Source organism: Helobdella robusta, assembly GCF_000326865.2.
Source record: "Helobdella robusta unplaced genomic scaffold HELROscaffold_19, whole genome shotgun sequence".
Taxonomy (NCBI): Eukaryota; Metazoa; Annelida; class Clitellata; order Rhynchobdellida; family Glossiphoniidae; genus Helobdella; species Helobdella robusta.
Window position 1 is genome coordinate 1,034,671 of NW_008704034.1, and position 72,089 is coordinate 1,106,759.

General features: G+C 32.3%; 6 protein-coding genes across 6 annotated transcripts in view; 1 reads left to right on the top strand and 5 right to left on the bottom strand.

Moving 5' to 3' along the window:
* The window catches only part of HELRODRAFT_170859 (hypothetical protein), a gene marked incomplete at both ends in the record, with an annotated part of 1,042 nt that extends 286 nt beyond the window's left edge, over window positions 1-756 (bottom strand). Inside the window, one exon of the mRNA XM_009016687.1 lies at window positions 269-756. Within this exon, the coding sequence (XP_009014935.1) occupies window positions 269-756 (488 nt within the window). The remainder of the gene's footprint in view (window positions 1-268) is intronic.
* A 15,793-nt stretch (window positions 757-16,549) lies between these two features.
* On the bottom strand, window positions 16,550-28,235 carry HELRODRAFT_76935 (hypothetical protein; the record flags this gene model as incomplete). Its single annotated transcript, XM_009016688.1, has 2 exons — window positions 16,550-16,820; window positions 26,656-28,235. 2 exons carry the CDS (start codon window positions 28,233-28,235, stop codon window positions 16,550-16,552), a joined length of 1,851 nt encoding a protein of 616 aa, XP_009014936.1.
* Window positions 28,236-42,721: 14,486 nt separating this feature from the next.
* HELRODRAFT_170863 (hypothetical protein) lies at window positions 42,722-44,420 on the bottom strand (the record flags this gene model as incomplete). Its single annotated transcript, XM_009016689.1, has 3 exons — window positions 42,722-42,864; window positions 43,238-43,455; window positions 43,660-44,420. The coding sequence occupies 3 exons, from the start codon at window positions 44,418-44,420 to the stop codon at window positions 42,722-42,724; spliced, it is 1,122 nt and encodes a 373-aa protein (XP_009014937.1).
* A 584-nt stretch (window positions 44,421-45,004) lies between these two features.
* HELRODRAFT_170864 (hypothetical protein) lies at window positions 45,005-46,393 on the bottom strand (the record flags this gene model as incomplete). The annotated part of the gene is made up of 3 exons (XM_009016690.1): window positions 45,005-45,451; window positions 45,575-45,886; window positions 46,292-46,393. The coding sequence occupies 3 exons, from the start codon at window positions 46,391-46,393 to the stop codon at window positions 45,005-45,007; spliced, it is 861 nt and encodes a 286-aa protein (XP_009014938.1).
* A 13,974-nt stretch (window positions 46,394-60,367) lies between these two features.
* Window positions 60,368-63,383, top strand: HELRODRAFT_191212 (hypothetical protein). The gene is made up of 9 exons (XM_009016691.1): window positions 60,368-60,647; window positions 60,908-61,111; window positions 61,313-61,396; window positions 61,514-61,657; window positions 61,876-62,004; window positions 62,188-62,386; window positions 62,531-62,914; window positions 62,950-63,266; window positions 63,288-63,383. Exons 1-7 carry the CDS (start codon window positions 60,588-60,590, stop codon window positions 62,692-62,694), a joined length of 984 nt encoding a protein of 327 aa, XP_009014939.1. The 5' UTR covers window positions 60,368-60,587; the 3' UTR covers window positions 62,695-62,914; window positions 62,950-63,266; window positions 63,288-63,383.
* Window positions 63,384-69,423: 6,040 nt separating this feature from the next.
* Window positions 69,424-72,089, bottom strand: part of HELRODRAFT_76907 (hypothetical protein) — a gene marked incomplete at both ends in the record, with an annotated part of 7,976 nt that continues 5,310 nt past the window's right edge. The window contains 5 exons of the mRNA XM_009016692.1: window positions 69,424-69,698; window positions 69,847-70,096; window positions 70,350-70,554; window positions 70,845-70,868; window positions 71,061-71,142. Of these exons, the coding sequence (XP_009014940.1) occupies window positions 69,424-69,698; window positions 69,847-70,096; window positions 70,350-70,554; window positions 70,845-70,868; window positions 71,061-71,142 (836 nt within the window). The remainder of the gene's footprint in view (window positions 69,699-69,846; window positions 70,097-70,349; window positions 70,555-70,844; window positions 70,869-71,060; window positions 71,143-72,089) is intronic.

Consider the following 72,089-nt stretch of genomic DNA (forward strand, 5'->3'; position numbering starts at 1 on the left):
TGAAATATGATTTTGACGAGGATGATTAAGACGATGGTTGAGATGGTTGAGATGGTCTAGATGATTAGGATGATGATAACTTGAACGATGATGACGATGACCACCGTCATAAATATCAATATATCTACCAAGCTTATGGTTTTGAAATGGAAAACTGCTGTAGTAAAGATTACGTTGCTGATTATGATGAAGATGAAGAAAATGTTTATTAGGAAGGTGATTAAAACGATAACTATCATGACTTAAAAATCTTTTTGCTCTGCGCAACCTTTCCGAAAGTTGATTCGATTGTCGACCGTGCAAACGTCTTGGCATGCTCTGATGCCAATTTATCGTTGACGAAGCATTTGGAAAGGTGGAAACCTCGACCAAGAAGCAGATCTCATACAGCGTGTTCTCGTGAAGACTTTTGATGTCATAATTGTTAATGTTATTAATTACGCTGTTGCTGTTGATGACGTTGTTGATGACGTTGTTGCGTTGCTGCTGGTTGTCCAGTAAGTCCACATCCTGCTTCACGTAACTACCAACCGCTTGATAACTAATCGATAGATTGCTGTACGTGATTGGTTGAGAGTCGTTGTGACGTAGTTTCAATGTCCAGCCAATGGAGATTGAGTTCTTTGTGGTTCCTTTGATGCTTATAGTTAAATGACCATTGTCCGTGGAGGTATCAATTTTATTATCGTTGCTGTCGTTTTTATGGCTGCTACTGCTGTTGTTGTTTGTCTTGTTGTATTCAAAGTTGTGAAACATTTTGCCGGTCACTACTTAGGATTATTGTTGTTTGACTGTCAGTGAAAATAAATAAATAAACGTATATATTTATACATATATCATATGTATAAATATATATATAACATATAATATATATATAATATATTGGTGTTACGACCACTTCATTATCAAGACGTCTCACAATGCATACACAAGAGGAGCCATCAAATCTCACTTGCAATCAACACATGCAACTCTAATAACCCGCCAAATTCTTGACAACAACACAAAAATAATATATCAAAACACCAACACAATACATCTAAAAATTGAAAAAGCTGTCCTAATAGATATCAATAAATTCCAAATAAGCATCAAATAAAGAATGACAACAGCATCACCAACTCGACGCTTCAATACTAACTTCAATAACAATGAAGAACAAAGAAATGACAACAACTAAGAAGATGAAAAATACGACACCAACTAAGTAACTCACTTGGCTAAGCAACTAACTTCGCATTGTCTAAAGAAGCTATTTAAACCATGGCTGCACTGAAGATGAATTGTGAAAAATCGAAATAGGGTCTTATTTACATGATGCATTTGGATAATAATTTGGATAATAACAGTAATTTCATTGAATTTTCATGATGAACTTGGATGATAATTTTATTTTCAATAAATTGGACAATTTCCAGGTAATTTTAGTAGAGAAAATTGAAAAACAAAGTTAAAATTGATTAATGCCAACAATTCAGTAGAATTCAAACAATACTATCATAATACAATACAATACATCCATATGTTAACTCATTCATTTGTTTTTTTTGAGTAGATTAGTACACCAGACGACAAAAAGTAATTTAATCGAACCAGAAGACCTCCCAGCAGAATAATCTTCTTACTTTTATAGCATATATTTTTCATTATTATAAAAGCTGCAGTCAATGTTAATTGTTTTATTAGTGTTTTTAATGTTTTGTATCGAAAAATTAATGTGAGTGTTGTTGGTGTCGTTGTTGTTGTTTCTATAGAAGTATTGCTGTTTTATGCATTGTGTCTATCTTTAATGTTGTCGTTGTTTTTCATTTATTGGCGCATTTGTTGTTGCTGCAGCAACTGATGCAAATATGCACAGCACAACATCTCAAGACAAAATCCTCCTTAATCCCATGCAAGGCATCATCATCCTAGTCTTATCATCCTCGTCGTTATCATCGTCATTTGTCTCATCATCATCATCATCTTTATTATCCACACTTCATCATTTGCATTACCGTCATTATCATCATAGTCATCAAGAAATTATTGTTGTCTTCATCGTCGTCGTCGTCTCCGTCGTTGGTATGATCAGACTAATTATTTACGTGCGCGTGCATAAACACACAGCCATACATATCTTACACACACACACGCACGCACACACACACACACACACACATACACACACTTAAATACATGTGTATACCACAAATTCTACAGGAAGACAGATATAAATAAAGTGTTTCCATTCATTAATTTGTTTAAGAAGCATCAGTTTGCCTGTGTGGAATGAATTCCTTTCCAACAAATCAATTAGAACGAAATACTTTCGGGACAAAAACATGGCTTGAAAATATATTAAAGCTAACATACATACACCACACACACACACACACACACACACACACCACACACACACACACACACATACACACACACACATACACGTACACACACGCACGCATGCACGCACTCACACAAATACCTGGACGCACACTAGTACTCAGGCATGAAATAACGTTTAAAAATTGGACGTAAATTGACTGTCTTAATGTGAATTATTCATTTCTTGTGTGAGTAACATTTGCATGCGTCTTTCAACTAAATATAATTTTTCATTATTTAAGTTAATGTCATGACGTTATGTTAATATCATGATGCTAATGCTATGATGTTGATGTCGTGATTATAATGACTCAGATGATAACGGCAATTACATTAATCTACTTCATGACAACGACAATGGCGATGAAGGTGATGAGGGAACAGATGATGGCGAGGAAGAAGATGATGAAACAGATGATGGTGATGAAGGAGATTGAAAAGTAAAAGTAGATAAGGAGGAGTAAAAGGATGAAAATGATGAAAATGATAATAATAATCACGGTGATATTGGAGGATGGTGATGATGTGAGTGCAAGACGATGATGACAATGATTTGATGATGGTGATGACAATATTTAAAAAATTATGATGATTATGGCGAGTATTGGAGGACGATGATGCCGGTCCACAACATAACTACAGCCATGATGACATCGTCATTGTGTGAAATAATAACTTGTAAACTTTCGATTCTTCAATTACAATTCTCTTTTTTTCTGAACTTACCTTTCAATTTTCATCTCTCTTTCTCTCCACCTTTCTATTTTTCTTTCTCCAACACACACACACACACACACACACACACACACACACACACACACAGGAATTGTCCACACACACACACAGGAATTGTCTCAAAAACAATTTTTAAAAGAACAACCCGTAATTTCAATTTTCTACAAACAATTTTCTTTACATTACGTGACTGGAAAAGCAGTTGCGTCAAAATTAAAGGCCAACCTGCATCACAATTCCAGACGATAATTTGATTAAAATGTCAGACTTTGCCTCTTATGAGCTGCAATTAAGTTGAATTATTTCTATTTATTGAAAGAAAATTGTATAGAAAATTCTTCTACAATTACCGCTACCAACATCACCATCTTTTCAATGTTATCATCTGATCATACTCATTATCATCATAAATATGATAATACAGTTATTATCGAAATGGTGATCGCCATCGTCAGCATCAAAATATTATCATTTTCATCACCATAAACTCACCATCACCAACACACATTCATTCCCAACACCATCATCATTAGCGAGATTTCGCCATCATCTTCATCATCAAATCACCATCATATCCAACGAGTAGTCGTCATCGTCCACTTCCACATTACGACGTGTCATATTAGGTGGAGCTGCAAGCCGCTGCAAGAGCGATCAACAGTTCATAATTTTAAATTACTACCACCTGACGCCTGCTTTTCACAACTCGCTCATCTCCACCTACATCACCATCACTATCTCTACCTGCATCTTCATCGCCATCCTTGTAAACAGTATTATCTTTAGTGCTGCCACCATTGCCACTACTGCTACTGCTGCCAAGGTCGTCATCAACGTCACTCCATCAACAACGTCGTCGTCATTTTCGCCACACACTAACCGCCTCCGAATATATATCTAAATAATGTCATCATCATTCTCGTTTGCATGTACTTACATTTGATCGTTGCATTGACCTGGCCGGCAAATAAATGTGTGGAAACAACATGGAAGTGTGTGTAACTAAGATTTTCATGCTTGTAAAAAAAAATCTTTAAAAAAGTTTTAGGAAAATTGAAGTGACAAATAAAGAAAAATTTATTTTACCCTCAAAAATCTACCAAAAAAACCTCGTTTTTTAAAAAGTATTTAAAAAATAAAATAAAATTATTCTAATATCAAAACACTCAGGTTTGTTTTTTATATAATTTTTTCATTATATTATTATTTCTTAGAAACATACAAACGTGTATGTCTGGTTCATGTATGTATGTATGCATGTTTGTTTGTATGTATGTATGTATGTATGTATGTATGTATGTATGTATGTATGTATGTATGTATGTATGTATGTATGTATGTATGTATGTATGTGTGTATGTATGTATGTATGTATGTATGTATGTATGTATGTATGTATGTATGTATGTGTGTATGTATGTATGTATGTATGTATGTATGTATGTATGTATGTATGTATGTATGTATGTATGTATGTATGCATGCATGCATGCATGTATGTATATATGTATGTATATAAGTAATAACAAACCCAAATTATAACTGAAGTTTTTTTAAAAACTTTGTGCCACCAGAGAATCCATTTATACATTTTTACGACATTTTCACACGTGCCAAGTTCTACATTCCATTTTTGGACTCCTTTCAAATACTGCCTGCATTTAACAGGCCATACCAATTTTCCTTCTCATTTTCTTTATGTTTATTTATTGTTTTTTAATTTTTTCTTATTAGGTAATTAAGTTATTTTCTTTGTTTATTTTACCCCATTTTTCAGTTCCATCGAAATTGTTTCAAGATAATAGAAAGACACTCTCAAACACAAATACAACCCAACAAACACGCACACGTACACGCACACACGCACGCACACATATCCGAACACGCTTTATTCCCAGTTCCCGCCCGCCGTGAGAGCCAGGCATCAATAAGAGCCATCTGGATGCCTGGTTATGAAATATTAAATTACATTAGAATGATTCGCTTTCCACAGCATAATAACTTCCAGCTAATTATCAGCTAACTGCATTTTCATCATCAGAAGTTTTCACGCTAATTAATATTTTAAGCTGTAATAATAACTATTACATAGATTATTTTACTAGTATTATAATTTTAATTATATTATTACTGCCACTTAGGGGCGTAGTTGAGAAGGGGCCTTTAGGGCTGAGCCCCCAATAGAATTTTTTTTGTTAAGGTTAAGGTTAATTGCAACCAAATCTTTATGTAACTTTTTAATGTTCTCGCATTTCATCTCTCAGTCTTGTGTTACTCTTTGAAAAAACTTTAATCAATTTTATTATCAATTCTTGTTTTTCATTATTTTTCATTATTTTGCAATTTCGCATGCATGTTCATTTACCGTATATCTACACACATATAACCAATCAAAAAACAATCACATACTAACACGCACTTACAGAAAAAAAACACACACATAAACACACACTCCACACCAGACATATAATGTTTATTTATTCATTCATATACCTCGTTAAATACATACACACGTACAACATACTGAGTTTTGATGAACTGACAGTTAGTCAAAGCAAACGTCAAATTGAATGGATTATTAAGTTTTTTTAATATGGAAGCAATCTTTCATTGTCATCATTATCAACATCATCTTAATCCTCATCATCAGCTGCTGTTTATTCATCATCATCATCATCTTCTTCACTCATCTTTGTTATTAGGTTTATATTTTTGTTAGTCTAGACAAATGTCTCTCGTTCATAATATAATAGTACTATCACCAACATCATCCTCTTCTTCATATTCATCATCGCCATAATTCCCATCAGCAGGTTCATCAATCCATCAACAAATTATCTGCTACTCAACCACGCAGCAATTAATCACAGTTTTTAAAAAATCTAATGAAAATCTAATGAAAATTACTTAATATTTTTGCACGGTGCACTTGCAGTCACATTCACATATAAACACATAGACATAAAGACAAGCACACACAACCACGTATACACATACCAACAAACACAATCGTATACATACAGTCATGCACGCACACACACGCAAACGTTCACAAACACAAATTTTTAAATACATTCACAAAAGATGATCTCTGCCCCATATTATCTTAGGATTAAAATCATTAGATCATTTTTATACAATCAGCAAACAACTGCTATCATCAATCTCATTGATAAAATCTCGTTACTTCAAAAAAGCGCTTAAAAAATAGACAGAAGAAAAATTGCAAAAGTGGGATAGAAAAATCAAAATGATATTAAAAGATAGATAGAATAAAAAAGCATTTGTAAATATGAGCAGGAAAAAAGTTGAGAGAGAGAGAGAGAAAGAGAGAGAAATAGATAGACAGAGAGAGAGAGAGAAAGAGAGTGAAATAGATAGACAGAGAGAGAGAGAGAAAGAGAGTGAAATAGATAGACAGAGAGAGAGAGAAAGAGAGAAAAAGAAAAAAAGAAAGAGAAAATAATAGTAGGGAAACAAACAAAAACTATATAGCACAAAGATTAGGAAAAAACTTGGGAGCAAAAAAAAAGAAAATATAGAAAGAAGGTTCCACGTCACGATAAATCTTTTTAATTGAAAAAGACCTTTGCTACCGACTGCAACAACTGCTACCACAACTACGACTACCACCACTACGACGATGACGACAACAACAACGATGATAGAAACCCAATTACAATAAAAGATCATTTGTTAGCCTCATAAAACTACAGGTTAAGATTGATGTTTGTCTGTAAGAATGGCATGCATGCCTATGATATAATGATGTTATGGTGATGAGGATGACAGAGATGATGATGACAAAATGATACGATGCATTCATTACACAAACACACACACACAGACACACTCACAAACACGCACACACACACACACACTTAATATCCATTTAACTAACGTAACGTAACGTAAATAAGATAACAAAAATCAGCTAACAACCCATCAGCGAAATCTAATAAAGATATTTGAAAGTTTATAACGAAGTGAGTAATTTGGTGATGTCAAAGATGATGGTGAATGATGAAACTGTAATGATGACACTGTTACAGAGTTTGCTAGAAAGATGATCAAACTGCAATGATAACTTTTTACAACAATGACGACAATGCTAATGATGATAATAATAATGATGATGGAAAAATAGCATTGATAACAGCAATGGCCAACGCCAAAAAAAATATGGTCATTATTTCTGTTATTGAAAACATGGATGTGATCGCTGACAATAAGCAAATAATTGAAATGAAAAAAATCTACTAATGTTGCTATTAATCAAAACAAAGAGATAACAAAAAGATGACTAAGATGATGAGACGACGATAAAAGTGATGACGAAAATGATGACTAAGATGGTGATGAAGAAGATGATGAAGACTATGAAGATGATGACGGATGAAAAAGATTATGAAGATGATGATGAAAGTGATGACGAAGATGATGGAAGAGATGATGACGAAGATGGTGACGAAGATGATGACGAAACGTTAGATGATGAAGAAAGTGAGATGATAGTGATAACAAGTATGATGTTGGCAGTGATGAAATATTCGCGTGAATGATTATTTTCACCGGAAAACGTACATCCATTTCCAGATATCTATAAAGAAAATGTGTACACTATACCACCACCACCACCACAACACATTTCAATGCAATATTTAAACACACTGCGCATACAAACAGACATATAACGTTCAATATACGCTAATATGTACACACGTAGATAAGTATGAATATAGAAATAAATATAATTATAGATACAAATATACAAACACTCACACATACACATACACACAAGTATATATATAATAATATATGCATATATAAATGTAAACATACACACTATTTTTATTCTTGTATATTTCAAAAAGTTTTTTAAAAAATACATTAAATACATTTTGTCTTGTATATATACTTTTAAAAATTGAAAAATTTATTTCAAAATAAATATATATGAATCATTATAAAAAAATTATATGTACACGAAACTTGTATGTATGAAAATGGTACATACAGTGCATACATTACGTAGATAAACACTGTCTATACATGCAATGTACCAATTGTGATAAACATTTTGCATCTTTGCTTTTTCAAACAAAAAAATTATTTCTCTTCTTTGTTTACGAGAAACCTCGTTATAAAAAACTGCGGTGAACATAGATGTTGTTTAATTAAAACAAGAGGTTAATAACATCGTGATTATATTTGTATGTTGTGGTTTGTATGTTGTTGTTTGTATGTTGTCGTTTGTATGTTGTTTTATGTATGTTGTCGTTTGTAAGTTGTTGTCTGTATGTTGTTGTCTGCATGTTGTTGTTTGCATGTTGTTGTTTGTATGTTGCTGTTTGTATGTTGTTGTTTGTATGTCGTTGTTTGTATGTTGTTGTTTATTCAGGAGGTATGTATGTAGGCGGGTATGTTCATTGAATTTTTTTATTACTTATTATAATCAAGATTTGTCATAGTTTGTTTTGCGTATTAAAGTTTTAATTCATTATGTCACTTAATAATGTAGCAAACGGTATTGAAGAGACCAAGACAATTGTACCTATGTATGCTATGAGTCTACTCTGGCTCGTCCAAATTAGTTTTATTCTGGCTTATTACATAAGCAAATTTCGTTAGTAGATTACATTTTAAATTATTCAAAATAAGCAAAGGCATTTTTACAAATGTATGAACATTAAATTTTTAACCACGTATGTAATATAAACAACAATAATTTATAAAATCAACTAGTTAGACAGGATATTACATTTCAATAGCTCACCTTTACTTCAATTCAAATGACTTCTCCACTGTTGATTTACAAAGTCCAAACGATTTCTCAATTTCATTCAATAAAAAATTCATATTTTTAAAAAATAAAACGTTTACACGTAAGTCACATTAAAAAATTCAGAAAAACCTTACAAATGATTTATACAAATTTTTTTGTTCCATTAATACAACCCAGTAAAGTAAAAGCATCTTGAGGCATATTATCGAAATGATGAATACAATGTTGTAGTGTTGCGTGTGTGTGTGTGTGTGTGTGTGTGATGCGGTGTCCATGTGTTGATCGTGTCTGTGAATGTTTGGCGCATGCAATACAAAGAGCAGCGTACTAATGGCATGTATACAGCATTCCACATCCATCCATGCATGCATGTATATGCGCTTGTATGTGCGGTTAACATGTTTTATTATTTTATTTACATAAAAAAATGTGTCTTTTGAATGTTTGTATGTTAATATGATTATAAATCATACGTCCAAACAAACATTTTCAGTAATGTGCTTATAAGATTGGTATGTGTTGGTCGTGATGGTGGTTACATCCGTTTCTTCCTATATATTTGCACCTGCAAGATTATCCAAGTGCATATTTAAAATGGCAAAGCACATTTAAACATTAGTGTGTGTATATAATTATATAACATATCGTATACATGTTTATTGAAAATTTATTTGTATAATTAGATGTTTTTTTTATTTCATGTTTTTATATTTATTTGTATATCTAGAAGAGCTTGATTCTTGATGCTTATCTACAAATGGGTGGATAAAAAAGAATTTCGCCTTCGTGCCAGGCTTAACAATGCACCGTGCAATTTAGTGAAGACGAATTTGTTTGCTTTTGCTTAAAGTTCATATCGTTTAGTTGTTATTTTGTCATAAAATTTATTTATTGGTTTGATTTTTTACTGATTTTATTTTTTTTTAAATGAAAATTTCTTGGGTCATTTATTCCAATTTTATTCTTAAAAAATATCCAACGAATTTTTCAGCAATTTATCTCTTCCCACTGCTGCATAATTATTTTGATTTATTGTTTCAACATTGTTATCAATTCAAAGTTCGAAAATTTTAAACATTTTTGGTCCACTTTGGCTTCTATTATCTAACCTAATTCTAAAACTCTTGATGTTTTTCACAAGTTTCATTATCTAGGCTTTATCTTTGATTCTAGCATGTCTCTTTCTTCTCAGACTTATAGTGTCGCTAGAAGTTCTTACTTTTACGCAGAATAAAAAAACTTTTGCCTTTTTCTTGATGATCCTACTATTCTCATTTTTGTTACTTCTTTAGTTTTATCTAGGATTGATTATTGTAACTCGCTCTACTATGGTCTTCCTGATTCTATACTCTATCCTTTAAGTAAAGCTTTTAACTTTGCTGCTCGTCAAGTTGCTCGTGTCCCTTTCTTTTCTCATATATCTCCATATCTTATTCTCTTGCATTTGCTACCTATAAAATCTAGAAAAATTTTTTAAATTTGCACATTTATAAATCTCAATCTAAATTATTTCCTAAGTACTTATCAGATATATTAATTGAACCTAAGGCCCCGGTTTACGATCGTCTTCATGTTCTCACTTTTTTCTAACTCGTGTTAAACACTTTTTTCCTAAATCTGCATTTGCTTTTTCTGGCCCTTTTCTCTGGAACTCTCTACCTCTTTTTCTGACTTCTTTTCCTTTACAAAGTTCAGAGCGGATCTTAAGAACCATCTGAATCACAATATCATGACTTGCTATTAATTTGAACGTTTGAAACATCGTCGTCAATGGATACCTGATACAAAAAATTTTTCAGAGCCTGATTTATTATCTGAAACTGACCAAAATGAGTTAAGTACTTTAAGAAATGCTTCTCAGTGGTTCATATTTACGCAAATTGGTTTAAAATTGATTTTTTCCAGTTTATTCTTAGTATCTGGTGACGATCTATAAAGAAAATCTATTAAAGGAATTATCACTGCCGTTACAAAACATGTTTCGAAGTGGTTGTACCTCTTGTGTTTTATTTCCTTTGAAGTTTCTAAAGAAATTATTTTTCACTTATTTTCTATAAAATTTTTATAGAAAATATTTTTTATAGATAATATTTTTTAATTTTTTAACTGATTACTGCAGCAGCCATCAAATCTTATTAACAATAAACTCTTTGATTTGTGTTGGTTGAAATTTTCTAAGAAAAATTTATTGAAGCGTTTAAAAAGAGCCGAAAAATAAATGAATCAAACAGATGTATGTAGAAGTTTTCACACATTGCAAATAATAATTTGAAGATTTTAAACTTTTTATTTAATTTCATTTTTTCGTTTTTTCACACATTTCTTCGTTTTTAGTAATTAATCGTTCATCGTTCATTCGTTCATTCAATCAACCATTCATCTATCCATCTATTTATACATTCATCCATTTGTTCACTTATACATCCATTCACTCATAAATTGAAAAAAAAAAATTCTCAGACGTTTCACCGTTCTATCAAATTTTGTGGAATCACTGACCAGACTTAAGTTCGCCTATTATACTAACACATCACGATAAATAATAAATCAGATCAGGCGTCACAAAAGTAGCAATTTTGATAAAAAAAACATGTTCCTCAAAGTTTGGTTCATTCAGTTGTGATTTCTAAATAAAGTTTGGTCATTTTTATAGCAGCTAGGCTAGCGAACGACTCAGAATTTTGAAAATATCTTTCCATACCCGACGGCCTAACTCTGACGAACATTTCTATAATCTTGGGTGAAATTATTGTTGAAAAAACCTGAATTTCATTTTTATATCATTCAGGCTAACGTGTAACCGACATGATTTCAATTGAAAAATAAGTTTCCAAGATGATGAAAGAATGTGATTATCAAACGATAACACGAACTAGAATGTGATTTGTGGTATTTATAAAAGTCCGTCCACCACCTATTGTAATTTCATTGCCTTAAAGCTTCAATATTGACATTTAAATCATATAAATGAAGTCGGTATGTTTGTAACAGTGGATGAATGAATGGTTAGTATGGATAGAAGGATGGATGGATGGATGGATGAAAAGATAAACTAATAATAAATGATTGTAGAAAATGATAAATGAATAAAAATATTAAAAAATTAATAAAGAGGTAGATATAGATACATGACAAAAAATGTGAGATCATATGATTGAACAACAAAAAAAACAAAGACATGAATAAATGACTGAATGAACAAACGAACGAACGAACGAACGAACGAACGAACGAACGAACGAATGAAAATATAGAAAACAAACTGAAAGAATAAAAGATCTTTACAACATTGCAATCGGAAAGTGGGCGTTAGGTACTGGCGTCGTATGTTATTATGGAAACATAGGAGTAGCATGAGACATCACACCATACATCATTTCACTCCCTGTTCCATTTACGTTATCATTATTACTGCCGTCCATTTCTTATTATATCGTCACTTTCCGTAGTAAGATTAGTGCAATTTTGTGGCCCTACAAACGACAAAACCATTTGGTTTAATGTCAATTATATTTATTGAAACAATGATAAACTTTTAAAATTTTCATTAAATGTAAAAAATTATTGAAAATAAAACATACAGGATAAAACGTACGAGAGGCTGTGTACTCAATTGTTTGTCGCACGAACTCTGAGGTGTTAATTATGTTTAATTGCAGAGACGGGCAAATCAATAAATTCTTTGGTAGTACCTCTATAGCCAACCTATCCCCAACCAACCTACTTACAATCAACCTACGAACGCCCGGCCAAACAACTTATCAATATTTTCTGTTTTTACCTCAGTTTAGGCAAAAATTTTAAATTTGACTAGAACAGTCTTTGTCAGCAGTCTTTGTAAATTAAGTTTTGTAGGGAGATTCCGTGAAATATTTAACAAAAATTAGCGAAAAAGTTTATTTTAAAACATGAATAGCAATAATATCAAGAATAATTTTAATCACAATAAATAAATAAATAAAAATGATAATAAAAACGTTCGTAGATCAAAGAAAATCAACTGAATGGAAAGCGAAATTCAAATTTAAAAGAGAAAATGTCGGTATAGTATTGAATTATTACAAATTATTATCATAAATAAACTGCATTAAATATTTTCAACCATCTCTCTCTTAAAATTTTTAATGGTTATAGCAACATATATTTTTATAGAAAAAAATTATTTTTGTGAACAAATATTGCAAAACGTAAGCGTTTGTGTTTGTGTGTGTGAGAGAGAAAGTGTGTATATTAGAGAGAGAGAGAGAGAGAGAGAGAGAGAGAGAGAGAGAGAGAGAGAGAGAGAGAGAGAGAGAGAGAGAGAGAGAGAGAGAGAGAGTGTGTGTGTGTGTGTATGTATGTGTATGTGTGTGTTTGTGATTTGTATAACACTAAAATATTTTTTTAAATACTAACAAACAGCCTCAAACACAGTAACGTAGTTTTCGTATTAAAATCAGTGTCATTGGATGACTAAATCAATAAATGAACAAACAAATATTACATATTACACACACACTCGTACACACACATACCCACACGTACACACACACACACGCATACATACACACGCACACACACACACACACACACACACACACACACACGCATACATACATACACACACACCATTGTTATAATTTGATCGTCTACGTTGTAAAATTAAAACTACATAACAGTATTCGTACTTAGGTTCAATTCTTATAGTCCAGTAATACTTATAATTAGGAATACAGCCTCATTAACCACTTATATCTTATATATATTTTATATAATATGTATATGTATATATTGTATAGTAAACTATAAAATAATCAGTTGTAATTGTGAAATTGACTTGTGAAAGTTTAGCCGCAATAAAATAACAAAAAAAAACATTATCTTTGTTTAATTATCGTTTAATTAACTAATTAACTTTCAACTATATGGCGCTTAGTTAGTGAAAGGTTACCTGGAAAAAACTGTCAGATGAAAAAATTTGTAGATTTGTAAATCATTAAAGTTGAGTAGGAAGACTGGTGTGACAACTTTTTGCTGGACCGTAAGAGATGAATGGTTATATCATTGAACAATTAGTATAGACACAGACACATAAATACACACACGCACGCACACACACACACATATATATATATATATATATACACATAGTTTAGTATACATATATTACCGCGTGTATATGATAAACACATATTTATATAATTATAAAAGTATATAATTAATGTGTTATATTCATTTGAAAATTTAAACGAAATTTGTGAAAGTGTTTGTTAATATTAATAGTGTAAATAAAAATATATCGAAATTCAATCAATTACTCTATTTAAAAAAAATGGACAAATGAATGAATGAATAAATGAATGAACAAAATGATTTGTTATCCTCAACAAAATGAATTAGTATCCACCACAAAATAAATTAGTATTCTCCATAAAATGAATTAGTATCAACGACGGAAATGTGCATGCCAATAATAAAATTCTAATGATAGTTTGATATCTTTGAAGATAGATGGATATTTCGACTGTAAAGACCAAATGGTAACGACAGATCAGTCGTAGAGTTTATAACAAATTTGTGAAATTAATTACAGCTTTGAATGTTTTAAACATTACTATTTATTTTTACTAAAATATAAATATTAAAATTATTATTATTAGCCAAATTACCAATTTTATTGAAATAAAATATATAAATTTTGATAAAATCTCACCTTAAGCCAAGTAAAATAAGAAAAACCAAATTAACAAAAAAAACAACACAAGATGGCTAAAAACAACAACAACAAAACGAACAAATTTTTCTTAAAAAAAAAAACAACGAACTAGTCATCAGTAGCAATGTTTTTATTTGAAATGAAAAAAAAAGTAATTAAACTAACGAATGAAGTCTCATTAGAAAATTTAAAAATACACACACACACACACACACACACACACACACACACACACACACACACACACACACACACACACAAGCACACACACACACACACACACACACACACACATATATATATATATATATATATATATATATATATATATATGCTGGTAAAAGACCATAATTACTTAATTTCATAAATTACTTTATATATATATATATATACCTAGTATGCCAAATTTATCACCGATAGGTAGATGAAGTTTTACGTACGCTTGATATATATTCAGCTATTACAAATCATCAGCATAGTTTGAACGTACATTTTGACTAGGAAACCAATTGTTAATATTCGCTACTACTATAGGTTGAGTTTGAATGTTGTAATAACTTATTTCATAATTTTTGTTATTTAGTTTCGTTTCGTTTCGTTTACGAGAAACAAATTTTTGTTATTTGGGATTAATTAATTTTATAAAATGATTTTAGGAATAATTAAAACGTTAGAAAGTTGAGTGATAGAAAAATAGATGAAGATTGTAGAAAAATTTGAAGCGACACTTTATAATTTGAAGACCTTTGTAGCAACTCTAAAATGAAATCCACTGATCTTTAAATGTACTCTAAATAAAATCATTTCCATCCATGACCTATTATACTTAGGTTAAACTTTTTTATTCTCATTTTACCCTAATACGGAATATGGAATCTAACACGTATCCCAAAATTTGGATTCTATTCTGGTGATGTTTGTTTGCGTTACTGGCTTGTGTTAAAAAATTCATTCTCTAAAGGAGCCAGCTGACAACATGAGAGATAATTGTGTGTGTGTGTGTTTGTTTGTATGCGTGTGAGTGTGTGTTTTTATATATGTAACCGTGAATCTTATTGAATGTAGCATGCTATGTATTGGCTTTGTATACCAAATTATTTATACTCTGGAACTTGTTTTAAAGAAAAAATTAATTAATTCAGTTGTAGGATGGCTCAATTTTGATTATATTTCAAGTTTGCACCAAATGCTTTTATTTGTCATTATAAAATTACTTGCTTGTTTCTTGTTGTCGGTAGTTCAGCTACATACAAATCAATAAATAATTCAGACAAAGACAATCTGGTAAATATTTCCGATTGTGATGAGAAAGTAAATGAACGACTCCATATTACTTTTTATCTAAACCAATTTTGAGATTCAACATCTAATTGAACTTTTTTTATCAAAAAAATCTTTAAATTGCCTAGCAAACAAAATTTAATTTTCACACTAATTTGAATACGTGTGTTTGTATTTATCATAACCTAATTAATATATGTATTTATATGTGCGTGTATGTGGTTTTTAATTGATTCTTTTATGTTTTTGAAATGTTTTGATATATATGAGTTATATTGTGAAACGCTAAAATTACAGCTTATACCCCTACCAGAAACCAGGTCACCATCTTATGTTTAGGATCAGTTCACCAATGAAAATTGGCAGTAGGAAGAAGAGAAAGCTGGTTGGAAGTGGCGTACTGCTGGTCCTCCTCGTCCAGTGCATGGCGCTCCCTGCCGCACTGCACGCCGAAGCAGCTTCCTTTAATTTCCGTTCATTCTTATCAAATTGTTCTGCGGAATTTAGAAGATTTTTCATTTTTAAATTTTAAAATTCCCTAATCATATTATTAAATTAGAATTTATAGCTCTTAACATGCATTTCAAAATTGAGAATAAAAAACCACGATGACAATTATTCATTGGAATTCACAAAAAGTTTACAAGCATTATTATCAGTAGGTACATTGTAGTATGTAAAAAAATTTAATTTGTGGTAAAAAAAATTAATGTGAAAATCAAAATGGAGAGGCGACATTTAGTGAATGGGTGAACCAACGAACCGATGACGGCATTCAACTGTGGAATGTATTCATCCCAGAAGGCACACTCCTTAATGCGTGGTCCCCTCCCGACGGCTTTTGTGCTGTCAGGATCGTCCAGGAACTTGGAATTGAGTTCGAGGTACTCCTTCATATTCGGCGTGTACAGGGGCCAGTCCTGCGTGGTCCTCACTCCTGGAATTTGGTTCGGATCTCTAGAGAAGTATAATAAAATAAAACGAATTGCCAAATATTTTGCAATTTATAATTGCAAATTTATACATTTTAAACTAGCAAAGTTAAATCGTTGATACTTGACGTAAGTTGGTGTATGATCTCAAATTTGCCCTGCCAGTTGGCTATGTAACTATCTAATAGTTTTAACCAATATTTTTATTATCTTTTATCCTTTTCTTTAATATTTGGTGTTGTTTTTCATTTAGTTTTTGATTTATTTCATCCAGTTTGTTATTTAAATACGCAAAACAAACACTTTGCCGGCACAAGTGGCACGAAACCACCGCAAAAAGTTTTAAACACCTCACGCTCCGCTGAATTGATGGAATGAAGGAGTGAAAATGAATTCATCTCATGAAATTTGAACCTGCCTCTCCAACCAACACTCCTCCTTCCAATATGCTAATTGTATTGTTTTCCTGGGAGCTCTCTATATCGCGTTTTATTTCTTTTCTTTTGCAGACATTGCACATACATATTAGCACGTACATATTAACACGTAAATATTAGCACGTACATATTAGCACATTCATATTTGCACATACATGTTAACTCGTACGTACATATTAGCCCAAACATAAGTATGTTCATGTTTTTTCCAAGCATACAAATAATTATTTTGTCAAATTTATATTTGATGTTTCGTTCATATTCGATGGTCTCATATTTTTAGAAATGTTTCTAATGTTTGATGATCAACAAATAATTTCTATATTCCACCATGCTGCTCCACCGAATGAAATATAAAAATCGTTTTCCAAAAAATTACTCCAATTGAATTAAATAAAACTTCATTGTATAAGGACGTTTAAAAAACTGAAAAAAAATTTTTATTTTAAACAATTCCAGTAAAATTACCAGTTTTTTTTATTTAAAACGAATCAATCTAACATATGAAGCAGAAGTTGGATATAAAATTTTTCCATGCAAGTTCTGTGCAAAAAATATCAATCATTTGCCTTGAATCAAAAATCTCAAATTATTATTAAAAAAACCATAGACAATATTTATATTACATCATAATTCAGTACATTACCCACCCAGTATTAGCACTAACCTTACCGTGTCGTCAACATCATGACACTAACATCATCATGACATCAACTTGTCATTTTTGCGACATCAAAGTCATCACACCCCATAACATTTGACTGTTTGTTAGTTACCAGGCAATATTGTTTTGAAGCTTTATTAGGTTTGGACAATGTTTTCGTTCGAAAATAACGTAATCAGATCAGACTGAGCAAAGCAAATGTTTCGCAGAGAACTCGCGTAGAAACATTCTACATTCGTAGGTACGCATCGAACGAACTCTCTCCTTCATATATTTCATGCTTTTTGGAAATGCTTGTGGGTGTCATCAATCTGAGCAAAGATTTTATTATAAAAAATAATCTGTAGTTTCTGTATCAAGTGATTTATAGTTCATTTTTGAAATGCAAAGTGATTAACAAATGTATTTTATGTCGTGTAAAAATGATTACCATGTATGAAACAAACTTCCATCACGAGCATACATACATGCATACTTACGTACGGGCGTGTATGTATGCATGGAATGAAATGACGTTTATTGAATTTACGTAACGATGCATTGATGCCAACACTGACGCATTCGTATTTGCAGGTACGAACGGCTAATAAAACAGTTCGTTTGTTTGTTCGTTCATTCTTTTGTGTGTTCGTTTGTTCGTTCGTCTGTTTGTTCGTTTGTTCGTTCGTCTGTTTGTTCGCTTGTGGGTTCGCTTGTTTTTTCGTTAAACGTATGTGTTTTACTGTGAGTATGTTTTTGTTTATTTGCTTTCAAGCTTTCGTCAACACAAAATCATCTATTTTTTTAAAACGTTCATGATCAAATTGTTTTAAAACTGTTGATCTGCTTGATAGATTATTTAAAACTTTTTTAACTTCTGTTTTAGCTTTATTATGTTTATTCTTTGCTGCTACTAATAAATATACATTATATGAATGTATTTATGCTGGTGTGTGTATTTGACGTAATTAAGTGTAAAAAAAACATTCCACGCATGCTATTGTCAGGAATTATTACGTATACAGCCATAAATATGCATATGTGTACGTGTCTTAATACATGTAGACACACATACAAACATAAATAAAGACATACGAACATACAGTTAGACAGACATCCGTACAGACGCATGTAGTACAGAAATATGCAGCGTACATTTCGACGTGTTTATTGCATCTCAGAAGATCATATACATTTCACGCATCATGGAAACTCCTTGCAATCTTCTACATTTTCCACTCTCCCTCTCTCTCTCTCTCTCTCTCTCTCTCTCTCTCTCTCTCTCTCTCTCTCTCTCTCTCTCTCTCTCTCTCTCTTGCTCACTCGTTCGCTCTCTTTCAATCTCTCACTCTCACTTCACTCACTTGAAATTTTTTGAATTCTTCATCAAATAAATTTTCCCTCCACCGCGAAACAAATAAATGTTGGAAACCTGGCAAGTGAAATCATTGATTGATGAAAAAAGTGGTGTGCTTTGGAGCTGTCCTTCTTGTGTTGTGTGAAGTCGGTGTTGATGATAACCGTTGTGTGGCGTGTGGTAACACTGATAACTGCTGTGGATCGTGTGTGATGTGTGGTAACACTCTTGGCTGCTGTGGATCGGGTGCGGTGTGTGGTAACACTGATAGCTGCTGTGGATCGTGTATTCGATACTGGTAAAAATAACGGCGGCAAAGTAGATAGACGATGATGGTGATTAAAATGATGATGACGAAGATGGTGGGGATTAAAATGATGATGATGATGATGATGATGATGATGAATGATGACGACGACGCCGCCGAAAGTGACGTCACCAATAGAAAGTGTAGTAAGTGAAGCTCTTATTGAATTAGTTCAATCGACAGTCGTTCAAATTGGAAGGACTCGGTCGCACAAGCATTTAATCATTTCAGTTACTGTTCAGTTACTGTGTGTGTGTGTGGGTGGGTGTGTGTGTGTGTGTGTGTGGGTGGGTGTGTGTGTGTGTCTGTGTGTGTGTGTGTGGGGCTGTTGTGTGCAATTTTGCCAGTTGCCGGTCGTTATAATGAAGATGGGCGAGAAAGACGGCGTAATGGTAATAATGGAAATAGTGAATGTGGGGTGGATGATGTTGGTGACATTGATGGCGATAATAAAAAGTCAGATGATGATGATAAAAATGAGAGAAATGATGATGACGATGATGATGGTGAAGACGATGACGTGGTAATGAAATTGAGTAAATTAAGGGTCATAGCGAAAAAGGAAATAATCAAATTATGATTAAAACAACAAATGATAAGAGGCTGATGATGATAAGTCAAAAAGCTGTTAAATTGAGAACAAGAAAGAAAAAAGAAGCCGTAAGTGACGATGACGATGATGGTAGCTTTTAAACTCCTCTTCATGATGAAAATGATGTTGGAACATTAAAAATTGATCAAAGCAAAATAAAAATTAACACAAAAAAGAATTATGACGATGAAATGGACTTCAAACATAGAAACAAAAGTATCAAGATTTTTAATCTCATCAATGTAGAAAAAAGGATAGGGAAAAAATTTAAGGTAATCTTACAGTTATAACATATAACAGCTACAAGTTGATCAAGCCAGCTCTCCTTCCAAACATTGGAAGATATAGGAGAATAGAGCTCAGTGTCATAATCTTCAGAAGTTTCAAAACTAGCCATAACAACAACTTTTACAAAAATAATATTGAATAATGTTTTTTCCAGCAGTTTTTGTAGAAAGAATGGCTGTAAAGTATAAATTTATTTCACTTGGTTTTGGATTGCGAAAAATATGGAGTGAAACGAAAGCTCTAGCAGAAGATTTTGAGTTGAATTATAAAGAAAGAACCGTACGAGATAATCTTGCTGTAATAAAACAACCGTTCGATTTGTTTTTAAATCTGCCAGTAATGATATCGAGACCCACGTGTAAGTACACATTGCATGGATACACGCAAATGAAGACACACACACCATACACACAACACACGCACACACACATACAGACGCGCGCGCACACACACACACACACACACACACACACACACGAAGCAAAGAATAATGCAAGCGATGATGCAAATAATAATGCGGGAGAAGAGGACGTCAGAAGAGTCACAAACATCGAACAACCATGCCAACCACTGTTAGGACATAAATATTAATTAGCCCAACATTAAATTTTCCTCTTGCATTGTCTGCCTACTCATTCAAACTTCTGCAGTCTCCTTTATTCCTAATTATAATTTAATGCGTGTCCTGATAACAGTTTAAAATTTCGAAAAATATTTTCATAGAAGTATTTTATTTTATATTATTTAAATTTTAAAAAGAATGATTCAGAAAATTATGATCAGTGACAATGTTGGTTAGGCTGCATTGTTAGTTTTTTTGAAATTTTTCACTTAAAACACTCAAAATATTGTCAATCAGGCTTTCAAAAATCGTACATGATATGTAGCGATATAATGTAACGTAAGCCATTCATATCAGAAAAGTTAAGAGAACAGTGGTACAGAGTATAGTTATCTGCCTCTGTCTACCTCACGCTCCTATTTTTGTTAAATCTCATCAATGAAACTGTAAAATTTTTGATGTAACTAAATCCAACGACGTCTGGCAAGAACAAAAAAAAATTAAAACCAAATAAAATGAGCAGAAAATTCTTGAAGGATATCAACGTAGGAGTCATTAAGAACCTGCCATTTTGTTTAAAAATTCGGAGCAATTTGTGAAGCGTTAGAATAAAATGTAGAGAAACTTCAATTATGAAAAAAAGTTTCTTGAAAATTAGAAAAAATTAAAATTTTCCTATTACAGAAAAAATTAAAATTAAACCCATAAGATCTTTATAGATAGATTTCGGGGACGGATTTCAGCAAAAGCGCCGGCTTGGGGCGGCGACTTTCCAACAGCGATGAAGAAAAATTTTTTGCATAACTCTTCTGATGAACATTTGTTCTCTCACCACAAATCAGTTCAAAAAGCGGTCCTTTTTTTATTTGAAACGCGCTGAGAGTTACCAGAAGTAAATGTTACCACAATGCTTGAGAAATTTTAATTTTCTTGCAATACTCTGAATTGAAAAAACCCCCCTTTTTTCCCCAATGAATCACTAAAATAAATAGAATTAGAAAAAAATACAAGAAAATAAATAAAATATTTACATGTATGCATGTATTACGTATATTGTATATAAACATCGTTAGCGCGATCCATTGAAAACGATCCTTTGGTTAACTATATCTTGTATACAACAAAACATGTTATGTCAAGCATGTTATGTTCAAAATTGTTATGTTCAAATATTAAACATAAAAATAATAAGTTAACAAACCCGTTTTTTGCAAAGCCGGTCCAGAGTGCCATAATTTTAGCACTAAGTCTTTTTTCACTTGAAGAGTATTTTGAATGAGGCTTGAAGGCCTCTCCGAAGACAAACATGATTTCATCGCCATGCAGGACCCCCATCCAAGCAGGCCAGGGATTCGTGCTGTAACGCTGAGTAAAATGGTACATGTAGACATTCGCACCACTTGAAGCATAGAACTTGGCAAACTGGTTGATCGGGCAAATGAAATGGTAGTCTGCGATAGCGGCATCTAGCGCCTCCAAATTTAAAGAAGCATTTCCTTCATCAAGCCAGTTTGAGTATTGAAATTGGATGGATTTCAACAACAATGGATGAATTAATTGGCCGTGTGGTGGGTGGAAATGGAATATTTTTTTTATGCTTTCTAAATAGTCCATTCTTGACATTTTTATTGGTGTTTGATTTAGCAGAGCCATCAATTCATACATAAGAAAAAATGTTCCTTCATTTTTGGTGGTCCCAAGTAGAAGTGGACAACGCTTGAACTTCCCTTTTTTGAGCAATTCTTCAGGGTGTTCAGGAAGAAATGACCCGTCAATAACTGGAAGAAATGGTATTCTCAAAAAACCTGTTATTATGAATTGTTTATATGCTAAAACCTGTTCTGGAACGTTCCGCAAACAGTCCGACAAACTTTCAGGATCAGTAGAGCTGCAGTTCATTGTTTTAACTGCAAAGTCGAGAGCCCGACGTTTACCTTCCTTTGATGAAATAACAGCACAGGGTATGTTGGCGGTACCACTTTGAAGGATGGCTCGTTGAAATTTATTCTGACTCAAGGGAGAAAGAAGATGCATACTCACACTAATTGCTCCTGCGCTTTCACCAAACAGAGTGATGTTTTCAGGGTCTCCTCCAAAATATTTAATATTACGTTGGATCCATTCAAGAGCCATCAGTTGATCAAACAAGCCAACATTTCCTGGAGCAGAAGAATGGTTGAACGCTAGAAAACCAAAGACTCCGACTCGATAAGCAATAGACACTACAATTACGGAATTACTTGCTGCCAGTATCTTACCATCGTAAATCCCTAAAGTCGTAGCTCCACTAATAAATCCGCCTCCATGTATCCAGACCATGACTGCTAATTTGTGCAATTTTGATGTTGTTTCTGGAACCCATATATTTAAATATAAACAATCTTCACTTAACGTTGTCGTTGGATTCCACATATTACTACCAGGAAATTCAGGACCAAAAACGTTGTCTGGCAATTGAAAACAAGAATTTGGTAATTTTGTAGCATCGTATACACCTTCCCACCTGTCAACCGGTTGCGGATGTCGAAAGCGTAATTCCTTCACTGGAGGTTTGGCAAAAGGAATGCCAAGGTAGGCGTCTATTGAAGTGTCAGTGTAAGGTTCATGAACGTGGACCCCTCTCACCCTACCACTTTCGGTGTTGACAATTAGATCGTTCTGGGCGTCGACTGTAAAAATTTGGTAGCAGCAGACGACTGCTAAAAAAGTTTGGGCTGGTAACATATTATCCGCAGCTGGTAACAACAGTTTCACGATGTTAATGAAGTAAATATTTTAATTAGCAAAACTTTAAACTGAAAGTGTTTTCACTTCCTAAATTTTTAACAACGAAGTTTTTAAAAAACTTCGTTTTCACTTTTAGAAAAATGACAAAATAAAATGATCGAGTTATTTGGAGAAAAATTTAAACAACGAATGCAGCATAAAAATGTTTTCAATTGAGCTGCAGGCATGATGATCTTTTGATATCATTCTCGTATTATATATAACAGTGTGTTGATGCTATCATTATGGCATGTATAGTTGTGTAAGCATAAGGAGCAAGTTCATCCAAATATTAGATCGAGGTTAAATTGTTTTGCAGCATAAATATATTGGATGTTGTCGCAAGCATAACTTATTCATACCAATCAGTAAGACATTTACAAGGAATACAACAAATTTATTTAGAACAGTTAGAAAAAATATTACTAAAAAAAGGGCATTCAACTATTAAGTTCTCACTTTTACATCAACTTCACATGTTTGTTTGTTTTTTTAGTTCAAGTCTTATCTAATCGATTTATAGTTCAAGTTATATAACAAATTTTTAATATTTATTTTTTACTGAGTCTAACGTAGTAACAAATTCATCCAGCTAACGGTACAAAAAATTTTTTTTCTTGCAGTGCAAGCATAAAAAAATTCTAAAAATTTCCATTAACCAGTAGAGATCTAGTAGTTTAAAATTTATCCTTGACAGGATGGCAACACTCACACTAGCATGGTTGGTTCATGGGTTCAAAGTTCAACCCAAGACAAGATGATGACAATATTGAAAGCAAACTCTACCTAACTGGGAAAATAGTACATTTTATGATAGGTACCTCACATGAAAATCGATCTGCCCAATATTTGTCAGCTGTAGGTGTTTCCTGAATAATTTTTTCATCCATTTAATTATAATCTTCTATCTTGAAAATCTGATCAAAATTTTATTTCGCAAAAATTTTGCAGCAGATTCGGTGTTGTGTTATAATATTTGGGTTTATGATTACTCTCAATCACTAGGAATTATTTTGTGGTTTGCTTGCTATAATATGTAAATCAATAAATAAATCATTTATAAATTGGCAGTTCATGCAACTTTAAGATTTAAAAAACAAATGCGAATGTTCTTTTGATATCGCTAGTAACCAGACTACTCCTATCTGTGCAAACACACTGATGTGCGAGAACATGTTGACGTTCGAACGTGCCTGTGCCCCACTCAAACGACTACAAACTCACACATCCACTCGGACTCCAATCCTACGTTCATTACTTATTCAGTACACAGGACAGACTTCTGTGCTGGCAAATAAAAGAAAAACAAACAATCGGGAATCGTGAACTGTCGTCGGGAGAAAAAAGGAATCATAACAAACTTTGACAATGAAAATGGATTAATCGTTTGAGTCATTTGATGGGAAACAAATTTTGAACACAAATTATAAGTTTTCCATTTTTCGTTTTTATTTACTTTATGTTCATCAACAAACAATAAATACCCGTATTCTTTCGTTTATGAACCTATTGACCAATTTACCACTTAATTAAAATTGTCATGCCAAAAAAATTCTAAAAAATGAAACGCCAAAACGTCTTCTGTGTTAAAGATAACATCAACAATAAGTTAAAATTCTAACAAATTTAATTAACGCCCCAAATGAAGACACACGGTTATATATTTTTGAAGCATGTTAGCATTGGCTTTCATGCTATAAATTGTTTGACTTTGGTTTTATTTCAAAAGCGCTTGAACACACTGTGGCATGAAAATCATGGGAGTGCTTTGATTGGCTTCTTGCTTCGAAGTCCTTTGAGAAGTCGGCTTGAATAATTATCGCCCTGAGAAATTGTGCGAGTGCCTGCTCTATCAATTACGTACACGATCTACATTCTAACTAAAAAAATGCAGTGCTAATTAAATTACGAAATGTAAAAATTCGTGCTACGACTCATGATATTTATTTTTTTGTTTGTTTATTTATTTATTTGTTTGTTTAATAATTTACTTTTTTGTTTATTCATTTGCTTGCATGGTTTTGCATTTACTAGTGATACTTCTATAAAGTACGTACCTTTCTTCGTTTCAGTTTTTTATCGCTTCGTAGACGTTGCTCTTTGAATTTTTTTTAGTTGAATTAAGTGACTAATTAAATAAAAACACTAATACAAATACAAACACCCCCTTATAACATGAAATGATAATATATTTAATTACTCAGCGCACTCTTACTCCCATTCATAACCACTCACAGATTCACTTACTTCTCCAACTTCATTCACCTTTCCATCTTACATTTTATCTGTCAACACGGCTAACGGTGCATTTGCTTCATCAGCGTACACACGCTCGGATGAGCAGAACATATGAGCAACTAATTAAATCTTATATGCATGGTTAAATGCTGGACAATTGAAAACTTCGATTCTTGATCAGAGAAACTACATTTAAGTCTCTGGTTATCTATTGCCAGATCTTTCAAAAGACAGATTACTGAACACTTTTTGGTGAAAAGATTATTTTGTTATTGAATGAGTGACATCAAAAATATTATCCAATGTCTATTTGCAGTCATTCAAAATCAAATCGATCATCAATGTTTATAAAAAATTTAAAAAATTATCATCTGCCGGTTTGTATGATCTGCTAATTTGTTTTTGCACACTTAAACATAACATTTTTGTCAAATAAAAAATGAATACGGAAGATTATTAAATTTAAGGAAATTTGTGTGAAATAAATTTTTCACTGAAATGTATTTTTTACATAATTTTTTATTTGTTTTAATTTCTGACAATAATGGTTTGGTAACATGCCATCTAGGTATGTGCTCAACTGTTTTTTAAAAATTCAATTCGAAATTTTTTTTCGAACCTTACAAAATTTGAAATAAAACAAAATTTTGGCAAAACAAACGTGACTAACCCTGTTTTGGCAAAGTTAACCCAATATTCCGTCATGATTCGACTAAGCTTTTTATCGTCTTCGCTGTAATTTGCGAGCGATTTCAACGCTTCTCCAAAGACAAACATGATTTCATCGCCATGCAAGACTCCCATCCAAGCAGGCCAGGGATTCGTGCTGTACCGCTGTGTGAAGTAGTACATGTAGACGTTCTCTCCAAGTGAAGCATAAAGTTGAGCGAACTGGTTGACTGGACAGATGAAGTGATATTCGGAAACTGCGGCATCTAATGCTTGAGTGTTCAGAACGTAGTTGTCTTCATCAAGCCAGTTTGCATATTGGAATTGGATTGATTCCATGACAAATGGATAGGTTACTCTATTAGGATGCGGGTGGGTAAAAAATAATCTGTTCATGCTCTCCAAATAATCTGTCTTAGTCATTTTGATTGAGGTTAGATTCAGCCAATCGGTTAATTCATAAATGAGAAAAAAAGTTGCTTCGTTTTTGTTGCTACCAAGTAGAATTGGGCAATGTTTGAAATTTCCCTTTTTGAGTATTTCCTTGGGATGTTCAGGAAGGAAAGATCCATCGATGACCGGGATGAATGGGAATTGCATGATACCTCGAGTTATGTACTGATGCTCCGCCAGAATATAATCTGGAACTTCACGTAAGCAATCGACTAAAACTTCTATATCAGTGTAGTTACAGCTCATAGTTGCAATAGCAAAATCAATGCCTCGACGTTTAGCTTGTTCCATAGTTGTGAACGCCCAGGGCATGTTGGCAACTCCGCTTTGCAGGATGGCTCGTTGAAATTTACTGTGACTCAATGGAGAAAGAAGATGCATGCTTATGCTTACTGCACCAGCGCTTTCACCAAACAGAGTGATGTTTTCAGGGTCTCCTCCGAAATATTTGATATTACGTTGGATCCATTCAAGAGCCATCAACTGATCAAACAAACCAGCATTTCCTGGAGCAGAAGGGTGATTTAGAGTCAAAAAACCAAAAGCACCAACACGATATGCCACGGAAACTACAATTATAGAACTGTTTGCTGCCAGTATCTTTCCATCGTATACATTCAAAGTTGTGGTTCCACTGTAAAATCCACCTCCGTATATCCAGACCATGACTGCCGATTTGCGCAATTTTGGTGTTGTTTTTGGAACCCATATGTTTAAATATAAACAATCTTCACTCAGTTTTGTTGTTGGATTCCAAGCACTGGAGCCTGGAAAATCTGCCCCGAAGACTGTGTCCGGCATTTGGAAACAAGAATTTGGTAACCTGGTGGCATTGTAAACTCCTTCCCACTTGCCGTACGGTTGTGGATGTCGAAAGCGTAACTTTTTCACTGGAGGTTTGGCGAATGGAATGCCAAGGTAGGCATCTATTGGACTGATAACGCTTGGTATGTGGAATCTGTGCCCTCGCACCAAACCACTTTCCGTGTTGACGATGAGATCGCCGTGTGAACGAATTTTATGTAGTTGGTGACATCCAATGGCTGAGAAAACTATTAAAACTATTACCAATTCAATTTTGAAATATCCAATTTGAAGTGCAACTTTAAGGTTATTTAAAAACTTCATTTTCCAATTCAACGGCAACAAATTATGAACAATAATTGACTCATTAAAACGTTGAATAACAACGATTTAACGATTTTTTATTCAAGCAATCTGTATTTTTTTTCGCTTTTATTTTTTGCAGTCTGCCATACATTACCATTAGCTGATTTTATTAAATTCTTATAAAACTAAACTCTAAAAATATTAAATATACTGTAGGTATGATAAAAGTAGAAAAAATAAAATAACATCTTTTAACTTTACGACGGCAACAATTTGTAGCGAAAAATTTATTATCAATAACGAGCAAAATTTTGAATTTTTCAATCCGCGTTCATCAGAGCAAGAGGTTTAGGCTCTTATTCAGGCAACAAACAGTGGAGCGCTGCTGACGAACGAGCGTCTACTTCTTATATTGCCCTCACTCGACATGCATCTCTGCTTACATGGGTCTGTTTGCGCGTTTTGTTTTAATGTTCCTTCACCTTTCGCAGACGTTTGTGATGAGTTGTCATATAATTAATTTTTATATACAAACGATTTTCAAATTTTCATTTTAAAATTTTTTTTTGACATACAATGATTAATTAATCTTTGTTATATTTGCATGCAATTATTATTTTTAATTCAATTTACCAGCCAACACAACTTTCTAATATTTTCAATTGTTACTAAATTGTTTTTTCCATAAGAGACTGTATTAAAACCACTGTTGCAAAATTTCTACAAACCATTGGCAAACGTTTACGGTGCCAACTCGATTGTTAAAAATGAACCGGAGTGAAGTTTATGATCTCTTCAGCGGTTATTACATCGTAATGCTTTACCAATAACTTATAATCCTGAATATTTACAATAAGATAGTAATTATGCCTATTCAAAATGTGCTAAATACTAAATTAAAAACTATCAGACAGTCAAGGCAGTCCATGGTGTAAAAAGAAGCAGACGAGAAATTGTGGAATGGTGGATAAATTGGATAAGAGTTCAACGTTGGTTAGCCTGCATACGTAAGAAAGTAGATGTACGTATAATGTGCCGTTGTGGCGAATAGTCGGATGAACTGAAACGTAAAAGAACGAGAATTGAATCAAACAAGCCGACAATGCCAACCGACAGTCGGTACATTAGGTGCATCGTTTGTCACATTTATTCTTTATCGACACGATATATCTTTCTCGATAGTTCTCTTTTTATCCGCCAGCGTGCTTGTATGTCCAAGTGACACAATTGGATGAATAAAATTGAAACTAAAGTAAGTTAGACATATGTGGGAACTAAATTTTGATACACGTTACATGTAAAACCTATTTATAAGGGAGAAAAACCTATTGGAATTTTCTTGCGAGTGTGGTGAGTTAACATGCGGAGTAATATATTTTGCACTGTGTTTCTTCAATCAGCGCTCGTTCGCCTTTCTGCGATATGTTCTTTCTCTCTCTCTCTCTCTCTCTCTCTCTCCCTCTCTCCCTCTCTCTTTTTCTTTTCTCCTATTTTTCTATTTCTGATAACATATTCGGTATACACAACATAAGGCTTCTAATTTATTTTCAGTGATATAAAAACCTTCCTTCCAAAACTTTTTTAATTAAAATTTTTACTTCTATGTTATCTAAAAATAATTCAGCTTAGATATTTTACAGGAATCAATAACCTTACTAGTTCAGAAAACCCAATTCTATACTTTTGAACCAGATTTAAAAGTCAAACTGCATTTTCTTCTTTCTCGTGCCTTATCCTCTCAAGACATTGGCGACCATCGACCTCCACAAAACCCGACCTTTAACTCTTTGTAGTAGATGAAATGTGATAATATTCAGCAAGTGATATAAGGACTTCACGAATGTTATTCTTGTTGCATACTGCATATGTACTTCAAAATGTTTCTAACAGAGCAAAATTCGACAAATAGCGTTGGATAATTTGTGATTGGTTTGATTTTGATGCTCTTATGCATTTATAATTTTAGATGTCATTCATTCGCGTGTTGCCAAAACATCGGTGAAGAAAATAGTTTTGTATTATTGTTTCATTCGTGTTTCAAATTTTCAATCCGTTTCTAGTTGAAAACTCTCTAATGATATTTCAACCAATAACTTTTCACAGTTTTAAATATTATAATTTTGCTGAATAGTCTGAAATTTAACTAATTGATTGAGTAGTGAAGACGGTGTAATTGTTAGGACGGCTGGTCCTTCTGTTGCACTGGTTGGATTTGAATGCAAAGAGATCCTCGCGTGTCACCTATAATGTGTGCGTGATGCGTAGTTTAAAAAATAAATTGAGAAAAAAATTTGTATTCAATCAATTTGATGTTTTAGCATTTTGAAAAATTTACTGAATGAAATATGTACAGATAAAACGAAAAACACCATCGCATTTAATTTCAATTTAATTCAGTCCACTTTGGAATGGTGGTGACGGTGATGGTGACATTTTTTGAGGGAAAAACTGGAAAGAAATTAGTTAGCTAATGGCTCCCAGAAGATCTTCATACGTTGAAACCTCATGAATCAAATTTTTTAACATTTCCTGACTTATCTGAATGCTAAATGATGCAAAAAAAGTAAATCACTCTTTGTTGGAGAATGAAAAATTAAAACAAATTCTTAGAAATTAAGTAAATTTTGATTATGACGCTTCACTAGGTAATATATATTTTTTAAAATCTTTTCTCACATTTAAAATAATAAAATTTTTCATTGTCATTAAAAGCTTGAAAAAAATTTTAAACTTGAGTAAATAAAAATAAAATGAAGAAAAAAACACAGGTAAAAGAAAGATATTTGATTGCACGCTCCATTATATTTTTTTCCTTCCTACATATGCCTGTGTGTACAACATTCAGACATGAGGAGAGGACATGCGTCACCACACACACACACACACACACACACACACACACACACACACACACACACACACACACACACACACACACAACACACACGCACACACAACACACACATTCACACACGAATGTACAAACTACCTAGAGGTACGATGAAATACGTTGTGATGACTATATTACTCAATGGTACTTCTACATGCTCCTTTCAAATGAAATTATTAAAATGTTAATGCTTAGAAAACCTCATGTCAAAATTTTTATGAATCTTAATGTAGAAGCAACCGCTGAAATTTGAAACACAAATTTCAAACGAAAATCAAAACTTATTTCACGATCGAAACATAAAATTTGTAATTTGTAAGAAATTTTTTCGAAATTTTAAAAATTTTTCACAAAAAAATGAAGCAAAAATGATCTCGTTAAATTTTTACGTTTAAGATTTTGAATATTTACATTGAATCTCATTCACAATCCATTTCACAACGTGATACTTTAAAAAACCAAATTTCATAAAGAACACTTGTTCATCGCAGCGGCGGAATCAAATATGAATTCGAAATAAAAAATTAAAACTTAAATTAGGAAAATAATTTACTGAGAATAAAAATTAATTGAAATATAAAATTTTATTCGGTTGTTGTTGGATAATAGAAGCACTCACAAGTTTCATGCAATCAGGAAAAAATTCATAATCTCAATCAATTAGAGTGTGTCAGATGCATGGAGATGTCTGCAGCAGACCTAATTGCCTCAGCAACTTTTCCATAATTATATTTTTGCTGCTTGTAAACTGAAAAAAGTTTTTTTTGAAATAATGAAGAATAAAAGAAAAGTTGTAATTATTATCATCAATTGTTGATACCGAAGTTAAAAAATTTAAATGAATCTATGTCATGAATCTAAAACATATAGATGTTATAGATGCTATGTAGATGTTATAATAAAACTTTAAAGAAATGTGGAAACAACAAAATGTATGGAAGCCAATTTGATATTTTTTCATTTGCTTTTTGCAGGCACTTGACAACCTCGGTACTTTGCACGTACACATATACAAAAGTACTCACACGTTCACACAGGTACACATACATTTACACATATAAACATACATACACGCACGCACATCTATCTGAGAGTACGAAAAAAACTCACATAAATACACATTTTCACGTACATTCACACGTTCACAAACAGACGTACAGGTAGGTACGTAGGTACTGAGCAATGACAATAATAACAGACGGTCTTCAGTCGATCAAATTTTAAATCTCACTAGCTCTCTTCTGATTTCTACTTCACGTGCGCAAATATTTACGCGTAGGTGTGCGCGCGTGTGTCAGCGTTTCTGTTACAATGTGAAACCGACTGGACTTAATAAAAATGTCCCCAGAAACAACTTTTCCATAATTATATTTATCCGATCTAACTTCTCTAAAATGCTCCTCTTTTCTCATAGTGGAATTTTTTCGTTAAAATTTTTAACATTAATATCATTAAGTTTAGTCGTTAATATCATTAAAATTTATTTGTATCCCGAATCTCGACCTCGCCCGATTTGTCCCATCCTAATACTTCCTTTTGAACTCTTATCATTAACTTTCATGAGTACTATTTATTCTTAATCTGCTTTAATGAATTGTTACATAACTTCGATCAACATGTTCATTTAATGTTCGTCCGTTTATATATTCTTAATTGAATTTATTTATTTATACGAGCGTTGTGAATGTTCTATCAATAAATTTGCTCAATTTAATTCTTACTTTCCACGTGTGTGGTTGATGTTGAAGCGGTGGCCTTTACAAGTGTTTTTTCATATTTGGTCTCCGAAATTCATATAATTGCTCTTTTCTTTACTTGTACTAGTTTGCAATCTTTTGGCAGTGAATGAAATTTTGAATTTGTATAAATGTGTGTTTGTGTGTGTGTGTGCCCACCTTGCTTATCTGAGCGACGAACGTCGTGTTTGACCTACGTTTAAAATGCGTTTACGTGGTACCTTTGTCGTTTGGTGACCTTTTTTAAATTACTCATTTCGAATAACATGGAAGTATCTGCGGTATATATTTCATTTATTTTTCGCATCTTATCTGCTAAAAATTTCTAAAATATAAATACTTAAACAACAAATTTAAATACTTAAAATACTTGTCTATCGCGTCAATAAGAAGAAACTTTTTAACAACTTCGCAAAAATGGAAAAAATGTGGTTAATGTCATTGTAAAGTTTTTTGTATCATAAATAATAACAGTTACTAAAGTAAAGACATTTTTACACATATATATAGAAATTAGTTGTAGTAATAAACTAATAGTAGAAATAGTAGTTGTAGTAGTAATAGTAGTAGTAGTAGTAGTAGCAGTAGCAGTAGTAGTAGCAGCAGCAGCGGTAGACGACAAGAAGCGGTAGTATTTGCCAACTGTGCTCACAATGCTGAGACGCTATGTCAACAGAAAAACAAATACGTTGTATGCATGCAGTCGCGTTCTGAGAAATTAAAAAAATAAATTCAAACCCGGGAGAGGAAATAATTGAAAGTATGAATATTGAATCATATAAGTATGTAAATCGGGTGGTACTTCTCTCTCTCTCTCTCTCTCTCTTTCTCTTCATAATTCTGACTAAACCATTCATAATTTAGTGATTGTGAACATTTATAACCCTTCTTTTAATACTCATCAGTACTCATTTTATCATTTCGTAGTTTGATTGTGGTGAACGTTTAGGTAGTAGTAGTAAGTTGCAGAAGTAAACTGTGGCAGCGAGCGCCAGCAGCTGCATATTCATATGCAGTAGCTTTGTGAGCAGCAAATGCAGGGAGGCAATGATGGAAGGAATGTGTTTTCCTCGGGCGGATGAGCAAGACTGAAGCTGGCGGGAATCTCGGGGGTATAATTTGGTTGGTGGAGGCGTGATGTTTCTATGATTACATACGTCGTTTTTCTTTTTCTTCTACCAGTTTCTCGCATTTTGTTTGCTTTATAAAATAACGTTGCGTAGGCGTTGTTCCTGGATAGTAGGGCTGCATGTGTGTGGAGAAAAAAAAATTTTATCTGTTCCTTCGTTCGTTCAACTTTTTTTGTTGTTTTTTATTTATTTATTTATTAGACGAGTAACTCAGTTTTTGCGTTCGTTCGCTCGTTTGAGAATTCATTTATTTGTTCGCCTAAATTTTTAAATATATTGGCATATTTTCATTTCATGCTATGTTTTGTAGCTGTTGTCATACATATCTCCATACTTTCATTCATAACTTTATCTTATAAATTCAGTGAAATCCCATGGCTTTGTTGTTTCACTTGAACTGTTTTTCCTGTTCATGTTAAATGTGCTAGTATAGAGTGTTGATGACTTTTTTGATATTAATGTTTCTGGTGTTATTGTCAATAATGTTGTTCAATATTTAAATTAAATAATAAGACATATGTTAAATGACTAGAAATGAAATCATAGCGAAGAACGTGAGAGTAACATGAAAAAGTTTCAAGCGCGCGTTTGAGTATTCTGTAACGTACATTCGCATACATTTATTCATTCGCATTTGCCTGCTTGCGTGCGTGTATGTGTTTGTACTCCACGGTATGTACAAATTTGTATGAACATTTGTACACTGCGTACACTTATTTAATCATAATTTCATTGATTGCATAAATGTAGAGTTCGTAATCAACAAAATAAAAACTGCTTGATGGACACGAGCAAACTGGCTTAATACAATAAATATGCTTCAGTGAGCAATGGAGCGTTGTGATTCAGCGCAGAGAAGTCATCACAGCAAAAATATTTTTTCCTTCACTGCTCGGCGTTTGTTCGAATGAAATTTCAATGACCACCAAAATTAATGTATGAAATAATTTCGAATCCAGGCAACTTGAGACAACGCAAAACGCATACAATAACGAAAAGACTACTTCTAACAAAATTCCAAACAACAGTTCAACAAGCGTAATTATAGCAAACCTTAAAATTTGAAATAAACTATTTTTTATGCAATAGTAAAATACCATCGCGTTACGAATTCACCCGCAAAGGAATTCTCGCATACGCAAACGCATTCAACGTAAATGCGTACATTGCATCTATCTATACATCTGCTTAATACACGGCAATGAATTAATATCTATATTGAAAAATATATTGACAAAGCAAAAAGATGTAAAATCAGGTCTATTCATGCATACAAACAATTGAAAGCCTCCAACGCTCACACAGATTGCCAACCACAATCACACATGTGGTCTCAGGTCTATGCACATTTTGGCTTTAAATTAATTCATCCATTTTTATTTCAATTATTTATTTATGTATATATTTTAAAATAAATTTGTGAGGAGAGGTGCGTTTTTGCAAATAAGTTCTTCATGTTGAAACTTCCAAACAAAACATAACAAGGACCACTTTTTATATATACCAACGCCAATTTGTGGGTTGTTTAAAAAATAAATAAAATTACATTTTTTTGATAATGTGTCAAAGAGATTTTTAATCTAAAAAATAATATTCCAAACGTTTTTTGTCATTCTATTTTTAAATGACATTTAAATGTTTTGAAAGTTTCAACCTTTAGTTTAAAAAAACATTTGTATTAACTTTGGGATAGAGAAAGCATAAAAGAAATTGCGTTAGCCAGCAATAAAACGCCATAAATAAATGAAAGATTTGGAGTTGTGTGTCGTTGAGAAGCCAAAGACGTTGTAAATTTGTTGCTAGGACTTTTAATAAAATTATTATTGTATTTATTCTGCCTTTTTTTAATATTCCAACTACTTTGAATCAAGTGAGTTTTCCTCTAATTCAAATCAATGTAATCAGAACCTTTTTAAACATTAAGAATCAATTTCTTTAACTCAAACCCATGGGCAGAGATAAGAAGACCTCGTCAATCAATTTTGCTATACAGACATTATCTTACATTTTTGTATCTTAGTTGAATATATACAACACAAAAGTATATACATAAGCATTAAAGTATATACATACACTGTTTATCACAGAAATGTACAATTTCTGTTCTGACTGCAGGCAAGTGTTAATGATTTAATATTTTTGATGTAAAGCTCTCCTTCCAAGGCCAGTGTTTACGCGTTGATATATTGAGATGGGAGGTTGCGCTATGTGCAAGAGTATGAAAATATTATTTGTTGGTTCGTTCGTTTGTTCGTTTGTTCGTTTGTTTGATTGCTTGTGTGTTTTTAAATATTAGCCCGAATTTTCTGAGTAGTTGTATGTTTTTGTATGTATGTTTTGGGTTCGGGTGCATGTGTGAAGGTGTTAATTTTATGTAGGCTTGATCAAAGTGTTTTTATTTTGTCGGCTAATTGAGCCTTGTTGTATCTTACGCCTCGTCATCCATCAATTTGTAACTTGCATTAATGTGTTGTTGACAGAATATTTGTATTTTCACATTATTCTTGCTCTCATGGTAGATACTGTATATATATATTTAGCAATACAAAATATATATCAAATATTGATGTTCCCCCGTTCAATATCTTTTCACTTTGTGATATTTTTATTATCATTATTGTAAATAAATAAGTTTGTAGCATTATTTCAATCTTGACCGTTATCACAAGTTTTGCATCTTAATTCACTTTCTTTATAATTTTTTATCGTTTTCAACATCAGTCTAATTATCATTAATGTTAGCATTTATGTCATCATTACGCCATCAATACGTCATGGCATTGTAAGGAAGTATGAGACGCAGCGGCAGACTTGAAGTTACAACCTGAAATCAGTGCTTACCTAATTGTTAGATTGCTGACTGACCCATGTCACATCTGCATATGAACCTCCCATTCATCAGTAGCACTCACAAACGAAGTCTACATGATTTCAGCCACTACTACTACTACTACTACTACTACTACTACTACTACTACTACTACTACTACTACTATTACTACTGCTACTACTGCTGTTGCTGCTGCTGCTACTGCTTCTGCTAAAGTTGCTACTATTACATCTACCCCAACTACTACTGCAATTTTTACTGATGCTAAAGACATTACTGCAACAATAATCACATTTTAAGCACTGCATTCATCTTCAACACAAGCGTCATCAATTTTTAAAAATTGTAACTATTTATATGTTGGGTGGTGGTTATCTCGCGGTTCCGACCTTAAACCCCCTCTTTGTGAGCATGCTTCTGTCACTAAAAATGTATATTATGTATTATTATTATTATTATTATTATTATTATTATTATTATTATTATTATTATTATTATTATTGTTCTTATATTATGTTATAAACAAATAAAATTCCACATACACAGAAAACCATATGCACCAGCGATGAATAATCTCGGGACAATAAATGATTATTTCAACTAATCTTCCAACTGCAAAAACATGCAGCGAATAAACGCTCCATGCGAACAATTGTACACTCACATATATTCAAATAGACACTAAACATGTCTATACCAATATATACATCTAAGAATGCATATGGACACATACACACAGATAGATATACAAACGTACACACAAATTAACTTTCAACGCTGTACAAATGTCTATTTTATAACAGGAACGAGTGAAATATTAAATAGATATTTAAACATTTAGCACGTATTTAAATAAACAAGAGATGGCCAAATTACACATTATATTGTAATTTCGATAACAATTATAAATTACATTTATTAAAAGTGCCAAATTACTTAATTACAAATTACCAATTACTTAAAAGTAATTTCGATACAAATTACAAATTACAATTGTAATTGTAATAATTACAATAATTTCGTTACTTGAATTACATTACTGCCCATCTCTGCAAATGGCCGCACATGTGTTTGCGTTCGTAGAAAAACCGATGATGACCTTGCGTTTTCAATCCAGTTTTCTAACTCTCTCACTTCAAAAAAGACGCAAAAAGCAAGCTAATTTGAAATAATTTTCTCGACTTCATACAAAGAATTGCTATTCTATTAACAATTCAATAAATTTATTCAATCTTTTGAGTTTTTTAGGGTTGGTTGGAGGTATGTTTATTAATTTAATAGAAAAACATTAGTTTCGTTGTGTGGCATAATATGATTTATTAGACTGGATAGCGTGTTGCTAGCTGAATAAATATAAAGTAATATTAAAAAGAGTTAATATGCAATGAACTAGGAAGGTCTGTTAGACGGAAAACAATAGAATAATTCAATTTCAAAACATAAAAACCAATCTCAAAAAATTTCAAAATACACTGTTGATATTATTTTTAATCAAAACTTTTTGAAAAAATTTTTTTCTGAAAAACTTTCATTTATCTTAAGTGTTTGTTCGGTTAAACAAATTGTTGCTATTTTTTTCCATCTTCATTTTATAATAAATATAAATGTTCCTACACCCTTTGTGTTAATAAAACGAATGTTTTTTTTTAATTCAAAATCTATCATTCAATCTACGTCAGACAAAACTCATTGGTGAGTTAACATTTGGTTTTTTAAAAATGTTTCGCTTTCAAATACTTTTAAAAAACTATTTTAATGATTTTGAAATTTAAAGAATTGAAGAGCCTCAAATGCTCTTTTGATTGTTCTTTAATTGCGATCGTTTGACGAGCCTCAGAGCGTTCCATTCCATTGCTCCATCTTATTTCTTTTTTTTCCAGTCATTTTGTCTGTTGATGATGTTTTTTCCCTCTCTCTCTCTCTCTCTCTTTCTCTCTCTCTCTCTCTTTCTCTCTCTTCATTTTTTTCACTTTTTCTCTCTTCTATTTCCTCTATTTCATGATAGTATGAAAGCAATGGTGCCGATTTGTTATTGATGGTGAAGATAATAATGAAAAAGAAGAGGAAGATGAAGAAGATGCTGATGAATATGCCATTGTTGTTATTGTTGTTGTGGTTGCTTATAATACTAGTGACATGGACATTTTTGATTTTGTATTTAAACGTTTTTTACCATGCAACGTTTTGGATTTTGTTGCTCTTTTGTTTTCCATGTTTAAATAATTTGATATGTTGTCGGTGTAAGTTTTTAACAATTTAAAAAATATACATACATAAAGAAATGATTCATGCATGTATGTATGCATTAAGAAGAAATTCAGGTAGACAGTCTGTTACATGGGTATTGACGTATGGTTGGGTCTTGGAAGCCTGCACAAATCTATGCACTTGTCGTCGTCATCACTCATCATCACCATCATCTGTATCTTATCATCTGTATCTTCACCATCTTTATCTCTATCTTTGTCATCATTATCTGTACGTTTATCATCTTCACATAACACCATAGTATCATTATTATCATTGTAACATCAAAACATCAACATTTTGATCGCCTATTTTGCATACATCACAAAAACACATCAAATCACAACTTGCATTCAATAGTTCACAAAACTGCTCATAAAGACAGTGACTAGATAGGATTGAGTTTGGCATGTATTTATACATTTATACAAACATAAAAATGGATAAACACTTGGATATCATACGAACGCATACAGAAATACTAGCAGATTATTGCATGAATGCACATATGTATGTAAAAACATAATGCAATGCACGCATGCATACATACATGTGAATGAATTCATACAAACGCATGCATGAATGTGCGTACATGCATATTTGGTAGGAGTGAATTCCTGTTTAAATTTATTCATCAGAGGTGCTTGCATAAGCTCCAGTGGTATTCAGTTCTGGATCCTTGAGAATGTTCTAGAATGTTCGAGAATGTTCTTATTATGATTATGCTGTCTTTGTTGTCCCACGCTGTTAAAATTTTTAACTTTTTTTTTCATTGGAATTAGTTTTTTTCGTTGCAAGTGCATTTTTCAAATTTATTTTTCCCTAAGTTTTTAGTTTAAATTCGATTTTGTGTAACATAAATTAAGAGGTCATAAAGACGTTACTTGAATACATAGATTGAAACAACGTCATCTTCTTCTTCATCGCCACTCTATAATCATGTTCGTCATCACATCACATCAACTCTTATCCTCATCGTCATCTTCGTCGTCATCGTCATCATCTCATTTTTATTCATATTATCATCATTCTTCTCGTAAATAGATTATCTCATTATTTTCATCTTGATAAATTTAAACTAATACTGGAAAAAGCCAAAATTAATAAAATCTGAGAAAATTTTAAGAAGTTACAGAAGTGAATGAGATCAATAAAAAGAGAAAAGAAGAAAAGAAAGTAGAAAAGAAAGAAAGAAAGAGTGAAGGAAATGAAAACGAGAAGAAGGAAAAAAATAAAGAGAGATAGAGAAAAAGAGAGAAAGAGAGAGATCGTGCTGTTTATAAAATGATTGATGTTTAATATGAAATTTTGAATGGGGTAGCCAGTTTTTCAAAATGGCTATTTATCACTCAAACCTCCTATCATCACTGCCAGCTAGTATTGCGCTCTACTAATCATTGCTAGTATTTATTATTACTAATTTTATTAGATTTTGTAGTAGTAGTATTAGTAACAGTATCAGTGTTTGTAGTATTAGTAGTAGTATTAGGTATTATTATTATTGTTATTATTATTATTATTATTATTATTATCATTATTATTATTATTATTATTATTATTATTATTAGTAGTAGTAGTAGTAGTAGTAGTAGTAGTAGTAGTAGTAGTAGTAGTAGTAGTAGTAGTAGTGGTAGTAGTAGTAGTGGTAGTAGTAGAGATAGTAATACGTTGTAGTAGTAGTACCAGTAAGTTGCAGCAGTTGTAGTAGTAAAAGTAGTAGTAGCAGCATTTGCACCAGCAACAACAGCAGCAGTGGTAGTAGTACTAGCAGTAGTAGCAGTATAATTATTGTTATCTATTCTAGAGCAACATCAAACATTTAAATGGCCATGACCGACTGGTCTTAAAAAATGTTTTTTTCGGTCACCAGGTGACCATTATAAATTAGTTTCTATATTTTTATTTTAATTTAGCCGGGAGAGAGCTGAGGTGTGTGTCGTGAATAAATATTTGGAAGGAAGTGAGTTTTGTTCTCCAAATTCTGTTGTTTTTGTGATGTCGTTTTTGTTTCAGAGTTGTTGCTGTTGTTGTTCTGTTATGTCATTACTGATTTTGTGTTGCTGCTGTTGTTGGTGGTGGTGATGTTTCGATGATTTTGTTGTTTTTGTTGTTGTGATGGTGGATGTCGTTGTGATTTTTTAGCTGTTGTTCTGATTTTAGGATCGTTGCTGTGATTGTGATGTAGTATTGGTGCTGTTGTAGCGATGTTGTTGTTGTTGATGTTTTGATGTGTTGATGTTAATGTTTTTGTTGATGTTTTCAATGATGTTATTATGCCGTTAGTTTTGTGGTGATGTTGTTTCCAACGTAAGAGAATCTTGTGATGTTGTTGTCGTTTCGTGAAGTTTGTAATGTTGTTGCTTGTATTCTGTCTTAATATTTTTTTCATCTTCTAAACTCTTTTTTTTAGTTCGTTACCTGTTCGTGTGATATAGCATTGACATAAAGTTTCGTCACAAATCTTTGCCACGTCGCTTTTATTATTATTTGCAAGTAAATATGAATGGTTTATAAGATTTTGCTGTTAGCACTCTCCTGATATTCTGATTGTATTGTTTCACTTGTATAAATTTCTTATTTCATGTATCTTTATTTTAGATTGAAACTTCGACAATCTTCATACAAATTAACGCTAATTAAATTATTCTAAATTGTTCTGTTAATTTTCCATTGTCTCTTTGCAGTCTGTAACGGATTCTACGTCTTTCAGAGTTGGATTTTTTAAAGAATAAAAAAGTACAATCTCGAAATAAATGAAAATTTTATTTCTAAATCAATTAATTAGAAAAATTAAAATAAATTAATTTAAATTATTAAAATACTTGATTAAATAAAACAAGGCTTCAAAATGAATGAACTTGGGAAGAAATAAGGATTACTTCTTAGCGATAATGCCATCAGTTAAATAGAAACATCAATCCCTTACAAGAACTAACACACACACACCACACACACATACACACACACACACATACACAACACAAATACACACCAGCAAACACACACGCATACACATGCACACAAATAAACAAACACGCAAATAAATAAACGATTATATATGAATGATGAATGAAAATATTTATGTATGTGTGTGTGTGTGTGTGTGTGTGTTTGTGTGTGTGTGTGTTGGGTATGTTATGGGTTTTTTTTATAAAGCAAGAAGATTAAAAGCATTTTTGCATGGTGATGAATAGCAGTTTCAACAGATTATGGTGACAACCGCATTAACAATAATTTATAACGGTAAGTACAGGTAACAATGAAGTCCATCACACATCTAGTTTTAAAAATATTTCATTCGGTTTCTAGTTTCTGTTAAACTGAAAATAGATTTAAAGACAGTTTAGCGATGCAAATTTTTATTTTGAAATGTATAACATAGAAGGGTGGTCTAGACAGCGGACCAAAGTGTTAAGATTAGATGTAGTCCAAAAACCGCCATAAATGTTGTTCTTCAGTTTTCTAGGCTTCAGCCTTTTTTAGCAAAATCTTCATTTAGAAATTAATTTAAAATTTTATCTTGAATGGAATTGCTCTGAGTATGTAAATAATAATTCTAAAATTAAAAGTTTCAACTCAAAAAAATTAGTAAGTTTATATTAAATCTGAAAATTTTATGCAAAATAACTTTTTTTATTCTACAAATATTCATAATTATCTAATTTATATTTTCAATCTTTGTCGAAAACTTTTCTAGCGTGGGTTGTTACTTTTTCAAGTTTTGTAAGACTTTTGATGATGATGGCGAGGAGGAAGATGAGGACGATAGGGCTGCTAAGGTTGGTCGTTTGGTCTGCTGCTGCTGTTTTGCCACCTGGCGTTGAAATGTTGTTGACGATAACTTTTGTTGTTGATGTTGTTGTTGCTGTTGTTGCTGCTGATGTTGTTGCTGTTGTTGTTGTTGTTGCTGCTGAATCGCCATATCACAAATGCTCAGCTTCAACAGAAGGTCTTGTCTAAACCAAATAACATAATTCAGTTATATGTCTAGTTATTCAAATACATTAATTAACTTTCGCTGTATCATAGAGATATTTTTCTATCTTTACATATTAAAAGTTCAAATATGTCTTTATAAGGCGTCAATAATTTTATTTTATATAATATTAATTTTTGAAAATGGTTAATTAAAATAATAATAACTTTTATAAAACTTTATGATATTTTTAGAAATTTTTAACTGAAACCAAGTCCTAGCCACCTGTTTCTTTCCAGTTCGTTGACTTCCAGTGCAGTTTTGACGGTGGTGGCTGTGATGCTGGACATCAAGCTGCTACTGCTGCTGCTGCTGCTGCTTCTTGATCTACTCTTGTTTTTGTCTTTGTATCTGGCACAACCTTTATCTTCGTCGTAATCTTCACTATCGTTTTCGTCATCGCTATCATCACCATCTCTAATTTTTTTTCTGGTTTTGTATTTTTTTGTATGTTTTGATTGAGCTTGTTTGTTTTTCCTTGGCGATGACGACGATGATGATAACGCCGATGTGACATAGCGTAGCGACGATGATGATGATAAAGATGATGACGACAACAAGTGTCGTCGTTGTTGTTGTTGCAGTGATGATGATGGTGTGTGGTGTAGTGATGACGAAGAGCATCTTGATGACGATTTCGATCTGATCTGGAGTGCCTTGTTTTTACCGCTTGCACCGACTTCATCTTTTTCCAGCTTGTTTAAACTTAAATTTTTTCTATCACCAAACAGAAGTGAGTTTTTAAGTTTGAACGGGAGATTAAAGCGGTACATCTCGTCTTCCTCCTCCTCACCATTGCCCTTGTGGTAGTCATCGACCTCAACGTACATCTTGTTAAACGTGTCTCTGCTGTTGTTAGTGCAACTGTTACTTCGGCGGCAATTTTTTAAAGAATTGAGCGTTTTGTTGTTGATGTTGTTGTTGGTGGTAATGATGTTGTTGTTGATGATGTTGTCGAAATTGATGTTATAATTACCAACGCAGTTGTTGTTGTCTTTCGAGGTTGAACGTTTGTGGTGGTGGTGGTGGTACCTGGCGTGGCAGCTGCTACTCATTTCGATATCTTCCAGCGATAGGCCTTCCACGGTTGTGTACAAACTTTTCTTCGTCATGGTCGTTGTCACTCCTTTGTACTGTTTGCTGGATAAGTGTTGCAGTAGCTGCTGTTTTGTTGTTTGGTAGACGTCGTTGCCGCAACACTGCTCTTCGTTATTGTTATTATTATTAGTGTAGTTGTAGTTGTTGTATTTGTTGATGCACTGCTTGAGAGTTGATGCAAATTTTTCGTTCCCCTGAATGGCAGGTGGCGCCATGAACGTTGATGATTCCACCGTCGGAAGAATTGATGAAATTGGCCCGGTTACATGGGAGCTAAAAATGATGATGCCTCTCATTGAAATATAAATTGAAACAGAAAATTCCCAAAAAACTACTCCAGTTTGGTTTTTAAATGTTTCTATGCCACGTGATTGCAACAAATTTATTCAAATTTTTGTTGATTAATATTCATTAAATATCAACTCTCCAACTATTATCCAATATGTTTTTGTTGTATGCAATTATTCTATAATCACATTGTCAATAAGCTAAGATCATCAAACTAGTCCAATAAAAACTTTCAGCCAACTACCTTTGTTCGCTTGGTGGCCAGTGATGACGCAAACATGATTCACGAAATTTCAGAGAATCCTTCAAATTTGAAACATACAATCTGTCGTTTAATCCATGCGGCCACACTGAATCGTGACGTATGATGACGTCATTCATCGCCCACCTAACTATGCGTGTGTTGTGTAGTTTCAATTTTTCAATGTAAAATATTTATTTAGTTTTTTTATTTATTGTCGTTTAATAGAATTTTAATAATTCTCAACTGAAACAATGCATTGAAATAATACTATTATACATCGTTTCTGTCATTTTAAAAACTCAAATTAAATTTTCAACATCAGCAGCAGACTGAGTATGTTTCAAAAAATCAAACATCCATACTTTCGTCTTCATTCTCGCATTTGAGGGGAAGGAAGTGAAACCTCCAATCTGACGAAATTGAAGTTAAGAGGGCAGCTACCAAAGCTCCTGAAACTTCAGCTTCAAAGGCCAAAGTCAATAGGTCGTGCATTGTTTGGAGTACGTGATCTGAATAGCCGATGTATTGGAAGCAAGGCAGGCGTTTGTGCTGGAGTGCATAGATGGATGGGTGGCCATCGATCAGTTTGCTGAAATTTATTTCCGAGCCAGTGTCGATGACGCTTTGAAATTTTAAAGACGTTTTTGATGACGTTGATGTGGGTGATGTGGCGATTTTTCCATTTTTCACCTTGCTTGCTTCAATACTTCTCAAATTTTGCAATTCAGCTGACTCTTTCTGCTTCATCAACAATTCTTCCTGCATCGAAACGTTACAAATGACAGTCAATTCTAACTGAGTACGGTAACAATTATTACTTAAACAAATTCATCAGTACCACATTTTTTTAAATCACAATTGAAATTGTCTCATTAACTGTTGGCAGGCACCGAAGTTTTGAAAATTTTTTAAATAAACCTTCAGTCCTGCAATTTTCACTTTGCCAGCATCAATCTGCGATTTGGAAGCTCCCCACCATCCACTTTTTAACTTCACGTCGATCGGCGCTACTCTCCTGGCTTCAGTCATAAGTTTGTAGTAGCCGCAGATGGACATCAATCGCTGCCTGTCGCTCGTAAATCCATCGTTAACGTTTGAAGTTGTGGTCTTGACGTTGTTGTGGTCGAAGGAGGAAGCGTCATTGTCGTTTTCAATGCTGTGATTCGTTGTTACTTTAAAGGATTTCTTCCTCGTCCTCAAAGTTCGAACAATTTCATAAAAAGCACGCACCTGTTTTGTAAAAATTTTCTTTAATGAAAATTTAAATATTTTTAACTTATTCGTGATTAAGCCTACGTATCATATGAAGTTAATAATTTGTTTGAAATTTGTTGTTTGATGAATATTGTCCTTGAGGCGGTTGAAACAAAGCTGTAAAATGTGTTTCATTATATAAATTGCTCTGAAAATTTCGAGAAAATAACGTTGCTAAATGCTGTAATTCAATATTAATAACAATTTTTGTCACATATTGCGTTATCGTTTAAACCTCTAAAGATGTTGTTTATAGTAGTTTTTATCAGAAATAATTACTACAACTACTCAATTTTGAAATATTAAAAAAGCACTAGAAAAAGCTTGTTAATAAAATTTTCAAAAAAAAATGTTTCAAAAATGAAAATATTCGCCACGAACCTCCTTACTACACCTTTCCAACTCGTCATCCTCGCCAGAGATTATGATGCTCCTGTATTTGTGGTAGTCCAGCGTCTTCAGTGTTATTTGAGCTTTGTGCATTTTTGAGAAATAAACCTATAAACTACTGTAAAATAAAATAACAAATATTAAATAAATCAATATAGTAAAACATTTTTTATAAAAAAATTCAATCTAATTTTTTTACTTTCTACTAATTGTTGAATTTTATATCATTAAAATCGATTAGAAAAATTTTGGAAAAAATCTTTTAAAACTAAGCTACCACCGTTCAGAGCATGTACGTAATAGAAGCGTATGCAATGTTTCAAGTAAAATGGCGTTGGTTGGGTAACAAAAATTCAAGCAACTTTTTTAATCTCACTCTAAATTTTAGAAATTTTTATAGTATGATCGGCCCTTTTTGTATGAACTATTGAAAAATCTGTTGTAACGGTGTAAGAGTTTTAATAATAACATCACTGTACACATCCATTCATGTCATTAACTAACTTTATTAGCTGGAATGTTAACTGTTCGACTTAATAAACGCATGCAAAATAGCATCTGCAACACAAAACCAATCTCAACAACAACAAGAAGCTAATTCTAATTTTAAAGACGACCACATTTCATCCAACTATTACATAAACAAGCGCACGAATTTCGTACACTACATCCAACAAGCATTTGAATTGTTTCCAGCCAGACACCACCACAAGCATTGTACGCTTACAATCCTCTTTCTCAAAGCCATATTCTCTCTTCTCTCTCTCCATCCCTAGAGCTTTCTCTTCATCACTCTCTCTATTTCTACACTCTTCTTATTTATCTCTCTCTCACTTTCACTGTCGTTCAATCCCAAATTAGTATCATAGAATTATTTATGTAAATTTGCAAGAGCCCTTCCATAAAATCAGACTTTATGGAATGAAAAAATTTAATTTTAATTTTATGCTATGCATAAAATACTCATACTTTCACGTACATTCACACATGCTATATGATTATTTATCCATTAATAGCGTATGATACGCACCTTTAATGGGGCGTATGATACGCACCATTAAAGGTGCGTATCATACGCCTGAGTTGCATCACTTGAAACCCATCACTAAGCTTCGTCACAAAATAAAAGTCCAATAAAAAGGAAACAAGGAAATAAAAAGATCTATGGTAATAAATAAAACATACACGCAAGCTGACATTGCTCGCCTGTTTCATTGCCCTTCGTCAACATTAATGTACAAAGTGTCATATTTATCATCGTCATCTTTTTTTGTTGTTGTTGTCATTAACTTTCTTTCTGCTGTCATCATCTTTACTGTTGATGTTGTTATTGTTGATTATTCTCAACGTGATTATTATTAGGGTTTTCAACGCCGTCGTCATCTCCAACATAACCACCAGCGTCATCTTAAACAACAGAAAAACTTCATAAGCATTGAAAGAGAATTGTGATGGTTGTACGCTTACCATATGCGTCTGCTTCTACAAAAATTGATAATGATGCGTATGGCGGGAGGACACGCATGCATGTTGATATGCATATGAACGTACACATGAATTAATGTAAACAAATTTAATATTTCATATGTATCTTTTCACACACACCAATAAATGCAGTTTGACATCAAATAGTCATGTAAAGTTAATTAGTTACAAAACTATAAATTTAATTCTTCGAACGTGTATATAAAATTTACTCGAAACTCATTATCTCTAATGTTTTCAACACCTGTTACATTTTTACATGTATGTAGGAATTCAAACATCGTCGGTGCTCTTATTTTTTGTACTGCACTGTACCATATTGTACTGCACTGTACTGAAGTGTAGATGTGTACTTACAGTAGCGGCAAGCAGGTTAACGCTGAGGTTAATTAATTATTTACATTCAAACAGAGGATTATCATTATAAGGTAATAAATGTGTGTTTAGCATTAAGCTATGTCAAATTATTGTTCATTTCTTCATATGCATATTTCTATACACATGTGTACACATCTTTATGTTGCATCTAAATATAGTGATGAATTTTTTGCATTTCTGCAATAATGCTCGCGTACAACGAACAGCATGCTGTACGCCATCACTCGACCAAACAAACACAATTGCAATTGTTCAAGCAAATAACCAGCTAAGCACGAGAGTGTACAGCACAGAAAGAAGCAGGCAAACAGGCGTGTACACTGTACATTGTACAGACAGGCAGAGGTGTACGCAAACAAACAAACAGACGTACAAGCCTCTCCACCTACGCTCAAACCATGAGCTGCACATTGCTCAGGTTCACTACATTGTCTTCTGCGATACAACTTGATGAGAGGATGAAGATGACGATGATGGTGATGGCAATGAGGATGATGACGACGATGGTGATGAGAATGAGGATGAAGATAAAACTGATGACGTTGATCTCTAGATGATGGTGGAAAAAGAAATCGTATCAAGCAATGATAGTGATGCGATGAAGTGGGCCGAGACAGATACTGCCATGTTTACGATGGTCAGTCATGAAGAGTCTTTGTTATGTTTTTATTCATGTGTAACTGAAGAGTTTTTAATAGAAATGATGCAATGTCTTCAAGCAATCCGCATCATTTAATTTGATTTCATTTACGACTTTTTATATTTTTTTATGACATTTCAAATTTATTTTCTATGTGCTTAATTATTTTTACAATATTTCAGTGTTACAGTACACTCAATCAATTAAATAATTTATATTTAGGCATGTGTTTGTGTGTCTTTGTGTGTGTATGAGAATGTGTGTGTATGTGTATGTGTGTCTGTGTGTCATTGTGTGCGTCTGTGTGTGTGTTTTGTGTGAGTGTGTGATGCATGACAATTGTAACACCACGATGCCTTGTAAAAATAGAACTTAGAGTTGTTAACGTTAAAGATTTGTGAATTCATTTGAAAGCACGTGTGTGCGGTGTGACGTCAGTGCATTCTTTTACTTTATTTCCTTCCATCTATCAATCATTTTTTCATTTAAACGTTTAATCTTTCATTTATTCAATTGATAAATTTTTCAAGTTTTTTTGTAATTTTAATCATTCAATATCTAACCGCAATTAAGTAGTAATTGTAGCAGTGTACACGTTGTTGTCGTTGTTGTTGTTGCGTTGCTATGCGTTGTTGTTGTTGGAGCTGTTGTTGTGTTAGTGCTGTTGCTAGTGAATTTGTTCTGTTTGTTTTTGTTGGTTTGGCTTATGTTGCTGTTCTGATTTTTAGTTGTTGTTGTTGGTGGTAATGGTGTTGTTATTGATGTTATTGATGTTGTTGTTGTTGTTGATTTTATTTAATTGTCGACGTTACTTTCGTCCAAATTTTTAGCATTATAGTTTAGGGTTTTGACTTCGTTGTTTTTGTGGTGTAAATAATGTTGTTGTTGTTGTTGTTATTGCATTTGTTGTTCAAAAGATAAGATAGAGGTTGTTGTACTGTTGCCACGTCGTTATTTGACGTCATTTATTGTTGATTGAAATATTATTTTCATTAGTAATATTTGTCTATAAGAGGTGCATACAAGTAAAAAGTGATAAATCACTGTTTTAATCATTTATAAAGAGTATTAAGCATAGAGTTATTTACATTTTTAAAGTAAATAACAGCAATAAAATAAATAAAATTATAAAAATTGGCTATGTTTGAATGCTAATGCAATGCGGGGTTGTCAATTCATGCATTCCTCAATCAATCACTTTAATCATTTTGTAGTACATTCATTCGTCAAACTTAACTTTGCCGTTGTCGTTGTTGAGTTTTTGTGCAGATTTTGTTGTTGCTGTTGTTGTTGTTGCTACTACTGTTGATGTTGATGTTTTTGTTGTTATTGTTGTTGCTGCTACTGTTGTTGTTGTTAGTTTTTGCTTATTAATACTATTGGCATATGCTGAAGTTTAGCTAAGAGGCATATAACAAACGATCATAGTTTTTTTCAATGTTTTGTGTTGTGCTATAAAAAAAAGAGTCAAATCTGAAGAAATGGATTGAAATAAGTCGGAGTATGTAAAGTAAATGTTAGAAAATGTTAAGTAAATGTCATATAAATATTAGCAAATGTTAAAGTTAAAACAACGCCATTTATCACATAAGCGACATCAACGACATCAATAAGTTTACGATTTTTGTGTGTTGATACATTCATACACACACACACATACAAATAAACAAACAAACACAAATACACACAAACACACACACACAAACACACACAAATACACTCACACACACTCACGCACGATTAAAAATGAATTGTTAACCAGTAGAGCAAGTTGAGTTATTTAATTTTGTCCCGTAGCTATAATTGAGATTTCAATAAAAGACTCATCGTTATAAGTATCGTTCCTTTATACTTCATTTATTTATTATTATTATTATTGTTTATTATTGTCATTTTTATTTATTATTATTATTTATTTATTTTCATTTTTGTTTACTTTGTTTTGCTGTATGTCTTAGCGAGTCCATATAATATAGTACAGTTGTATTTGTTTATGAGAATTGGTTAGGTGATGATTGCGATTGTGATTGAATGTGATTGCGCAACACAGACTTGTGCATATTTAAACTAAGATACAAGAAGTATATACTAACTTTATATTGTTAAATACGTTCAATACTACGATGACTCTTATTATATTATTAAAAATTAAATAGCTAAACGAAAAAATACAATAATTGATAAAAATAACTCGTTTAACAGCCATAAATACTACTTTATAATTCGTTATTTTTAACAAATGACATGAACAAATAAGTTGTTAGAGCAAATTTATTTGAAAAATTGATAGAAATAAATTTTTATACGATGTATGTAACTCGTATGACATGCATACCTAAATCACCGGACCATTCAATCACTAAATCACCAAATGATTTTGCGTCAACGTTTGTGTGAAGTTATTTACGGTTGTCATCAGAGATTTCTGATTTATAATTCTGCATTAATTCTTTTTAAACTCAACACTAACAAACGACATTCTAGTTAAAATAAAATCAGTATAACTCACAAACATAGGTCAAATGGAATATATTATTATTTAACGTGATTTATAAAAGTAGCAGTCATCTTATATATATGTGCACATATAGACAAACATATATATGCAATTTTAAAGACGCACATACGCATTCACATACAATGTAGTGTGATGCAATCTAATGCAATGTAACTATTTGTACACACAATTACGTACACATATGCCCGTTGTATTTTTTCATATTAATTTATAAAAAGAAATTGTATCTATTAAAATTTTAATAATTCAAATTAGAAAAGAATGCAGACGTCTCGCTAGGCAATTTGTCATGCCTGCATTGTCAAGAATATAACGTAAACTAATGATGATAACGAAGATGAAGACGACGATGATGGTGATGTTATTATTATTATCATAATTATTATCAAATTATTATTATTATTATTATTATTTAGTTTTTTTCATAATTTTTTCTTACTATTATGAAAAAGGTGCAACAATGTCTTGCATATTTGGAATAGTTTGAAAATTTTACAAAGTGCGCACGCGAGTACAATACAGGCAGACACACAATTCAACATCGCCAGGCCAAAAGACAAGCATTCTTATGTATGTTTTTGTTGTTATTTGGCTTATTATTTTGTTGTTATTTTGTTATATAGTTACTTTTTGTTATTGTTGCTGTTATTATTGTTGTTGTTATTTTTGTTGTTGTTGTTGTTGTTGTTGCTGTTGTTGTTGTTCAAGTAAGTTTTTTTTTCATTTTTTGCGGTTTGTTTGCCTGATCTACCACAATTATTTTACTCACGTGAAAACAGTTCAATTGTTATGCTGTAGATCGCTGTTGTTTATGTTATTTTATTATTATTATTACTATTATAAATAATTATAGTATATTTTATATTCATATATTTTATAATTATTATTAGTTATTAAATATATTTTACTGTTATAATTATTATTGTTATTGGTGTTATTTTTATTCAATTAAAAATTGTGATCTTGATTTTTAGCTTGGGACTCGTGGTCATTATTGATTTGTTAGATTAAAAACGTCCGTGATACACTCCTCCAAAGACTATATATATATATATATATATATATATATATATAAATGATATGTATTATGTCCACTATCGTCTAATCCACGCCATGATAGACGTCATCTTCTTACTATCCATCTACATCATTGTGTCTAATAATTCAGGGTTTAACTTAAATTTTTCCTTCCTTTCACTTTTTTACTCTCTCTCTCTCTCTCTCTCTCTCTCTCTCTCTCTCTCTCTCTCTCTCTCTCTCTCTATCTATCTCTCTCTATCTTCCTTCTTTTGTTCTCTCTCTCTTCCTTTTCTCTCTCTCTCTCCATTAGTCTATCGATCGATCTTTTAATTTCAACGTCTCGACCTATCTATTCAAAGTCGATATGAAATTTTTTAAAGAATGTACGTGATGATTGGATGGTGAATTGAATTGTTAGGTAAAATTGATATTTTAAATATGAAGGGTATAGAATTATTTGATATGAGATGATCTCGTTAGTGTTGTTGGTGATGTAACTCCTCTTATTGTTGTTGATGTTATGTTGTTGATGATATTGTAACATTGTTATTGTTGCAGTTGTTGCTGTTTTATTGTTGAAACAACTGCATATGAATAAGCAATGCTGTAATATATCATGCAATTAATGTTATCTGCTCGCACATTGTTAAGAAGAGAGAGTTGATGTATGCGTTTAGAAGCGTGTTGTTTCAGTGTAATTAAAACATTCCTAATTGAGATTTATAACGCAGGCATGGTTGTTAGAGGAGTGTTGCAAGTTCGCTCAGAACTTAGGAAGGATCACTAATAATAAATTACGAAACATAAGTAAGCCCAAGTTTGAAAATGTTCATCCATGTTCACGCTCGTTTTTCAAATTAACCTATCCCAAATTGGACTCTCTAATTCACAACTGTTTAAATATGTTATTCTTCAGCTGCGATTGGCCAACATATTGATAGCATTTGTAAATAACACAATAAACATGAGGAATGTTTGAGATAATTTTTAAATAAAATAAAAGTTCTTCTTACTGAGCACTGAGTAATTTTTTAACATTTTCAACTGTTCAGTCAACTTTGTAGCGTGAAAAGAAGTTATGTGATTGCTATGCGAGGAATGTTGTTTACAGTTGACGGTGGCTCTGGCGACGACGTTGCAAAGGTTACCTCAGTTGCGACAATGACGTTGGTAATTTGGGTTCAATTAACTTTATTGACTTTAATTAACACTATCTCCCAAGGCACCTACCTACCGACCGTGAAGGGACTTGGTGCGCTTCGAATGTTTTCTAATGTGTCGTGTTCTCATCTTTTTAATAGCTAGTGCACTCACTCACAGTCATGCAGAAATACAAACAACCACCCACATGAAATAAACACCAACCATAATATAGACATCGGTATTTCTGAATTTTTTGCACGTACTTAATTGAGTGTGTTTATGCGTGTGCGTGTGCACGTCTGTGTGAGTGTGTGTTTGTGTGTTTGTGTGTGTGTGTGTGTGTTTGTGTGTGTGTGTGAGTGCATAGATATAACAGCTGAACATATATTGACATTTTTATTTATTTATCATTTAGGAACGCACATTAAGGTGTTATACAAATATGAATATTTAATTGACTTCAAGTGCGTGCAAGACATTGACACAACTGAATGCTTATATATGATCCTATATAAATAAATATATATATATATATATATATATATATATATATATATGAATGACTGTACTGTATAAATTCTACGGAATTGTTTACATTAATCAATTTAAATTTTATCTTTTCAGTTTTCCTTACTGGAATATCTTTACTTAATAAAAAAGAGCTAATATATATATATATATATAATCATCAATAATTACATATGTATGTATATTATATTATAAAGGCTGGGAGGAGACCATAATTAATGCAATATTTGAAAAATCTCCCAAATTTTTAGCTTCTGAATGTTACAAAAGCTAAAAATTTTGTAGGTTTGTTCATATATATATTATATTATATATTTACACAAATATATAGATATATAGATATATGATGATATAGATTATAAAAGATGATACCTGAATATAAATATATCAACATCATATTAATCATATTGGCCATAAATTTACAACAAACACAATTTCATTGTGTGGTTTCAAATGTGAAGATATGAAGATCGTAATGATGGATGACTTTGATAGAACGAGCGAATATATATATATATATATATATATATATATATATATATATATATATAAGTAAATGAACACTTGTTAGTGTAATAAATAACATTGACAGATAGATAGAAATATGATCACACTCTCACTTACACATGTATATATATATATATATATATATATATATATTATCAGAGTATTTACATATATATATATATATATATATATATATATATATATATATATATATATATAGGGTTCATGATTTGCTCAGTTTGAATGGAAATGTTACAATTGTTATAGCAGAGAATACGTTAAGTTACAGTTGAATTAGAAAAAAACTGATGTCTTATAGCGTTTTAACATCAATATAACGATGATTTTGTCAAGTAATTTTGTAAGATTGACGTAACAATAGACGATTTGAATTTTTTTTCATTATTACTTGAAGGTTAGAGCATTCATTTATAAAGATTTTTCTTTGCTATTTTAATTTTAATCACCCTCACCCTCAAATTTCATCATTTTTAATTACACTTATCATCAAATTAGGTTTTAATCAACCCAAATAAATTACTCTTAGCCGAAATTATAAACATCATTTTATATTAAATCCATCTTAAATACCTATGGAAGCAATCAATTCTGTTTCCATTTCATTCATATTTGATGTCATAATGTTAATGCCTCCAAGCCAACCGTTACAATTAATAAAGTTGTTTTGATATTTGCAGAAAATTTTTGTTATAAGCAAATTTTAATCGTTAGCTTATATAAGCATCATAATTGTTGTTGTAGTTGATTATTTTTGTTACAATCATCACATTCATCATTGCCTTATCGTGACGTCATCAATATTATGATTGTTCCCATACTTAATATTTTCAGTATCATCATAAACTTCTAATTAGCATCACTGTTGAGTCGCCGTCATCACTATGCATTCATCATCAACTCATTCATTCATCGACTCATTCATTCATCGTCTCGTTCATTCATCATCATCATCATCTTCTTCTTCTTCACCATCATCATCACCATAATCATCATCATCATCTTAATAACCATCATCTTATAAATGTAATCTAATTACTGTCGTCATCATCTTCATCGTTGCAAATGCATGCAAGTTGCTAACTATTTAACGATTTGTTTATGGTACACATGGCACATATTTTCATAAGACAATTTATTTATTTATTGCTTGCGCTCGTTAAAACACCACACATCAACAACAACATCAACAACAACATCAACAACAACAACAACATCAGCAACAACATCAACAACAACATCAACAACAACATCAACAACAACATCAACAACAACAACATCAACAACAACATCAACAATAACATCAACAACAACATCAACAACAACAGCAACAACAACAACAGCAACAGCAACAAAAACATCAACAACAACCACAACATCAACAAAAGGATAAAAAACAATAGAACAATTTAATAATAATAATGGTGATGAAAATAATAATAATAATATCAATAATAAAAATATCGTCTGTACGTCTTAATAAGATAAAAGAACTTTATGGTTGAAGAATTTGACGAATTTAAAAATACAAAGAACATAAACACAAATACACATACACATACATGCATTTGCTTTCATTCATATATATATATATATATATATATATATATATTAAATGTATATATATGTATGTATATATATGTGGCCTTATTGTTATTTAATATGATGTCGGCTGGCTGGTATTGCTGTTTTGTTGTTGAGTAAAAAAATTCCAATTAATGATCTTTATGTTCGCTTATGAACACACACGCACACGCACGCACACACACACACACACACACACACATATATATATATATATATATATATATCACATACCAAAGTTTTTGTTTTACATAAAAAGTAAATATTTGGCTAAAAACGTTATCCTGTGACTGGTCACTATCAAAATTTTTTAGTTATATTTGTGTTTCTGTCTGTCTATCTTTTTCTTTCTCTTTCTCTCTTTTCTTTTTTTCTCAGTGTGCATGTGTGTTTAAGTGTCCTTTGTGCGATATATTATATGGGATGATGAGTGGATGAGTAAAATTTGTAATGGAGTGACTAAAAAACACCGACCTGTTTCTGCAGAATTCTTTCAACATACATATTGATAAAAACGACAAAAACAACCACAACAACAACAATTATTATAATAATAACTAAAATAATAATATTATTAATAATAATAATGATATAATCATAGCAACACAAAGTTCGTGTCAAAACACTGAAATCGTTTTAAAGGGATTATCTAATTTGCTCTTAACACCAACTATACTATTAATAACTTAGGTACTGTTTGCTCAAGCAAATTTTTTCATGAAATCATTCCCGCCAATTTTTGGTGCCATTAGTTTGCGTCAATTTGATTCCCAAAAAATGTGTTTCATTCAATTTTTTTAATTTTAGCATGTTTCAAAAAAATTAATAACCAATCAATCAATCATTCGCCAACCAATCAGGAAAACATTAAACAGTCAATCATTCATTCTGTGGATTAATCAATCAACCAATTAATCATTCATTCATTTATTCAAGCAATCATTTAATCAAGCAGTCATTCAATCAATCAGTTAACCAATCAATCAATCAATCATTCAATCAATTTATGATCCTTCGAAAACTACATATTCACTTTATCCGCCAAAGAGAGTCGTGTTCTAGTTTGTTGTTCATTTTTTTTAAGACATAGTTATTGTTGTTTGAATTATTATTATTATTATTTTTATTATTGTTGTTTTTGTTTGAATTATTGTTATTTTTATTATTACTATTATTATTTTATTATTGTTGTTGTTAATATTATTATTATTTAAGTTTGCTACATGAGGTGAACATTTTTTATTCTCTGTATCCTTTTTGTGTTTGTTTGCACGAACCGAACGATGACCATGATTCCATTATTTGCTTTGTATATCGATCGTATATACTAATGTTTATATATATATATGTGTGTGTGTTTGTGTGTTTGTATGTATGTGCGCGTGTAGGTGTGTGCGTGTGTGTTTGTTTGTATGTGTGTGTGGGGGTGTCGCTTTCTTGTAATAAGTTCAAGGTTAAACTAAAAAATAATAATTATTTCATGAAATTTTATAAACCAATCAACCCTTTAATTTCATGATTGGATTATATAAACAATTACGTAAATATATATATATATATATATATATACACAAATATATATATATATATATACAGGAAAGTTACAATATATTAATGTTATATATATATATCTGTGTGCGTGTGTGTGCGTGTGCGTGTGCGTGTGTGTGTGTGTGTGTGTGTGTGTGTGTGTGTCCGTGAGGTATGTGATACCGGTGAGAATGCAGTTGAGAAGACAATAATAATGATTACGATGATGATGATTGATGATGATGATGGTGGTGATAAAGTTTGTGATGATAGGATTGTGTGATAACATTGTGAGTGAAAATAAATCTGATGTTGATTGATTGGTTTGAGCATGAATTCGCGCTACATAAATTGGTTTGACGGAATAGGTCCTACATGAAAATAATATTAAGCGCCAAATGAGTGAAAGATCATAAAAATTTTTATAATTAGTGATATCTATATAATTATAAACATTTATATAATTATGTTATACGAGCATAAGAATCACTAAATCTAAAAATGAAATTGTGAATTTTATTGAATTCAATTAGCTCATAAGTTATAACTTATAACTTCAACAATAATATAAACATCAGCATCAAAACTTCTATCATTACTAACACCAATCATAAAAACAACAATAATAACAAATAAAAATAACAACAATAAGTTAGCTAAAATCGCAGGTTTCAAACCTATTTCAATGATATTGAAAAAAAGCAAAATAGCTATATTTAAGCTTTGTTTAAAAACTATGTTTCATCTATATATTTCTAGATATTTTTCAGACAGACGTTTATTATTGAATTAAAATAATTGCCCATAGCCTTCCACACATACATACATACATACACACATGCACTTTAAGATAAACTAATACGTGTGCGTGTGTGTCTGTGTCTATGTATGTATGTGTGTGTGAGAGTGTGTATGCTTGTTAGCTGTGTTTTGTGTTGTAAGTGCAACATATGTTACATGCTGTTTTTTTAGGTTTTGTATAGGAAATTGTCAATAACATTGTATGTGTGTATTGTATATGTGTATATATATATTCAATATTATGAAAATGCGTATATTTTATGAATGTTTGATCGTTTTTGTTGTATGCTTGTGTATGCATTTATATACGTGTGTGTGTGTGTGTATGTGTGTGTATTTGTGTTTGTGTGTGGTGTATGTGTGTGTATTTCTAGATGTGTATGTTTAGTGAGAAATAGTTAGTATATGTCTGTTTGTGTGGCTAGACTTTTTTTCGTCTTTTGTTCACTGCGTTGGCTACTTTAAAATAAAAGATCGTGATGTTAGCGAGCTAGCCTTCCTGGTAGAAATTTTTAAGTTGTGTGTTATTAATACATGACTTGGCGGTGAGGATATTTCTCTCTACATTTATTGTTGATTCGCGCGTAATTTCAAGCATGGGTGTGTGTGTGTGTGTGTTTGTGTGTGTATGTTTGTGTGTGTGTGTGTGTGTTTGTATGTTTGTGTGTGTGTGTGTTTGTATCATTGTGTGTGTGTGTTTGTATCATTGTGTGTGTGTGTCTGTGTGTGTGTGTTTGTATGTTTGTGAATGTATGTTTGTGTGTGAGTATAAAACGAAATCAACCACAAAACACATAAAATAGTTCGTAGCCAGAAACAAACGTGGCTAAAAACAACCACGAATCTTTCTTATTTTAACGGCCAACAACAATACTGACTAACACGACTTCTCTAAACTAACAACGTTCTATCCTAGCTGGCATACACCCTAACATGTGTGTCGTGAGATGAGTGAATATTTATTAACAGCAATTTATATGCTCGCCGTTCGCAATGACATCAACACATCGGTGTAAATCAATGGACAATAAAATAGCAACATTCAACTATACAATCCAGGACGAACATAAATACGTCGTTGAAACATTAACAAGACATTAAAAAAGACATTTACCTCAAGATATCACATCAACGTACATTAACATACATCAACACACATCAACATACATCAACACACATCAACTTACATTAACATTTATCAACACACATCAATACACACAAACATAAATTAACAACATGTTAAACAAATAAATGAACAAATTAATGTAAAAATGAATGAATGAACGAATAAATGAATGTACGAACGAACGAACGAACGAACGAACGAGTGAATGAAATCAAATACCGATAAGCTGACTACCAGTAAGTAGCGTGATCAAGCATTTTCAGATTGTTGTGCATTACTTTCACAAACTTTCCCACTGAAGATCGTGTCTCAGACATTTTCATAGGAAGCACACACACACACACACATACACACACATTTATTTATTTATTCATATCTATTTTATATCTATAATATGTAATATTTATATGTTGTATATATATATATACATATACGTACATTGCATACTATACATGTTGCAACAAAACAAACGAACGAACAAAACCCACCCACTCACCGTAAAGCACACAACCGTTGCGCAACTACAAAACACGAGCAGGCAACAAACACTGAATCATAAATAGAAATTTTAAATTTTGTTATCTGTCTTGCCAGTTCGAATTGAAATTTCAAATTGCTTGAATTTGTTAAAGTTACTCAGTTGAAGTATACTCTGGATTAAAAATTAATTTAGAGTATAAAATTTAAAGAATGAATTTATTCATTATATAGCAACATAAGATTAGCACTTTGGGTACAACTGCATAACCACGTGAATGAAATTATACAACGACAAATCCCTCAACGCTGTGTTATTAAAGTTAACAACAACAACCCAATCGAAACAACGTCACAAACCAGACAGATACAGGTAACAGCCAAGAGTATAATTCTAAATAGTTAACAACAGCAAAGAAGTAACAACAACGAAGTTAACAAAATCAAAACACCGTAATAAACCAACAAGGCAGAAGCCACAACAAAATAACAACAACAACAACGGCAACGACGTCGCGGAAATAGTAGCAACATGACTGTTATAGTGGAGCAATTGTTCGATAAGGATGCCCAAAGTTATGAAATTTCATTTGTTAGTATTGTGGCCATTCAACTTATTATTTTTTTGGTTAACTTTACCGGCGTTTTAGCTCCCACAATGGTGCTATGATGTGCCAAGTTGTCAATAACCTTTATTTAATAAGTTACTTCAGTGAATGTTTTTTATTTTTTTAGTGAATTTTGTTATAAATTTTATTTACTATTCAATTTATTATGAAAGATTGTTAAAAAACATTTTTTATCAAATTTGATGTGAAATAAAAGAGGATTCAATTTTTTAATTTCAAACAGATTCAGCTGGACCCCACTAAATTAGAGTCACACACTGCAGATGTCGCCTCAAACAGAGACACACCGGCGTCCAGCAAGTCTTGCTGTCGAGTCTCTAGAAAAAAGTTATTTGTCATCATCACCTTAGTCACCTTCATCATAGCCGCAACTCTATTTGCCATTGGTGCTTTTTTCAAGTTTAACGCTGAGCAAATACTATTGAACGTTAGTTCAGTTTTCACGCTCGTATTGAAATATGTTTCTGTCGTCATAAAATTTTTTCTATAGTTTCACGATTCCTTTTTAGATGTGCAATTTTCAATTTTATTTCTATTATTCAATTCTACATTAGTATTCTTTTATAGTTTTTACTAGATCAAAAAAAATATTTGTAAAACTATAAAATGCCCGTTATAAATTGGGCAGAAAGATGATATAACGGTTGAGGCAGCTGGCTCTGCTGATGTTGCAATGACTTGCTTCGAATATAAAGTGATCAACACAGGCAATGTGTGAAACATGGATTTATTAATTCATAAAAACACACATTTATGAAAATTGATTGAAAAAATAATAACAATAATAATAATAATAATGAGCTGCATTAACCATACCCATGTCTTACAGGAGAGAAGATTATTGTCGGACTTAGAGAGCAGACGAGAGGTGTTCGAAGAGAGGCGCGTAGGCACGAAGGAGAACATCGTCAAATACGACATCGTCGAGCGAACGACTGGCCATCGCGTCATCGTGCTTCTCGATGCCAACCGAGTTAGTCGGCGCTTCTGATTCAACATTTTTACTATTTTTCCATTGCAGTTTAATGCCTGTAACATAAATAGCACTGACGAATGTTCATTTATTCAATGATGTTTTAAAATTTTATAAATAATTTATATGAAAGCTTTAAGAAATGTAAAATTTTACAAAATAGAACATTTTTTGTGCTAAATTTATTCTAAATTGTAAATATTCCCATCATTAATCAGGGTCTGCACATCTACAAGATGAACAACCAATCAAATTCCATCTGCATCGTCTTGCCCATCGTCACCACCGAACTCAACAACGACCAACTTCCTTCATTGCAAACCAGCAAATACGACGACCTCGAGCCTGTAAACATGTCTTCTTGCGTTTAATTATTTTTCTCTTTTTTTTGTATTTTAGTGGAACATTGTAAAGTTTGTAAATATGGAAACAAAAATTTGGTTCAAACAATTGCTTAATTTATTTTTATAATTTTTTAATTAGTAAATTTGAATTAACTTAAATTTGTTTTTAAATAATCATGACGCCAGGACAGAGACGCTGAGAAGACGATAATCATCTCAAAGGTTCCCATCAAAGACACGGCAGTCCTCGGTCGGAGTGGTCAGGACTTGTGCTCCCCTGGCAAAGCTTACTGGTCCGTTATTAGTGACATCAAGAAAAATGCAAGCAGTCAACAGAATGATTCAAACGATCAACCTCCATCTAGAACAACTAACAATCAAACTGGTAAAAAATTTTGCATAATTTAACCTAATCTTTAGTAAAGTTTGTAGAAAATGTTGAAACAAAATTGTTATACACCAAATCATAAATACTAACATTATTTTAATGCAAAATATTTAATGAGTTTAATTTTATTACTCCAATAAGATACACATCCTACCCACGTAAGAAGGAAGAGGGATTCTGAGGGTACTCCCTACTATGCCTGCCTCTGGGACTACACACGATGCTACTTCTTCGTCTTCCCAGACGACTTCTTCCAGACGAAATATTACACCTGTGATATTACCTGTGGAATATTTTATTATTAACTATTATATAAAATTATATATATATATATTTTTTGTTTTTTCTTAATTTTAATCCAGAAATCCAGAAGCTCATTTTGGTTAACAACAATGCATTACTGTGTTAAACTCACGAACCCTCGCTCTTTTTTTAATATTTTTCATTTTAATGATGGCGATGTGGCTGGAGAATTAACGCAGAATTTTAGAAAATAGGCTCGCTCTGAACTATACGAATATATATATATATATATATATATATATATATATATATATATATATATATATATATAAAACAAATGCTTGATTAACGCTGCTTATTTACCACCTTAAAAATATCTTGAAATTTATTTTTTGAAATTTAACGCTATTATCATTAATAACGTTTTAAGATAGTAAGGTGTGACAGTTTTATACTTTTCCCAGTTTATACTATGTCCGTGTAAAAGAGATGTAACTTTTTTAGACAAACATTTTTCACCATAAATTCAAGCACCATGTTCATTTTGAAGGTAGGATGATCATCGATAATGAGAATTTATAGTCACAAGATGAAATTAAACATTAAAAAAATTCATTCACCGAAAATCTTTCAAGATTTATACTTTTAGTAAAATTTGTGAAATTAAATTTTTCGTGTTAGTTTCAAATTATTTCTAGGCAACTTGTTGACTGACGCTTGCGCCAAATTGCTTTTATACGTGCGTGCATGTACGTAGGCTAAAAATCAAGCTTTGAGTATATGTTTATACACACACATTCACAAACACACGCACACACAAACAAACAAACACACGCATATTTATATATATTATTACTATATAATTTTGTTCATTTTGCTTGAATTTTTTATCATCTCCAACTGCCGGGTAGTTGTTATATATTGTTATCTCCTTACATCTTTTACAGTACAATGTTTTTTAACTTTGAATTATTTTTTCATTTTTTTTTTTGAGTTGAAAAACATCAAATACATTTGTAACTTAACAATTTCCGTGGTTTAAATTTTTTGGCTTGAAAAAACCAGTTTGTGGTAATTAAAATTTCAATAATTATATGGAATGATGTTTAAATAGTATCGAAATTGCAGGCTGTGTGTGAATAAAGATGTCGGCCGGATTAAGGTAAAAGTTCTTGATAAACAATTAAGAGATCGTTTTAATATACCTGAGTCAACAAGTAAATAAATTCGTTCATTTAGTCTTTCACTCGTTCTTTCATTCCCTCGTTCACTCATTCACTTCTTCATTCATTCACTCATTCATTCATTCACTCGCTCATTCATTCTTTTATTCGCTCAACCAGGTGCCCAGGTTACAAGACGGACGTGAAAACAGGTCATAGTGAGTGGTGTGGTAGCGGTTTGTCAAATCGAATGAAAATGTTGACCACGTGGGGTTGTTGATAGCCCTTTTGGGGGTCTTCTCGTCGCTTCGATCAATTCAACCACTTGAAGATCGCTGCTCCAGAGCCGTTATAACTCGTCATTGTATTTGCCATGCTTTTCAATCTAAACACCTCCCACCACAAAAAAATTATCATATGAAATATGATCTGACCGAAAAAAAATCCCAAATTTAATGAAATTTCCATCAACCCGCAAAGAATTTTTGGTAAAGTCAACGTCAGCTGGCTACGCCTGAGCGTGGGCATGTGTGTGTGTGTGTGTGCATGTATGTGCGTGTGCGTGAGTGTAGTTAGGTGCAATATCCAATTTACAATGTACAATATGCAATATCCGCAATTTAATATTAAAACAATGAAAATGTTATTAAAAACCTGACGTGTTTCATCCATCTACTCGGTACCTTTTTTTTATTTATCTGGCCAACAGATGTCACTGCTGATATTTCGTTTCTCGTCATCGTTATTTTGTGTGGGGCAATATTCTTCAGAAGTATGAAAACGAGAGATTTGGCGCCATTTTAAGTAAGATACACATTGGAATGATACACATTGGGATGTACACATTGGGTTGATACACATTCGGATGATACACATTGGAATGATACACATTGGAATGATACACATTGTGTTGATACATATTCGGATGATACACTTTCAGATGATACACATCGGAAGGATACACATCGAAAGGATACACATTGAAATGATACTTATAGGAATGATGTACGTTGGAGTGAATGATATCTACGCCGGAATGATATAAGTTAGAAAATGTTCATTGGAAAGACAATAAGATAAACATTGGAAGATAAACATTGTTATAATATATATATATGTGTTGGAGTGCTGAATTAAAATAGGTTGGATTGAAATAGGTTGAAATGATATATTAATACCCTATATATTGAAAAGACATTGGTGATATATACATACAATGAAAAAATACATTTGTGAAATATACAGGTCAAACAAGTTAAAAAAAATAATAAAAAATTCAAATTTATTATAGTTATATTTAATTTATTTGAGGATAATAGCTCAAATAATTTTACTAATAATGCAGTAAAATTAGTAACTCGTTAGCATGTTTTTGAGAAAAAATCAACCAAAAAAGAAACCAAAAAACCTCTGAAAACAACAACCAGCAGATGTTTTGTGAAGATGTTTGCACTACTAAAGACATAACACAAATGATTGTAGGAAAATAAATAGATATTTTTTCATCTGTTAAACTAATAGATGCTGAGTAAACTGTCAGTGAGAGATTGCATGTGGGAAACATCCCAATATGAAGATGAATGGTAGCACATTAAATTGAATTACTGTGTTGGTTCTTTGCTGTTGGGTTTCACAAAAGCAAGGAAAGTAAAACTCCTTTATCCAAAAATAAATAAAAACAAGCCAACATTCATGCAATTATAAATTAAAAAACACGAAGACGTTTATAGCCATGAATATTAATTTCGTAATAGAGAAATAATTGTGCATGGTTTTGTAAAAATGGTACCATTCATACCTTTTTTTCAAAACGTCACACGAGAATTGAACTCCTTTTAATAAATACATGTAAAGTGCTGTACAACATTTGGTACATCCGAACCAAACGACAATGAATAATAAACAACAACATTTAAACAAAACAACAACAGGTAGATTATACAAACAACAACAACATCTAATACAAGTTATACATATACATTAATAACTAAGTTTGTCTGATAAATTTCATTTGTATTAAATAATGTCTTTTTTAATTTTAAAACTGAATTTATTAAAAAAATAATCACTTTTTTCAATACTACTAAAAATTTATGTGAAACTTTGTACTGCAAAAAACTCCCTGTTGTACCTTTGTAAAGTTTTGAAGTTTTAATTATGTTACTGAAATGAAATGGTTTAAAATTCGCAACTCACTAGCAATATGAGTTTCGATTTGATGGTGTAGTTGATGGCAGGAATGTTTTAAAATATTGGTTTTAGAAATAATGTGATTTTATTTGTACCAACAGTCATCTAAATAACAGATCACAAAATATTAAACTGAAAAAATTAAAAAAAAAAAATATTTTGTCAATACTATATTGTACACATTACAGTAGTATATAAACTATACAATGCCATACTTTTACTATGCACCAATTGTAGAAGCCTGCATGTCCACAAAACTTTCGCCGACACAACATAGCTTAACCCGATCACGCATTCCTGATTGAGTTGGCTTACAAAGGCAAGAGATCTTGCTGAATGCAAATTAACATCACATATCACATCACATGTACCGCATCACATCAAATTACATCACATCACATTTATCACATCACCTTACAGCATTTCTATAACAAAAATGACATAAAATCAAATGAAATTTTATTTGATTCAAAAATATCATGTCGCATCACAATCATACGTACGTATTGCATTGCATCACTTATATCAAATCAAAATTCCCGCCCTTTCCGTTTTTCTCTTTCCCCCCCCCTCTCTCTCTCTCTCTCTCTCTCTCTCTCTTTCTCTTTCAGTAATACAAACATGCATATAGAAAAAACACATTGGGCATACAAACAATAAGATACAGAAAAAAGAAAAAGAAAGAGAGTGAGTAAAAAATGAGCAAGAGAGAGATAGAGAGAGCGAGAAAAAGAGAGAGAAGGACAGTAGCATTCTGCAGCAGCAGCAGAAGGAAACGCAGATGACCCCAAATGACCCTGACAGAAGTCTTATTTTAGTACATTTTATTCTGTTAGCCGCATAAAAAACATCTTTCCCTCCGCTCCTGCAAACAAAGTTGTCCCGAAAGAAAGGAGGATGTATTTTATTAACATTGTCGTTGTCGTTGCTGTACTATTGACATTGATGTCATCGGTGACATTATCTAATGGGCAATTTCAAGCTATCATTGGTGCCATTAACATCGTGTTATTTGTTGATGTTATGGTTAGCTTCATATCACTGTTGTTGTTGCTGGTAACATCATGTTGTTGTTGGCGTTTTTGCTGCCAGTTTGGTTGCCGACGTTAATTTTGTTGTTGATGTTAGCCCGGTAACCATAACTGCTGATGCTGTCAATAGCGTACATATACATTGTTGTTTATACTGCTGCAATAACTAATGTCATTAATGTTTTTATAGCTGTTTTTGATGATATGGTCAGTCAAGTTTTGAGGAGAATAATTTTGACCAAGATACCGATACTGGAATAATGGTGACGGCATGACGACTACGATGACAAATCGATGAAGACGATGATGGTGTTGACGATGTTGACGACGATGATGATGACGCTGACGATGGTGATAATGTTCGTTTTAAAGCTAACAAGCGCAATAGAGCAAGCACTGGTCCGTATGAAACCAGGGATTAAGCTCTGATGATATTCTCTCTTAACACCATATCTACAGGACTGCGTTTGTTGTGGTGTGGCGTGGCGTGGTGTGGCGTGTGTGGTTGCTGATTAGTTGATGTGTTAATGTTGTTTTTATCTTTATTTTTCTTTCATTGTTATATAGACTATTTTTTAGTTTTGATGAAGTTGTTGGTTTGGTTACTTTGAATTTATTGTTACTGAAATAATTTTTGCATGTCATAGCTGAAAGCTCTAATTTATCACTCAGTCGATTTCAAGATAGTGTAAATTTTGTATCATTTTATAAATTGTGACTCTGTTCGTTCATTGTATTAGCTTTTTCATTAATAACTGTAAGAAAACAGCTGTCGAAACAGTTTGAAAATGATAATGAAATGGTGAAGAAAATGAAGATAAGATGACGATGAAAGCAAGGGTTATTCCAACAAAGGCGAGATATGAAAATGATAACAAAAGTCATCTTTTAAAAAGATATCTGAAACAACATTGGATGAGAATGACAATGACCTTGATGGGAATGATGATGAATATTGTGAAGAAACTAATGACAACGAAGACAGCAACAATGGTGATGTTGATGTCAGGATGATGAAGGTTTCTGTAATGATGTTGATGTCATTTTCAAGATGATAATGTGACAATGTTATCATAATGGTGTTGATGGTGATATTGATGATGACTTTGATGACGTTTATCATGATGTTGACGATGAAGATGACGATGATGTTTGCCATGATTGTGATGACAAAAGATGAAATTAATTTATTCAAGAAATAATAGCCGTAATGTGGACGTTATGCTCAAATAATACGAGCTAGCCGTGAGCAGATGGTGCAATTGTCTTGCAGCTTAATGAAGACATTAGCTGCAATCTGATTGGCCAGAAAATTTTGAATTATAACCAATCGGCGTGCTTCTGCCCCTGTATGTTATAATCTCAAAATCATTTTGTACGTGTGTTTGTTCGTGCGTGTGTGTGTGTGTTTGTGTGTGTGTGAATGATTGTTTTTATTTGTGCATATTTTAGAAACAATTAAAAATAACTCAGTTTTTTTAAATTTATGCTAAATTTTAATATTTAATTTGAAATTTTTATTCATTTAATTTACAATTGAAATGTTTAAAAATGTACAATTGGTTGTAACAATGATGTGATGCTGCTGTAGTGCTCTGTTCAGTGTGTTTGTACACGAACAACATAAATTTTATGACAAATTTGACAACAATGAAAATAAATGTCAGAAAATAAATAAACATACAAAAATATTAACTAAACAAATATTAAGTAAATGACGAAAGTTGATAAACTTTGAATGAAATTTGTTCAAAATTAATTAAACCACAAATCAAACGACACATGAAATTGCTTGTAGAAAGTTCAGTATAATGTTTATTTAAATAAACAAATAAATGAAAAAATAATTAAATAGATAACAAAAAATGGTCTTATATATCTTGGGAGTCAAATGTTGATGTTTATACGAGTGCCAAACATGATAAATATCGGACGAAATATCATTCAATCATCTTTTTTATTCATTTAATTGATCATTTATTTATTTCTTAATTTAATTCAATCAGTTCAATTTAAAAATGTAAAAACAAAAAACATGAAGTGAAATGCCAGATAACTTTTTAAATATACGTGATAGCATAACTTAACAAACGTTTAAGTCTTGCTTATGTAAGTCTCATGGCATACTCTTCCACCGAATTGTTTTTGGTTATTGTCATTTGAAATAAAAACACAAATTTGAAAAAAAAATTATAAAAGAAAAAAACAAACCGTCCTATCTTTTTACCGTTTGCTGCACACACCATATCAAAAACCATGAGTTGATAACGTTGAATATTCTTCTTAAATATTATGTCGATGTATGTTCACACTTTCCAGTTTCATACAATGCATGTTCGTACCATCGAATACTTGAATGTTTATACTTTCGTATCCTTTGCAGTCACTGCAGGTTTGTAGCTTGCGTTCATTGCATGTTCATGTAAGGCCAGTTGAATGAGGAGCCGCTGAGCAGCATGTCCTTGATGAGAGTATCGATCGGTGTCTTGCCGACCAGTCTGACGAAGAAGAGTTGCTCTATGACTTGCGGAGGAACAGTTCTCAACGAAGGAAGGCGTAGCAAAAGTTTTCCGAAACGTGACGGTTGGTTCGGGTACTGCGTTCTCACGTACTCCTCGAGGGCGCATTGAGACCTTTCTTGCAGGTTGTCGATGTGTGTCGTGTCGGACAACCCGCTCGCCTCTGTTCGATTGTTTATTCATTTTCTAAATATTTTAAAGAATAATTAAAATAACAAAATTTGCACTGTCATTGTCATTAATACGCAGCATCTCAAGTAGTTTTAAATATAAATGCCAATAAAAACAAACAGTGTGTAGATGAAACAAACCTGAGTTGAAGAGCACGATAGCCTTCAAGCAACTGTACTCAGCTGAATCAACCTGAAGACTTTTCAACTTTTCCACATGTTCCTGGAATGTTCGGATGTTGTCCATGAAGGCCACCACGCGATTAGCTGCTTGCCCCGGGCTGGAGTGGATGCCCGCAGCTGCCAACAGAGGGGCCACGTGGAACGGCATAGAACAGTGGGCAGCATTCAAAATGAACAACTCGCTCCAACTCACTCGCAGCAAAGACACCTGCATCGATTAAATTGCATTGCATGATTATTAAAGCAAAATCCGCGCTCACCTGTTCTTTTGATTCACATTTATTGAAAATTTAAACTGTAAAACTTAAAATGGACAGATATTTAGAAACATATAAGAATAAAATAAAATGTAAACAAATTTTAAAATTTTTTATTGATTCTATAATGTAAAAATTTAATTTTCAGTAGCTACCTGACATCAAAATATTATTAATAGAACATTTTTATAGCAGAAGGAGAACCTGGTCGGTGGGTTGAAGATCTGGGAAGAAGGGAATGTTCCTCGCCCACTCGACGGCGCTGAAGAGGAGACGAGCAGCTTGTTCACAAACGTTGTCGATGCCCGTTATGTTGTTGTTGCCGTTGCTGCTGTTGTTGCTGCTGCTGATGTTGCTGCCGGACAGTTGTTGTGGCTGGTTGTAGCGGGATGTTGCGTACGGCTCCGCTCTGGAGTGGATTGATGAGAGTGGAATTGAGTGATGGATTTCATTTCAATAATAGTAATGTAATTAAACTGCACCAACCGTGCGAGCGAAACATGTTTTTGTGAAAATATTTTTTTACATAGATCGTACCGCAAACAACATATTTCAATGAAAGTTTTCCCCACTCGGACACAAATCAGAAATGTTTAAAGTAACGTGTCATATAAATATACCAAATTATAAATAAGTATATACCAAAGCAAAAACGTTAATGGAACGTTCAGTAAACTGAATTAACATTAAAAACCCAACCTGAGGAGCATGGAGATGAAACCGCTGGGATAATGATGAGATGGATAAACATTGGAATGATGATGGGGGTGATGAGGATGAGGGTGAACGTGATGATGATGATGCTGTAGGTGGTGCGGTGCAAGTTCTAACGAGTTGTTCAGTGGATTCATAAGACTAGACGCTGCTGATGATGATGATGATGATGGTTGGGGTACTGGGGTGGGGGTGTTGAACATCATGGGGTAGCAACCTGATGACGTGGAGGAAGTTGATGATGGCAGTTGGCCGGACGAGGGCAAGCGACCGCGCTGTACAGCTGTTCCGGTCAAAAATTAGAATTTTAAAAAATACTGGCTGACGAATGAATAGTAAGTACGTTATGCTATTATGATAAGGCGCCGATTTTATCACTGACCTTACATTTCTCAAATGTTTCAATATATTAATCTCTTTTTATAAGTATTATTTTTGTGCATTCGTTTGTTTAAACACACTCAACCAAAATTTGTGACTGATTTGAATAAATTATTTCCATTATTGGTTGTTAAATGTCAGCAGAGAATTTGTATTGAATTGAATATCAGAGTTTTGAAACTTTGTAATAACAAATTGATATGGCATGCAAAACATATACATAATATTTATATTTTTTCTTTTTATTCTAACAAATACCTCAAAATATGAAGATAATAATAAACATGATCTTAAAAGGCATAACCGAAATAAACATATGGACTTAATATATTCACAACTGTCCAAACTTATCATCAATAGCATTAACATAATCTGAACAAAAACCTTCACAAATAAACTAGTTAATCATGAAATAGGTTTAACCACGCACATACGTACAATACGCACGTACATAAGATGTTATTGTTGTTGTTTCTGAGAACAAACATACAAAAGGATGTATGTAGATTGTAGAAATACTCATACGTAAAAATAAGAATGTATGTAGAAATTTTCAAACAAGGATACCACAAATATTAATTAATAAATGATTTTGCCGCCTCTGAATGCCACATACTACAGACACGTGCTGAACTGGCGACCGATGGAGTATGGCATTCAATAGGGGCTGTTGTTTCATCGTTATCAAATTTGAGGTTTGCTGTTGTTGTTGTGTGTGCCAGTAATTTTGGTTGTTGTTGTTGTGTGCCAGTAATTTTGGTTGTTGTTGTTGTGTGCCAGTAATTTTGGTTGTTGTTGTGTGTGCCAGTAATTTTGGTTGTTGTTGTTGTTGTTGTTGGCGCTGCGATT

Bases quoted from the DNA above. Each gene is read 5' to 3' on its own strand.
- HELRODRAFT_191212 (XM_009016691.1), top strand. From the start codon at position 60,588: ATGACTGTTATAGTGGAGCAATTGTTCGATAAGGATGCCCAAAGTTAT. The intron at 61,397-61,513 runs GTGTGAAACATG...CATGTCTTACAG, and splicing joins AAGTGATCAACACAGGCAAT to GAGAGAAGATTATTGTCGGA. The intron at 62,005-62,187 runs GTAAACATGTCT...TCATGACGCCAG, and splicing joins AATACGACGACCTCGAGCCT to GACAGAGACGCTGAGAAGAC.